This window comes from Ostrea edulis, chromosome 5 (genome assembly GCF_947568905.1).
Source record: "Ostrea edulis chromosome 5, xbOstEdul1.1, whole genome shotgun sequence".
Classification (NCBI taxonomy): Eukaryota; Metazoa; Mollusca; class Bivalvia; order Ostreida; family Ostreidae; genus Ostrea; species Ostrea edulis.
Genome location: NC_079168.1, coordinates 1,038,515 through 1,099,462, shown reverse-complemented (window position 1 = coordinate 1,099,462; position 60,948 = coordinate 1,038,515). Strand labels below are relative to the sequence as shown.

At 35.8% G+C, this 60,948-nt stretch overlaps 3 protein-coding genes across 3 annotated transcripts in view; 2 read left to right on the top strand and 1 right to left on the bottom strand.

The window, feature by feature from the left end:
* The first annotated feature begins 794 nt into the window (after positions 1–794).
* Positions 795–28,884, top strand: LOC125650796 (uncharacterized). The gene is made up of 11 exons (XM_048879316.2): positions 795–1,501; positions 12,204–12,322; positions 16,191–16,433; positions 17,009–17,229; positions 21,214–21,657; positions 22,307–22,507; positions 25,867–25,971; positions 26,122–26,265; positions 26,917–27,078; positions 27,193–27,330; positions 27,441–28,884. Exons 1-11 carry the CDS (start codon positions 1,191–1,193, stop codon positions 27,489–27,491), a joined length of 2,139 nt encoding a protein of 712 aa, XP_048735273.1. The 5' UTR covers positions 795–1,190; the 3' UTR covers positions 27,492–28,884.
* Positions 28,885–36,520: 7,636 nt separating this feature from the next.
* Positions 36,521–53,898, top strand: LOC125652028 (uncharacterized). Its single transcript, XM_048880913.2, has 5 exons — positions 36,521–36,587; positions 49,999–51,347; positions 52,957–53,032; positions 53,264–53,320; positions 53,397–53,898. Exons 1-5 carry the CDS (start codon positions 36,539–36,541, stop codon positions 53,453–53,455), a joined length of 1,590 nt encoding a protein of 529 aa, XP_048736870.2. The 5' UTR covers positions 36,521–36,538; the 3' UTR covers positions 53,456–53,898.
* Positions 53,899–54,111: 213 nt separating this feature from the next.
* LOC125652029 (fibrinogen-like protein 1) overlaps positions 54,112–60,948 on the bottom strand; it is a 6,908-nt gene continuing 71 nt past the window's right edge. Inside the window, exons 1-2 of the mRNA XM_056166975.1 lie at positions 59,997–60,948; positions 54,112–55,024 (exon numbers count right to left, since the gene is read on the bottom strand). The exon at positions 59,997–60,948 is cut by the window's right edge and continues 71 nt beyond it. Coding sequence (XP_056022950.1) covers positions 54,384–55,024; positions 59,997–60,909 — 1,554 coding nt within the window. The 5' untranslated portion in view covers positions 60,910–60,948 and the 3' untranslated portion in view covers positions 54,112–54,383. The remainder of the gene's footprint in view (positions 55,025–59,996) is intronic.

Below are 60,948 nucleotides of genomic sequence, written 5' to 3'. Positions count from 1 at the left end.
ACGTCCACGTCAATATATTTAGAAAAAAATGAAGAGGAATTAGCAAAACAAATATGAAATATCTAGTACAGCAATTATCAACAAAAATCAACGTGTACATTACGCTTCAAGTGATTGATTGCAGCCACTTTAACCGGTTTTGAACCTCTTTAGTATTCACGAATTAAAGAAGTTTAAAAACACTGTCGTGTTTAAATCTTATTTATACCTTTTTATGGATAAAATTATCAAATAATGGCTGTGACTTACGTGTACTGCCATTGAAGTGGATAGTGGTGTTATTGCTTTGGTTAAATAGCCATGATGTATGTATCATAGTACATGTTACTGGATTAGAAAAGACAATATATGTTTGGTATCATATACCTGTACATGTGTCATAATCTGATAAATATAATATACATTGTTGTCTTCTCTTCGTGATAAATTTTAATGTTTCAAATATGATTAACATTCAATTCAGAATGGAATCATGAAAGTAGAGGTGAATGATTTTAAGCTATTTTGTGAATTCTGCATGAGAGAAACCCGGGGATTACATCTGTTTTTAATTGTGACTAATGTTTGGTAGAAAGAAGATCATCTCTGAAACATGGAAATTGAATTTCACACAAGAGGTACCTTACGGTAATTAGCATTTTCATCTTGGCAAATCAAACGAATGGGCAGGTAAATCAATGTTTTATGTAAAGGTAGACAGGCAGGTCAACCAGCCATACAAAGCCTGTGTGTGTGGTGAAATGATTACAGGTTTTTACCGTAACTTACAGGTAAATAAGAGAATCATTCAGGTATGACGACAAAGCTCGTTCTCTTTCCATCATACGCGTAATAGCTCTCGCTGGGAAATAGGGAGAGTTTATTGTCGCTTCGCTTGAGTGGACGAGATTTTCCCCGCTTTTACCTCTGTCGGGCCCACTAATCTGTTGACAGTCGAGCGAGAACGGCGAAACAACTGTGGCACTGTAAGTTACAACGGAGGCTGATCGATACAGAGCAGTTACAGACCATAGGTGTATCTACAAACAAGCAGAGAAAAACAACGTACCGACATAATTGTGCTAACCTGGAGAATATCAGCATGTCTTTCTATTTGTGAGGAGAGGACACGTTAGCAATTGAATACCTGTCGTATATCGGAACCGACCATATACGTCGACCTATATTGGATTAATTCTAAGTCCAACAACATGAATCTGCGGAAAACAAAATTGTTCAAGACCATTAATATGGGGAATCCCCGCCAGGTAATGACCGCCTTGTGGGAATACCTAAAATCGGGGAAAGACGTGAACCTAAGGGATGAAGAAACAGGGGGAACCCTCCTGCATCTGTTGGTGGATCACGGGGAAAATTTTGCGGATCCTGAAACCGTGCAGGCCATTTATATGTTGGTCTGTAAGGACATAGAAATTGATGCCCAGGATAACAGTGGAGAGACCGGCCTCCATAAAGTGATGCGAAAGAAGGGGACCTACAGAATCATGATGGCCCTCATAAGGTGAGTGGGGGAGGTAGACAGAGACACGAGATAGATTGCCTTGAGTGTACAGTCATACTGAACTAAGTTGTACAGTCATACCAAACTCGGGTACGTCACGGGTGAGTATACTACAGCCACGACACTCCTAATTTGACAGAAAACAAAAGAAAGGAACAATAACTAGAATGCCAGTAATCTCAACTAATGCGTTTACCAAAACAATCCAACCTTCACAAACCACTGACTAATGTAAAACGTTAAAATTCAAAATAGATAGATTATAATCAATGTAACCCCAAAGTAACTTTCAATATTTTTAATTTTAAATGAATAAAGATATGAACTAGAAAATACGCTACATTTGTAGCCACGAAGGTGTAAGCTGTTAAGTGTATGTCGTATATGTCCTAAGTACCCGTGAAACGTATCATAGGGCACATACGCGTGTTTTAAAGGGAGTCTTAAAACTGCTATGTCTGTGAAATTAGACTCAGCAGACGGGAGGAGAAAGCGTATGTCCCATCTTTTACCCTGTTGAACACATCGTTTCCAGTTCAGGGCACACGGATTATTGACAGACACATTATTTCGATGCGTAGTGAAGCAAGACTTCAATGTCTCTTTTTAGTACGCAGTTGCACAGAGACATTGTTTATACCGAGATAGGACCGGGGTATAGCAAAAAACAAAAACAAAAAACAAAAAAAAACAAAAAACAAAAAAAACCTGGCAGGTAGAAATCGGATCTCTCGTAGAAAGGGCAGTTTATAGTGTTCGGAAGAAAAACATAGTCTGTCAGAAGTAAATTTCAAATCATACGTAATAGTAACTTTTGGGAAAGCGATGAAAAGAAAATCCTTTTTCTGGTGTACCTGAAACTTCTAAGACTTCCAGATTTCGTGTATTGACTTTGCTATCCTTGTACACACACACACACACACACACACACACATATATATATATATATATATATATATATATATACTGAACATGTAGAGAACACCATTTCTCTGAAGAGAGACTGTTCTGTGGTTTTCTTCTTTTTACTTTTATCACCAAATGGTTGGTTCTTTATAAACTGCTCAGTGACATGCAAGTACACATAGGTTTGTTGTAATGCTAACGGAACCAGCAGCTCATTGCTTCGCTACCCTAGTTTTACATTTAGTATGACTCCTCTCTGAACGTTTAACATTTTCTTATTCAAAACCGAAGAATTTGAAATTGATTATGATGGGGGTTTTATTTATAAATTTTATTTCTTTGCCTGTTTCAAGGACGTTGTAAATACGATTTAAGCGAATGGGAGATCAAAGATTTCAAGTGATTTACTTTGGTAAATCGGGACAAAATATTGAAAATGACAGTCTACATAAATATATGCATGCACCATAAACACTCTGTGTTTCAAAGAAAACAAATGTAGAATTAGTTACCAAAAAGTAGCAAATCATTACCACGTATAAAATATCCAAGAATAATAAACATGGTGGAAAAGGATATGAGTGGAGAAGTTATGAAGTTGATCACTGTTCGTTATCTTCGACTTTCATGTGTTAGGTACTGTTCATGGGATTTTAAGATAGTATTCCATGTCAAGTTTAATACTAAAACACATGTAAATATTTAATTCCTCTTGGGTGATATTTCACGAATCGAATCGATATATATATATAGAAAATGTTCATTTTTGGGGGGTCAAGGATATCAAAAATTTGCATTAAGTTGTTTACAAAATCCACCTTCATTAAAGAGTTTCCAACCAGTAATATGGTTTCATATTATTCACGAACTGGTACATAAAATGTACCAGATCGATGGTAATGCTACTGACATTCACAGATCTTCGGGTTACAGAAGCTGACGAGTCTTTAGTAACGTGATAGACTGTTATAATAAATTGCATTTCCAAAGTCCACGATGCTCGCCATTAAACAGGTGCTCGGATTCATCTCAGAGTTTGATGTTTTTGACATCAACATGATTGTAGTTCTGTTATTCAAAACAACCATAATTATTATTTTTGATGTAATATTTGTTTTTGGGGGGTGGGGTGTTAGCTATTCTATCAAAGTTGACAAGGTTTGTTGGGGGAGGAAGGGGATTGTGCTGCCCCACCCTTATATGATTTTTTTTCTGACTTTATGACGTGTTATAGAAATGTCAGTCTCTCATAATGTGATGAAGCATTAAAATGATTATGGAAGAAAACGGAATTTAGAGGACGGTGTTAGGAAGGAAACCTTCTTAGTCCGTGTGGATAGTTGAAGCAGATCGTAAGGACGGGGTTAGGAAGGAAACCTTCTTAGTCCGTGTGGATAGTTGAAGCAGATCTTAAGGACGGGGTTAGGAAGGAAACCTTCTTATTCTGAGTGGATAGTTGAAGCAGATCGTAACAAGTATGACAACCCTTGAGGCAAATGTCAAATAGTTGTAATCAGGGTCTTGTTTCTTTTTGAGGAAAATAAACGTGCTCTGTGTCTCGTGTCTGATCAAAACAAAATGGGAGGTTGTCACTTGTTGTCTCTTGAAATCAATCAAACATTACAGGAAATGAATTGTTTAACGTACATTGTACGGCATATTAATATGAAACACACCTAAACAATGAGTCAGATAGAGCGACCGATCTTTAAGTCTTTTGTCTCTTAGGGGCCCCTGCATTTATGTCCCACTTCCATGCCTGCCAATAGCATTATCAAAAGACCCTGTAGTACATGTATTTGAATTTTGTGTTGATTTCTTCTTCTTCAAATTTTCAAAGTACAATAGCATATCTTTACCTGACATATTTTTCGTTGCTTAGATATGCAAATGCGCTGACCAGACGACCAATCAGATTCTTTATTTTAAATATCTGAATTCCCGATTATATTCTGTACTATTGACAGCTTACTTTATTAAACTCTGACAATCTGTTACTCCATACTATCTTATACTAACTGTCCTTAAAAAGATTTCATTGATTGGCACGAAGTGCATTGTACAATTAATTTCAATGAAGGAGAAGACGAGTCCTGTCCCCTGCGCGTTTTATATTATATTAACAATATAATTCAAAGAGAGTTTCATTATTTAAAAGAGATAGTCGTATGTTGTTGTCTGGTCCAGTTTCCTGTCTTTGTAATTATTACGAGTCACCATGATATGGGATATTTACAGTATTTACAATACAACTAAAGGATATTTGTAACCCTATCAGTTTTCATGCTGGTCTGTACTAAGTGTCTTATCTAGTGTGTAAGAAGAGTACGTAAAACGGAACTTTCTCTTCTGTTGACAAATGTATGAATTCACGTTACAAAATCAAGTAACATAAATTTTGTTTTCCAATACAAAGTGAGAAAGGGGGGGGGGGGGGGAGTGAAGATAATGAATAGTGATCAATCTCATAAATCTTATAAAGGAAAGTTAGTCACCATTTGAAACAATTACATAGGGAATTTTTATTTTTATTCTTACGTACTTTAAGAAGATGTCGCTGTCGTGTTTGAAAACATTTACTTTCCCAAACGGATCGGATATTTACACGATTGTTGCGGAGTGTTCTTGCGGTTTAACTTCCACCCTTATATCAGTTCCGTGTGTCATAGTGTGTCATCATGCTAGACTTTCCTTAGTAACGACATTTATTGTCAATATTAATTAATGAATTAGTGAAATCCAGTGTGGCAGATATTTAAAAGAAGCAGGCTGAAGTACTGTATTTCCTGAAATTATTAAATCTTTAGTCTTATAAACATTCTTATCACCACCACGACAGACCTCAAATTCACTGATTCACAATAGCACCATATAATTATGTTTATGTTATGGTAAGTGCCCAAAATTGAATCCCACCATTGATTAAAAATATATTTCATAAGCATAATACTCTATGTAACCGACAGTATTAATCAATGAAGCAGAACCAGTGTCTCAATGAATCGTAAATTTAAGCCAAAGGCAATAACATTCAGATTAAAAACAATACCTACTTCTAGACAAATCAAAGGTTAATTAATGAGTTCCCAAATGAAATGTTAATTAAATTCATGTCCTTCATTTAATTACAAACCACAACACTTTCAGCTATCTGGTTCACGCTGACCGGCTTCACGTGCATTTAACCGCTCCTGTTGGAACTTCTGTACAAAGTTGTGTATTGTTTGGGGGCCGTGTATAATTACATTTTGGGAATCAATATGAAAGGCTAATTAAAATGAAGATGAGATTTTGCTAAACAGTCATGTGAAAACGTTCAAGGCCACATAGTTTGGCGTGTGTATAACGATCTTAATAACTTTCATGAATTTTCAATTACAAATACAGTGTATTTTTGTACGTGTTTAGTTTATCGAGTTGAAATCTGGAACAAGGAAAAATGAAAATAATACACATTTTGTAAGCTGCAATTCTCTCGCGACCCAATTCCTGCCGGGGTTCTTTTGATAATGTCCGATCTAGCGTATGATTTCCCTTTAAAGATTTATTTATTTTACCTGTCGTCTTTTACATACTACTTGTTAAGCTTTAGGCGAAATGATTATAAGAGTGATCTACTTTAAATGCTGGGGACAGATATATCTTTATTCTGAAATGTAAAGATGGATAGAACCATGTTTTTGTTCATGATTCGAGTGTCTTGGAAGTATGAAGGATATGCCAAGCATTTCAAATTCCCTCTTGTTGACAAAATTCAAATACCTGTGTGTAGTCCGGTATGAAAACTGTGAAAAATTCAATTTTCATTTTCTCTTTAAAGCCATAGAGTATTTTTTTCATTTCTGCATTGCGCCTGATCGAATCACCATAGACCACTTGAATTCTGGTTAAATACATAGATATTTTTTCTTGCTTTTTGTAGCGAACTTATATGTTAATAGATAGGACTGTATCTGAGTTCTGAATGCACATTCTGTCAAACTGTTTTTCTTAATTGTCTAAAATCCATCAGCCCCGACGATATAAAAACAAACGAAGCTGAAAACTGTGGTATAATTCACATACTGTTTAATTTCTTGTTAAGGTATACAATGTATATCGACCACATTTCATACCTAGTAAATGGTGGGATATTTGTAATCATGGTATCATTTGGAAGGGTTCATGAAATGAAAATAATACAGCATAGAAATTTTTAGAATTTTGATTACTGCTTCATTTATTTTGTCTACATATTATATGTAGAATTTTACATTGAAGTCTATGGGAAGAACATGTTTTATTGAAATGTTTTTAAAAGAAATTATATTTTTATAGAAATTTCTCGGTAAATAGTTACATACATTTTCTTTTTATAAAAATATGAAATAGAATTAATCATCTTATACCGCACACGTTTTTAGAAAATTAGATTTTCCTTATTTTTACAAAGCACAGATAACTATTTGAACATTCAAGTGCAAAAATTGTCTAATCATTTATCAGTTATGTGAATTTCATCTACTTCACTTTCACAATTATTTAACAATAAACATTTATCTTGATTTAAATCATTCAACCTTTCGTTTAAACATTGCATACCTTAAATATGAAAAACTAAATCCGGAAAAACAAGCGCAACATTCATTGAAAATACAGTTGGAATGATTTGTCTTACATGTATCAGAATGAAATGAATAATAAGGATATATTTAAGAAAAATATCATTTTAGAAAATACGGCATACTTAATGAAGCGCGTTAGTCATGAAGTATGCCGATGTAAGGCGTGGCAGTTCATAACGTGTTTTTATCAATGAAATTTGTTTTTTATTTACACATTCTACTTTCATTTCTGTTGGATTTCATAGCCGCTTAGATGGACTACGTTTATCAAAATTCATACGCACACTGTTTCAACTACATTGCATTCTTAGATATCTTATCGAAAATGAATATTAACGACAAACTAACAACTCAACTATATGACAAACGGGATGATTTCAGCTTCTCCATCGTCAACTTCCCATATTAATGTAGTGATTTTCTATTATTATCTCCATATGGTGTTTATATTTCTCAACTGATTCAACACATAAGAGTTTGTTCTGCGTATGATAAGTTTTCAAATCGAGACAGGCTATTGACAAACAAAGTGATGTTACAGAAGTTTCAACAGTCTCGTTTAAAGTCAGCATTTCATAAATTCTATGTTCGTTATAATAATCAGTTTGCCAATAAACCTATCGTTTAGTCAAATGCTGTTTGACGTGTTTTATACCGACTGTTAGGCCGTTCCTTACATACTAATTTTGACAAAGGATTGCTCCGTTTACCTGATCAAGATATAAGGTTCACACTGGTCGCTGTAGCTCAGTGGCTTCATAACCGGGAGGTCTTGAGTTTGAACCCCGCTCGCACTATGGCTGCGTCAAACCTAAGACGTGTACATAGGTAGTGATTGCTCCTTCGCCAAACACTTGGCATTTAGAAGTGAGAATCACAGGTCTTTCGGATATGACCTTAAAACGGAGGCTTTGTCTTTGATATCTTGACAATCAAATATGTTGAACCCATTGGTAATAAGTCAGAAGATCTGGGTTTTCTGTAAGAATGTTTTCACAAAAGTTTGTACTGATGCTAGGATATATGAAATACTCGTATTTGTAGTATTCTATAGCATGCAATATATTCTAAGAATTTCAAGATTACAACGTTGCCTTTACTACAAAGATCAATATTTAAGATATGTTGATCAACACAAAAATGTGAATGAGTTAAAAAAAAATTACAAAGGAACAATGTCATTTCGGATTTTTCTAATACCCCTCCGTGGTTTGAATATTTATGTTTGATTGTGACGTATTAGAACTACTATAAAGCAGGCTTGTGATCAACAACACATTTTTGATCTTCGAAGAAAGAGATATGTTGGTCGCGTAACATCACAGATAATGTGATTTCGATCTAATATCAATTAATTCCCAGACAGTGATGCATATTTTAAGTCTGCAGTGGTAAAAGTATAGCTATTGATGCTGCTGTTGGAGAGTTGTAAATTGCATTAAGATACAGAATGAATTATATCGTATTTTGGAACTCGTGTTAGACTTCAAACGAAAATCATGAATAACGGCTCCATTTGTCACCTTGCGCGTTTGTTTCTGTTTCCTGTTTAACAGCAAAATGGATTTCTGTTAATCACTTTGCAATCAATAGCTCTTGGTTTGATATACATAAAGAACAAAAAGTAGCATTGATATTTGCATGTTGAAAATTGTCATAAACATGCAGCTTTTTCTCACAGAGGATCAAAACAAAACCGTAATGATCCGATATCGAAGTTTAGATGATTTATTTTTAAGGAGGTATGCTACACCAGAGAAATTTGATATGGATGAAAATTGGAGGATTTGTACAACAATATTTTGAAATTTAGAATTTTCAAATTTAACTTTAGTCAAAAATGTGTAGTTTTAGTAGAAAGCAATCCGAAAGAAATTTAAAACCCCTGTTGGACTCGAACCCGCGTTCTACAGTTCAACAGTCGACGTGCTAACCTACTGAGCTACTCAGCAAGACAATGATTTTGAAATTAATAGACAAATATTGCTGATATTTATATTTTCATCCATGTTTAAAAGGAAGTCATCCATTATGACGATCTAGAGTACATCCTTAAAAGAACCTACATGTAGGTGCCGATTTTGGTCTTATTCTGGGTTTTCAGTTTATTGTTTGTGGAGTGGAGATCTGGTTGCCCGCAGTAAACAACATTCACATACCTGATTTCGTCCCTGACAGGTATAATATACAAACAGGAGAGAAGATCTCTGACTGACAAACACGGCTTTGTTCTGTGTGTGTCGTACTCAGTCAACTTTTGTTTAGATAAACTACACTATTCTACATTCATCATAAAACAATTCTTCTAAGACACGCTCTGACAATGCAGTGTTGGAAAATCCTGTAACCTAGCCAACTATTCATTGGAGATAAAACAAATGTTTTAAATCTGTTGGTATTATGTGTACTAACATTGTGCATGCACACGTAAGTGTGATTGGGCGTGACAAATAGACATCCTCTAAGCACAAATGCCTTCTGTTTGGTGTGAAGAGCCATGTTACAGTAGTCGGATGCTACGACTAGGCAGCGCATGGTACCGAAGTATCAATGTCCAAGTGGGCGTTTACTCGACCAAATACGATCACAACAAACTTTACGTCACACCTGTTACTTCAAAATTTACTTGGTGAGATATTTGCTGAAATTGCTTGAAATTTACAATCACGTGGAACGTAAAACGAGGCAAATCTTATTCTATCTGGGTATGACTAATAAAACGATAACTTGATTTTTTTGGTGAACACCACAAATGAAAATAAATGCATTATATACACTCGAGGAACAAAAGTCACATGACCAGATCTTGCCGTAACCGAGATAGTAGCCAAACACACAAAAGATGCGTGAAGTGTTTTTCGGCTTTTTGTCTTGGTTCATTGTACATGATTTTGTGACATTCATTTTACTTCAATAGATGCAACATTAGCCCGCACCATGAAACATTCAATCGGAATTCCTCCTTTAAACAAGAGAAGTTCGGGTAACGGTACCACGAATGGAGAAAACACTTCTGATCTGATAACCATTGATGATTATCTTAGAGAAAACTAGCCCAACCTAAATCTTTCGTCAGCATTCTCTTTTCTCTACTTACGCAAATTAAATTGAAACGGGAGTAGACTTTATATTTTCGTTGTCAGAAACCTGTGACGGCCCTAACACGGTTTAGATATTTTCCATTTAGCCCATTTCAAAATAAATTGCTTCACTTTACCGATGAATAACACTAGTTATCTTTTATCAATCTTAAATGATACTTCCATTCTACGGGTGTAAGATGTTTGTAGCTACAACTAAAACTTCTATTTCCCCAACTTTTGACATTCTGGATGTTAAAATCAAAGACTTCATTCACTATATTTGACCATGAATGTCTGATCGAAAGTGAACTATTTGTCGACATTTTGTTTAAAATACCTCATTATTCAATGGTCATTATTCAATGTGCAGTTTAAATACTGCAATTATTCGGGGTGAAATCAGGACCCCAGAATGCCCAAGCGGAATACTCTACGGCAAGATGTGCTTCGTCATGTCTAGATCCCCTGTGAGAGAAAAAACAAATAGGAATTCTGGAGAGTATGATGTCCATTTTCCATCCCTCCGATGAAGCGTTACAAATTGACCGGGAACCCGATGAACAAGTGTAAAAGTTTCGAGTGAATAGACCCCTCACAGCACGATATTTGCGGTTTGTACGCTAATTTCACTGTGTGTAGCCAAGAGCTCACACTGAACTTGTGTTAGAGTCTAAATATAGGATATAAAAGAATCTGATAACAAGGCGGCCTGCTGCGAACTCGACAATCAAACAGAGACAACCGAGAGAAGTAAAATGTTTTAAATTCTCCATTATAATGCTTCGATGAGAACACTGGAATAAATCTTGAAATTGGATACAAAGTCGCAGGACTGTGAAGGGTATTATCCCGAAGTGGTGACCATTCCTTTACAGTTCAAAAACGTATTCACGTGAAAGTTTTGAAATGACTATAACGTAATCGATATGACTCCTTGCTTTGAAAAGTGATTTTAGAAATCTATATATACACTAGAATAAGAACTGGTACACACAGCTGGGGATATTGAGCGTTAACAAGTCCGTCTTTTGAACTAAATTAACGTACATTTGAAATATAGATTACCCAGATCTATTTAAATCCGTGTCCTACTTGTAAAATAATCTAGAGAATAGACCTGATAGGCAATCAGGTAACTTTAATCGGATCTAGAATTAGTCGTGAGCACCAGATCAATATATATTTGCATACTTTACATTAGGGAGTCTAAGAACCATTTTCGTGAATTAGCGTACATGTTGACCTATATTAGCGTACATGTTGACCTATATTAGCGTACATATTGACCTATATTAACGCACATGTTGACCTATATGTATCATGGGGCACTATGTACCATTTAGTAGTAACGGGTCTTTATGGTGCACACCCCAACCGTGATATATGTATATATAGGACTTGAGTTCCAAGTTTCATTTAAAATAGCTTGAACGTTGACTTCTAATGGGAAGCGCTTGTTCAAGGAATAGTCATTAGCTATAATAATCTTTGGTGAAGTCGTTACATATTCTACGACGAAGATCTTTAGCAGATAATACTCAAACTTACGACCCCCACCGCTCACGAAGCAAGCACTGTACCGACTAAGCTACCGCGGTAGTGCATTAGATGACATGGTACAAAAACAATCTATATTGCTTTATATTGGTGTGACCGGTCAACAAGGGATGTTTACTCCATGTAGGCACCTGACCCCACATCTGGTGTATCCAGGGGTCCGTGTTTGCCCAACTCTCTATTTTGTATTGCTTATAGGAGTTATGAGATTAATCACTGTTCGTTATCTTCACCTTTCATTTATAGTAAGTGATATTGCACATTATGTTGTGTAAGATAAATACAAATATTACAGACAAAACTTGTGGATGTTGCTGCTATGACGCATCTCTAGCGTAACTACTACAGCGTCGAGATCTTTTACCATATTTATTCAGCATCACATACATCAGTGGATTTCTCACATTGCCGATGTCTACATTTCAAACAATATTACAATATTGAAATTGTAATCCTATATGATATAGATATACATGTACTAAGTGATGTTTGAGTCAGTGACTTAGATATTTTTAATTGAACTAGTGACAAGGTTGGGGTTTTGTTCTGTAGATGTGGTGCCGATACTAGAGTAGTCAACAACGACGGGAAAACGGCGGAGGATGTTCTTCTGACTGAGAAATCTGAAGGCTGGGAGGAGATGTACCATTGGTACAAAAAGTTCAAGCCAGGTAGGTGTTGACGAGTTGTATCTGCGACTACAGCGCCACCAGTCATATAATAGTGTATATTCATATAATTTGCCAATGCGTTTCCTTATACGACAATACTAACGAAATTGACATTCAAATTTTGATGATATGAAGTCGGTCTTCATGTCGGTGACGTGATCAGAATTTCTTGCATATAAATACAATCATCGCTTCAAGGATTTTTGGGTCAACTGTACTACATGTACATTCACCTGGTTTATTGCTTACGCAATGACATCATAGATGTGACAGAAAAAATAAAAACATGAATATAGAATTTATTTTGTAAACCGACTAGAATTTCATCACTTAATTTCAGATACATTAAATGTACCGTTCACTTTCTTTTTTTTTTAAATTTGAATACCGTCTGCAACTAAAACCGCGACTTCCACAATATGGCAAATTCATACGGTGACTTTTGATATTGGAAGTGAAGCAATAGAGGCAGAGTTAGATGATGATATTCTGTTGTTTGTTTGCAACAGCCATCACGGCCATGGTTTTGAGACTCAGAAAATTTATGTTCATGTCATTGTACCCTGTGAGTCTTCATTTTAAAAATCCTACAACAGAAATCTCTCAGGTTAATAAGAACTCTCTATCGTTAACATCTTCTCGTACATACCCTAGAGGTCAAAGAAAGCAACCTACCTGCACTTAGTCTAAATCTGTCAGTGTAAATGCTACCCACGAGTTCTGATGATGAACATGCCGTTGTTCCTTTTCAAAACTTGCGAAAACCTGACTTAAGAGCTAGCTTTGTGTTACCTTCTTCCATTTATCCCCGTCAATTCTATCAGATCCTCTGAATTTCTGTCGAAATCTGCGTTCAGCAATTTCGTTTTCAACTTAGATTAGACCGACGGTTTCTCCAATGCTGATCGACCAAATCACATCAAGGGTGTAGATAAACCCCACTCATCTTGTCTTCAATTCAGTTGACTTGACGCTCTAAATTACGTTTATTCTACACATAATTCATCGTTTTTATTTATTTATATTATATATTGTCTTAGATGTTGCTCTCATTTATGCATTGGATAAAAATCTAACGAACTCTGTATCTTGTTTTGTACTATCGTCATTTCGGTCATTTGCTATATAAGTGTGGAATCTCGATAAATAACACACATCAAAATAGAAATTTAGAAAATAAAATATCCTTTTAGAGTTTCACTGGGACATGACCTGAAGTTTGTACGTGATCTAATCTATACTACTCAACATTTGATAAGGACCACTAGGTTATATGTGTGTAATTTACCACTAACATAACAAAAGACATAAATTTGACTCAGAAACGTGTTTACTCAGGTTATGAATGAAAATTTATGAACGGTATGAACTTTTATTAATACGGAATGCTTGAAATCTGATAACAACACCAAAAGGCATTTCATTACAAAAATTTAACAGCAAACCAGAGAAAGAATTACACAGTTTTTGAGGATAGTCCATCATAACACTTAGTCGATGAAGTGTCAATACCGGGTATGGCCTCCCCTTGCATCAATGACGGCTTGGCAACGTCGAGCCATGCTGTCAATAAGCACCCAGATGTTTCCAATGGGAAGGTTGTTCCACTCTTCCACGAAGGCGTTTCCGAGCTCTGACAAAGTCGTGGGTTGTGCTCTACAGCGTGAAAGGGCAACCTGCAGCATGTTCCATACATGCTCAATCGGGTTCAAGTCCGGCGAGTGCGCTGGCCAGTCCATACGGACAATTGTCTCCTGCTGAAGGTACTGCTCCACCACCCTGGCGCGATGAGGACGGGCGTTATCATCCATCAGGATGAACTCAGGGACAACAACACCAGCGTAGGGTCTGACGTAAACATCGAGGATCTCATCCCGGTACCGCACCCCCGTCATTGTTCCTCTCTCCAGGACATGGAGATCTGTTCTTCCATCCCTGCTGATTCCACCCCAGACCATGATGGAACCACCACCATAACGGTCATGTTCACTGATGTTGGCATCATGGAAACGTTCACGTTGTCGTCGCCATACTCGGTGCCTCCTGTATGTAAAGTCCAAACAATACCTGGACTCATCGGTGAACAGAACTTGAACCTAATCGTTCTGTGTCCAAGTGACATGATCTTCAGGCCAGTCCAATCGCTCCCGCCGGTGTCGAACAGTCAGAGAGACTCGAACACATGCGATTCCGTATTGTCTGAGTGGACACATTCACCCCCGAGGCGTCCAGGAGGTCGTTGCGTAGGCTGGTTGCTGTCCAGAAGGGATGGTGTCGTGCCTGAAGAGCCACACAATGGTATTGGCGTTGGGTTGTCGACATCTGACGACCACCTCCATGTCGGTGTGCTGCTGTACCAAAAGTTTGCTGTCGGTTCCAGGACCTGTTTACAACGCTCTGGCTGACGTTTAGTGCATTTGCAACGACACGTTGTGAATAGCCAGCATCAAGCATTCCAATACATCTGCCCAGTTGTTCTGTCGTCAGGCGACGCCTTACACGTTGAGGGGGCATTGTGTTGATAAACGTAGTGTAAACACTCAAGTGAGTTTGAAATTTTAGAAAGAATCAGACACCGATGCCTGAGTGAATATCATGCAATGGTAGCAAAAGCATAAACTGTGATGAGAAACGCATTTCCCATGGCATGAAATGCACGTGCAAGTTTGTTAAAGACGTTTTTGATTTCACTTGGACACAATATTGCCAGTTATGCAGTTATTAATTTTTTAAACAGAAAAATATCTATTATCCTTATCAAATTTTGAGTAGTATATTATAACACCCTTCGGGCGTTGTAGGATTTGATCATGTGACCAACTTCATGTCATCTCCCAATGAAATTCTACAAATGATATCGTACATGTATTTCTTAAATGACGACAGCAGATATAACGAAAATAGGAGACGGACAAAAATCAGCGTCTAAGGTTAAACGTTGAAACTCGTGAATTTTCCGTATACCCTTTTGTTTTGTATTTAAAGTGATATTGAAAAAGATCCGAAATTTTACATGGAATCATTTGAATGTGCATGTGTGTTGTTGTTACTTAAAATTCATTTTAATGATTCCAAAAAATGATCTATCCATCATTTCGTGCAGCTATATATACGAGGAGAATTCTCATGTACCATACTTGTGAAATATTTCTTTTCATGTCTGAATGAAAGTTACGCAGACGACAAAAATTTGGACGTCTTTCCTACCATACTGAATATCATATTGTTTCTGTTCTAGCTGTGTAAAACTCGACCCGCCTTCCATTGTAATTTTTCAATGTGGTAAATTGCTGTTAGCTGAAATGCAGGACGTTTGGCCTCTAAAGTAACGCGGTCTTAATGGAATACTTTCTAGTTAGGTGATCTCTCGACCTCTTACAGAAAGGAAACACATAATTCATATTCTCTTTGATGTTATCTCAGTCTTTTCTACATCATGAATCTGCATTTTATAATAAATATGCGTACCTCGACTGAATGTAAGCTCTCTCTCTCCCCCCTCTCTAAAATAATGATAATATTCTGTATGTAGTTGTTTAATATGAACGTACCCTCAGTAGGCTCTGATCGCCGTGAAATGTGAACACGCTTCGTTTGAGTTTGATGAAATCTATAGGAATTATCGACCCACCCGCTCAACTAGGTCTCGGCTGCAGTAATTAAGACTATTACGTCACGATTCACCTGCATCCTCACTCTCGGGTAATCAAATCCTAGTAGATAAATGAATTTAAGATTCATAAGGGAATAGTGATGTCTATACTAGAACATGATAAATAGGCACACTCATTGAAATGAAGCCTGTACAATATTTGTCACGGGAAAACTTGGTACATGACATAGATCTTACAAATATACTTAATTTTAGGTCTCTGGGCCGCATTGTGTGAGGAGAATCCAGACCGGAAGTTGGTACAGCGTCTGCTCAGACAATGGTGCCGCTTAACGTGCATGAAGAATGGTAAAGTAGTAAACATCAAGTCCCTCGTCAAGGACGACATTCACAAGGTCGACCTGCTCCATATGATTGAAGAATACGAGGATCCAAACGAGATGTGCCTAGCTCTGAATGCTGGTTTTGGTTTTATCGTAAAAAGCTGGGTTAAACAAGGTACATAACTCTATTGTAACTTCAACATGTGAGTACAGCGTTACAAATTGTATTATTTATACTGAGACTGATTGACCTATTGCATTATACAAAATACAGCAAACTTTACATATCTATCTATCTGTGTATCTGTTTATCTATCTATCTATCTATCTATCTATCTGTTTATCTATCTATCTATCTATCTATCTATCTATCTGTGTATCTGTTTATCTATCTATCTGTCTGTGTATCTGTTTATCTATCTATCTGTCTGTGTATCTGTTTATCTATCTATCTATCTATCTATCTATCTGTTTATCTATCTATCTATCTATCTATCTATCTATCTATCTATCTATCTATCTGTGTATCTGTTTATCTATCTATCTGTCTATCTGTTTATCTATCTATCTGTGTATCTGTCTGTCTATCCTTTTCTATCTATCTGTTTATCTATCACTGTAGTTATTAGATCTCTTCACTGACTAATAAACATGTATTGGTATAATGAGGTTAATTTTGTTATCGAACAGATTTATGTTCTATATGCTATAGGTATACTAGCGATCGTACCCTTATTGTTCCGTTTACAGGAATTGAACTCTTAAAAGGCGTCAACTGTAACGCCATGGACTACTCATACCAACACAGGTATCCGGAATACCCGGAAGTGCCCCGCCCAATATTGGCAGCAGCATGGGAATCCAACAATTACGATGCCGTGGATGTCCTCCTGGATATGGAGCCGGATACTCGGGTTCTCTGGACGGACGATGCTGTATCCAAGAATGCACCAAAACCCGTATTTTTTCAGGTAGGTTACTATCGTATCTGAATTACATATTAACAATCCATACATTTTTGTACGAGGATTCAATTATTGGTGACGTTTCTGATTTACACAGTTTAATAACGAGCTTTAATGTGAGAGAGAATTAGTTCAAAAACCAAAGTTTAGGCTATATTGTTTAGTCTCATTTTTTCCATTCGAGTCACGTGACTTTTCGAAAATGTCTCCGAAATGCATCTACACAACTTGTAGCAATATTTTTGACTAACGTTCAAGAACGGGTTATTTAGGCTTTTCCAACACACAAATAGATGTCATTACAGAATTGTGCATTGTTCAAATGAATGATATCCAGCTGCTACAGATGTCAGTTCTTCTCTTTCAATCATGCTTAGGCAAAAATGTATACATCCATGACGTCAATTAAAAAATCCATTCGGATATACGTAGATTATTTTTCAACCAGTAGGTTTGGAAAAATCGCAAACTATTCAATTATTCATGCAATAAAAGAATTATAAATACTATATAACAGTGACAACTATATTCCTGAATTTTATTCAGTTCACAGTCAGTTATATTTGAATGTTTTTAGTCTGAGATATATATTGTTTGGTTACTTGTACCTTGTTGTTGATAACAGCAAAACTAAACATGACGTCACAATATACTGATTACATCAAATGGCGTTATATTTCCTGCGTTAATTAAAAATGAATAGACGGACCAAATGTCTAAAGTAGTGTTGCAAATATTTAAAGTCAGCACTTCGCAAATTATATGGTCGTTATAACAATGCTGTTTGTCGATACAACCTATTATTGAGTCAATTGCTGTCTGACATGTTTGATACCGATTGTTAAGCCGTTCTTGATACACTGATTTTGACAACGAATACCTCCATTTATCTGATCAAGATATAGGGCTCACGGCGAGTGTGACCGGTCAACAGAGGATGCTTACTCCTCCTAGGCACCTGGTCCCACCTCTGGTACACTGTATACCCAGGGGTCCGTTTGTGCCCAACTCTCTCTTTTGCATTGCTTATAGGGATTATGAGATTAATCACTGTTCGTTGTCTTCACCTTTCATGTTACTAAGATGTTTTGACAGACTTTCCGTACAGGTCCATATAACTCCGGAATTTTTACGTACTTGCTAGGGATAGATATATATATACATAGAAGTATACACTGGCTTCGCTGGCGCCAACAATAGCACTGTAAACTTATTACCACCATAACAGTGCACCGGTCGCAGAAACTCAGCAGTCAAGCGTTCACTTTGTGACAGGGAAGTCGTGAGTTTTAACCGCGCTTGAGCCGACTTCAACCTAAGATAGTGATTGTTCCTTTGCTAAAGGCTTGGCATTTAGAAGTGAGAATCACAGGTCTTTACGATATGACCTTAAAACAGAGTTCCTGTGTCACGACAGGGGTTTGCACATGAAAGAACCCTCACTGCAAGTCCTCAGCACCAAGCGTAGGTCTACATTTGTGGTAATTCACCTACAGCTGGTGACGTCTGAACATCAGTGAAAAGTTCTCGAAGGGACGTGAAACAAACAAGGAAACCGTAAGATTGCTTTCAGTGGACTAAATATAGACATTCTATCATTTGCTCTGTTATTCAATGTGTACTCCTTATAGCGATGTAATTTGCCTAAATTATCATCCGCAAGTCTAGCGTGAATCTAAACTTCTGTAACGGTCCCCGTGAGTTTAATAGCTATATTACATGTCCTTCATATGATATAAAAAGATTGAACTAAATCTCACGATTAAATCGTTGTTTTCCCCCAGTGAGGTCTTAATTACTCGTCAATTCACATAAAATAGCTATAAGTGCATCTTTTATGACCAAATCTCATTTTCCGTCATATTCCTGTTTCTCGGGTTACCGAAAGTATCTAGTTACGGCGCATGCCCTTTTGAACGTGTAGCTTCACTCTGTATCTGTGTTATATTATTTTGTACCCCACACACTGTTGAAATAGAAACAGGATCTTTATTTAGCAACATGTACTCAACGTCCAGTATCGTATTTCTACTGCGTCTTGTGGACAATTATAAAAATGTTTCCAATGACAAGTAGGCATATATGAAAATTGACCGCATGTGTATCATACGATCATCACTTGTAAGGTTCACAAGTACAAATAGTATTACATGTAGGATGTGTAAAACCTGTCATTTTCTAGAGAGCATAGATTGTTGTTGACAGCCGTATGACACATTTTCTCACTGTCTGAATTAGTAGAGGATGTATTTTCTGATGAGTAGGTCTACTGCTAATCCTGACAAACCAACACACAAAACCCCCCAGAGAAAAGACTTTTGCTACAGATAAAACCTGTTATCTACATAGATTCCTAAGACTCTACCGGAGTGAAACAGACATGAATATAAGTGCCAAAGAACTACTCATACTAAACTAAGCACACCTTGTACTTCTCGCATTCCAGCTATTGTAGAAGGTGAAGATCTATTTGCGACTCTCGTGTACTATCTCACAATATCATGAACATCTAAAATAAGTCAGTTTGGTTAACGGTAAGACATGTTTTACAAAATACTTTTGCCATCACTAATTGTCATTTTTGTGTATAGATATTTTGTCATTTACCTAATGAATGTCATTTCAACATACATGTACATGGCAATGTTTTTATTTACCTGCTGTTTAAAAAAAGAGTTTCGGCTCAATGTAATTCATTATTATGCAAAGGAACATAAAAGATTATTATGATTGTGGTCATCAAAGTTGATTTTGAATAATGCATTATAAAGTAATGAAGGACAAATGTTGGTTTCCTTTGGAGTAAATCTGTCGCCGTCATTACCGTGTTACGACAGATAACCGATGAGTCCAATTTGTGTTTGTTATATATACAATGTCAACTACCACAGCCGTGCACGCACAACATTCATAAAACATATCCCACATTTCCTGTGATTTTTTGTGTTCAGAGGGAAACATATTCACGGTCTATTTCTTTTATGAAATTATCATATTGATGGAGGGCACTACGGTGAGGCATCTGATGTCTCATAATCATTGCTGTGTAATGTATGGGCTCCTACGACAAAGGGTCAAAGAGGTGGAGTGTGGTTGGAATTTGACTGATAGGACATTCCCTCTTGTACGCCTACACCGGTTGAATTTATATCAACTGTCTACTGCAACGAGACAAGACAGAGCACATATATGAAATACGGTTTGAAATTGTAGATAGGAATATATTGATATATTTTGCATTTTGATCTCTAACAAAAGATTTAAGCCCCTGTATCGATAATCAAGTGTATAGATATTGTCATCTCTGTCTGGCTGATGAAAACTTTAACCTTGCTAATTAATAAATATCTTTTGAAAGATGAGTGATATAGCTGTCTTATTTCATAATGGTGTGTATTTCTTGTGACAAGACCTTTCTTTTGGTACCAAAGTTTTTGGCTTGTGACTTTGACCTTAGAGTGTTTAATTTTTGCCACCAGGGGCCTGGTGTTTCCTTGATTTTTCCACATATTTACATCAACTGCAAACAGAGTGAAATTGGTCCAAAATTATTTTCGTAGTTAAAAAATATATTTTGTAGAGAATATGGCACGTTTAAGATTAGCTACAGTGTCCGAAAAGGAAGTGATTTGAAGTAATTTATTAAGGTAGAACGTCTTGTAATCTATAGTAATATATTATATCACTATAGTATATCACGGCGGGTGTAACCGATCGACAGGAGATATTTACTCCTGGGCTCCTTACCCCACCTCTGATATGCCCAGGGTTCCGTTTTTACCCACCTCTTTATTATGCATTGCTGGTAGGAGTTATGAGATTGTTCACTATTCGTTATCTTCCTCTTTCATTTATCAAACCAAGGAATTTCTATCTATAAATCAGAACTACCGGAATTTTAACCAGTACTACCAGATTGTAATACATGTGGTATCAGTGGTGGTTGTGATTACAAATGTCTAAAAATCTAACTTTCCTTTTCCACTTCAGATTATTTGTGGATTGACGACTCCCCGAGATGAGAAGATTGTTCACCGTGTCCTTAAAGGTTCTGACCTATCAGCAAGGGATCGCGAGGGTCACACCATTCTCCACAAAATCATCATTCACGACAGACCAGAAAACGCGGCAGAAAATACACTCCGGGTCGCCATGTCTTACGGTGCTGATGTCGCAGCACGTGACTGTAATGGCCGCACAGTACGTGACCTGGCAAAAAAACTTAAAAAGGAACATTATTGCAAATGCATAGATGAACATGTGATCAAACTAGTCAAGGACCGTCGTTTTGATGATGTTGAGAAACTTATATTACACAACTATGATCACATTCTGGATATCAAGGACAGCGGAAATCGAACATTAGTGGACATTGCAAAGAAATACGCCACCCAACAAATCCATGAAGTGGTCAAGCTTACAGCAGCCATTCAGGTCATTGTCCAAGCGATACTATCTATTTCATATGGAATGTCTTCGGCTCTCCAGAATTTGTTTTTGTTCATGTGATAATAATACGTTCATTCTGTTTTTTATTGAAACTTGTGTATGCATGCATTGGCATAAACAGGATTTAGTGGCATTATAGACTATAGCATATTGTGATGTCTCACGTTATTTTCCGATGTTAAAACTAAATCAAAGACATATCCATAATACACAGTCACTTAGAGGTCACTTAGAGGTCGGAAGATAAGTTTTTAAAAAATCCACAGAAAAGATCTCTATCATAGCATTTTATTCCACAACAACAATCAATTATGAATGCACGAAAAATATCAATTCATGAAGATCGATAGGGAATTTTCAGAGTTTCAATTTCACCATGTTACAACATTCAATACAAATATGAAGATCCAGTTGTGGATCAGAATTCAAGAATAAGATCTCATGAATTTAACAGGGGAAGGATATCATGACAGTATATGCGTGCAAACTATTTCTCAAATTTCAATGATGTATCTTATTTTAGTATCCAAGGTCATTGAATAAGTGATATTAATGATGCACTAGGTTGATTTACAATCAAAACAATTCTGAATGGATGTTTGGAGTTCATGAGATATACTTATTTTGTTATCAGGCGTACGTGAAGCGAATATACCAGGCAGTTAACGAGGGGTCGGTGGAAGACATCAAGAAACTTCTCAGTTGTAAGAGGTACGCCAGCGTTAGGGACAGATGTGGACGCACCCTTCTCCACCAAGCCATCCTCAAACAGCAGATACCTGTCGTGTCCTACCTCCTAGAAGAGTGTCCCGGTCATGTGACATTGGGAGACACGGTAAAAATTGATCACGTGATTGATAGCGAATGAAACAACGTGTGATGCTTGATCTTGGTGTTCGATTTGTGACAGAAATAATTTATATTCTGTATTGTCTCTGAAATCAAATCACATTCTACGGATGTAAATTTAATTGCTGTTATAAAATTTAGAAATTCATTTCAAAATTAAGAATTATCTCCCTCACGCATAGCTCTTATCCTAAGACGAATTTGACTTCACTTTTTTGGCACACTGTTTTTCTCTATAATAGCTCTAACACTTCATTGTTATTTCGGATTTCAAACATTTCGGTTGAGCATAACTGAAGAGACATTATTTGTCGAAATGCGCATCTGATGCATCAAAATTGGTACCGTATAAGTTTTACATTCTGTAGATCTTAGCTTGAAAATTGACATACTGTTTTCAATGACAAAATACATATGAAATGATGAATTTTTAAAACGAGGCAGGCTATCGACAATCACGTTTATGTTACTGAGGTCCAACAGTCTCGTTTAATATCAGCATTTCGTAAATTCTATGGTCGTTATGATGATCTAATTTGCTAATACAAGCTATCACAGAGTTAAATGATGTCCGACGTGTTTCATAACAATGGCAAATAAAACTTCAAATTACTCGCCCTTGATTACAGGTGGCGCACGATCCGTTAACGTCCAAGGCGTTTCTTACCTAAAGTTTAAGAGAGCGTCGGAAGGACACGTTTAGATTAGAAAGTTGTTGAATATTTAGTAACGACGGCGGATTACGGTTCGTAGGACCTCACTGCGCTTAGAGACGAACTCAGAAAACGCATTGCAAGACTCTCTGGGCGGAAAGGAAAGCACGTTGAGAGTTTCAGCTGTAACCGAATTTTCTCGGTCACATCGATTAAATAAAGACATTCAATACACGTTGAACGTTTTTCATTATAAACTACTTCGTGGTGAAGCTTACATGCTTAAACAGTAGTTTAGGTTGAATATATAATATACAATACATCATAATTCTTTATAAGTTGTTGAATTGCTTATGTTTAAAACAATATGTGCCCCCCCCCCCCCCCTCTCGATCGAAGATTAAGAATATCAATTATTAAATATATCCATATATATCTGAAATTCTATTATTAAGCTGTTAAAATGTGTAGTAATAGTGAATGTATATGTATAACTTCTCTTTATGAAATAAAATTCACGATAGAGAAGGCACATGTGTACAGAGTACATAATATATCATACCACATTAAACAGTTTATTTGCGTGACTTACGTGATGACGTCACGATAGGTAAACATTTTACGGTTAACTTTTTTATTAGTCCATAGGGCAAGCGAGAGCATAAAAATTGGCAGGTCAAATAAATTTTACTACCCCATATGCTAGCTGTACAATAATGATTCAAAATTTTGAGTTTCTACATTTTAATTGAATATTACAATTTGGATTGCAAGTTGAAGACGGAAGTTCAAGCTTTCAACTTCTAAATTCACGTCTCCATCTGTATACTATGATTGATATATACTATGAGTTGGTTGTACTCTGCGTGAAAAGCACGACTGTATCCTGCGTATAGGAATGGTTGTATCCAAATGACGTTTGTCCATGGTGTTGCAGGAAACTGATGTAAGCCTACAGACATGTAATTTGACCCGTGTTTACTTTCATGTATAAGGATTTATCATGTTTATATGTACCATGACAGTTCATGATATGATTGATTTAATACTAAAGTACATCACTTAACAAATGTAGTACACTTTTCAATTTGAAGGTCAATTTGAATACTTCAGATTGAAATCGCAGTTACAAGTGAATATTGAAAAACGTAATGCAATGATTTTTTAAAATAAAATCCACAATGAACAATAGGCCTATGTGTGGCTTTTATTATAAACACACCATTGTATATATGATAGTGAAATTTGTAATTTACTTCACTTGGATAAATTTATAGCTTTATGAATTTGCATTTAATTTTGATAAAAGTAGATATGATTCAAATTTTATTTCTAAAAAATTCAGAAATATCTTAATCTCTTGAGATGCATTTTTCTTCTGGTTTGCGTCAACAGTTAAAATTGGCTAGGATTGGTATTCGTTTCTTTGACGTATTGGACTGTACTTCCGTGGGTCAGTTGATAAACATGACATAACAACATAACTATGATAATGCAAACTTTGATAAGTTATGAAAGTTTGACAATTTCATCTCATATTTTGATTAATTTCATACGTATTGACTATTGAAGAATCCAGACTCGTTTTCTCTGAAATTCAAACAATATTTTACAACTTTTTGAATTATAACAAAATTAACAATGAAAGTAAAGTGTTGGAATTAATTTACAATCCAGTCATCAAATAGGAAAACAAGACCTAAGAATATTCACTGTCTTACAGTTACAGTCTGATTATAGCCACCCCTCCATTACAGTCGTACCGAGTGACGGCGGAGGGGTGGGGGTGGGGTGGGGGGTGCTATTAGCAATCGCGTTCATTCATATTTTGATGACCTTGGTTAACTCTAAAATTAATTTTTAAATGACATCTGAAATGTATTTTTGTACCATACTTGGTTTATATATTGATGACTCAAATTTCCCCTGTTTGATTATAGATCTAGTCTAGAAGGAGGGGGGGGGGGTCATAGAATTATACGATCATTGATGACTGTATCACTGAGGATAGATAAAATTTCAGCATAAAACATTCATGCAGAATATTACGATCTACAGAGCAAATGTTTAAACCCCGTAAATACTTTCTGCAACAAAGTCGTCATCAGATATCTGTGAAGTCGGACTGAACTGAAGACTGAAGTTTATAGCGCACGACGCTGAGCGGAACTTAAAACGATCGTTGTCGCTGTCACATTTGATGACAGTGAACCAATTGATTTTTTTAAAAGCTTCATATCTCGGGAATTCTACCCCCACTCCCTATTTGCACAACAAAAACCTTACACTCTCTTATAAATCTTATGTACACCGGAAGTCATCAAGGACGTAAACGAGTCTTGCGCCACCTATGTTTGAAATAGGGGAAACAACTGACAAATATTCGCAATTGTTGGACTGTTTACATATACTGATTTTGAGTACCGATTACTCCCCTTGTAATGCAAAATAATATTAACTGTGTCATGATGATACAAGATGACTTCCATTTTTATGCTATAATGAAATAACATCCTCAATTTTATGATTATATGCAATGATTAGCGAATTGCATGAACATATTTTTTCCATTTGAAGACGATGTGATATGATCTTGATTTTTTATGATATGAAATGACATTTCCCTCATACTCCTTGTGGGAGTTATGGGATTAACCACTGTTCATCATCTTCGCCTTTCACTCTGTTGTAGGTGGATCGTACCCCTCTACATTATAGTTATCTGTTCATACCACAAGAAAAGACGATTATAACAAAGATGATTGAAAAGGGGGCATTAGTGAAGAGAAAAGATGCTGTGAGTATTTTTGTTAGATAGTAACAGTCGTGTAGCTACCAAGGCATCCCATTGTCACAAAACTGCCTTAACGTGTCCAAAAATTCTTACTGACATAGGGATGTCTTAACGCACATCTGTATGATATTATTCTTTATTCTTAAAATGCAGTTTGGACGAATAGCTGAAGATCTTGCCTTGGAGAAGTGTGGCTCCCAAGAGTTTGAGCGAATGAAGAAAGAAATAGAGGATTTTGATCTCAATATTTATCTGAATGATAGCGACTTCGAACAGACCTTCAAGACAGCAATACAGGTACAAACCGAATATATTGTTTGAATATAAAGGTTTTTGTCGTTATCGTATACTAAAATATCGAATGTAGGAATATTGCATCGCTAAATCTTTGAATGCAAGGACTAATTTCAATTTAATATGATTTACAATAGATTGAAGTTCATTTTATGATACATTAAAAATCTTTTATTAATTGGAACGATGCACTTTGTGAATATGTTGGACACATAAATTAAAGAAAATCACAATCAAAGCATCAATTATAACTTATCAACTGATGAAATACATCCAGTTCATCTGTGATGACATTCCCTTATTGTTATTTTGTCTATTTCCACGATCACAATCTCTATTCATTTCAAAAATGTTATAATGGTCATAGTTAAACGGTCGGTATAAATCGTAGTGATAAACCTTGTATGATAGAATTTTGCTTTTGAAAAAAATAAGCTTTTTTGACCTGTGTGATAATAAAATGTTTTGGTGAACTGGAAAAATAGAATATGCATCTTTTAAATACTGGTATGCTTTGCTATTTCGACCACGATTTTAGAATTGCAGTGATTGTGTGGTTGCGATTCTGTGGTAAGGGTATCGTTAGAATAGTCTAAAGACGTGTTGGTTTCACCTTGAGGCCTTCATTGTAACATCTTCTATCATTCCTAACAGAATGGGGACTTGGAGGTTGTGAAGAGTTTGGTATCGGGGCTGCAGGCATTTGGTGACGTCACCCGCTACAGTACCACTCTGTTTGAATGTGTAGACAACAAACAGACAGAAATTGCAAAATACCTCATCACAAATGGCTTCAAGACGGACATCTATAAGCAGGTGGGTACCTGAAGCTGCATACCCTATGTAAAAATACATTTTGTAACACAGTTTGAGAATTCGTAGCGTGCCCCTTGCCATGAGATGTTTCATTTTCTATGGTTTCAATTGCAGTATCAAACATGCGACCCGGAAGATCCTATGTGCGCCATGATGGAGTGTGGACATTCAATGACGTCACTGAAGGAACGAGCAATAGATAATAAATGTGACGAAATCGTGAAAATGATCGAACAAGTTTCTCTTGGAAAGGTATTGCATTTCAGATGATTTTATTGTCCAATATAGATTTGAAGTTTGCATATTTGGTCATGCTCGACATGATTACAATTGCATGAATATGGAAATTTACGTATTTTCAGATCAAAGTTCAAAATGCGCAGAAGAATGGATTGTCCATGTATGGAGTATGAAGACAAAGTGTAAAGAGTGTACAATACGCAAATAACTCCACTGTACATATTCACTTGGGTCTACGTATCACTACAACACTTATAGCTCCACCCAACACTTATCTGTAGTTTTTTTTTCTTTTGGAAAGGAAAATAGTGATGGCAGATACTAAGCACTAAATACTATGACGAGCACCTGTCTTAATCCGAGTTTTCCTTTTTCTGATTGATGTTTATCTTTTGTATAAACAAGGCTATTTCTTTACGATTATCGTAGACGTTCCCTTATTATGCCCCATCGTATTTTGTTTTATATACTCCAGGGTATTCCACAACGTGTTCATGGAATAGATTTACATCTATTGTCATCAGCAAAGAGAGACAACCTCTAAAATGAATATTGCGTTTTGGATGAGAGAAGAAAAATCTTATGCATTCATCCTGGAAATATTGTATCCGTGTTTGGAAATTTGTTTGCCTTACACCACGTGGCTATTTTTTTTAATCAAAATATTTTATTCTTCACTGAATATAACTGCAGAAACTGCGTGCCTTGTTAATGGATTTACACGTGCTATTACAAGATGTTGTGTTGTTGCCAAGTAATTGAGTGTCCCTTGAAGTTTTCTTGCGTTGTTTGTTGTTTGTTATTCGCAATGATTGATCTTATTTTAGTTTGGTCGCTATGTTTTGTCAGATGATCGTGTAATGTGACAGACTCGTTGCAGCATTGTTAGTATCCCTGTTAGTATTTGACCATGTAATGGTTGAGTTGATCAACATACTGCAAATCACCAAAGTGTAGGAATGTCGGCTTCGTCATGCCTCATCACTATCACAAAGATGAATTTCATATTTTTTTTTCTTTTGCTTTAAAAATATCCATCTACTTCGAAAAGTGTAGAACTCTTTAAAAGTGCCAAATTTGAATGACACCCATATGAATCAACCCAAAGGATTTATTTTCCACATTCTGCTTGACAGAGAAAAAACACATCTATGTCATTGATAACATAATCTCATACAATCGTTTATAGCTTTATATCCTCCACATATCAACTTGCCCACGCTTTCTAGGCTGTAGGACGTGTTCATAATGAATATTGACCTTTTCCAGACATGGTTATATTCTATGAACTCACACTTGTATGTTTATGATACATGTAATTTAATTTTATCATTTGAATCGCTACATAGATCCAAAGACTCTGTTTTATTTACATGTTGTTTTATGAATATTGTTTATCAAAATATTGTTATTAGAATAAAGTTTACGTGTATTTTATCATTTGATCACAAACAATATTATTTTTACAACCTTGTGTATAGAGAAATTGTGAAATGAAAAATACCCGCTTGTCAAAATGACGTACAGTTATGTTGTATTGTTTAGTCAATAAATATTGGAAGACCATGTTGCGGTGTTTGTTTTCACCAATTTGCTTATCTTTTTCAATGTTTTGCCATATATTATCATGTAGCTAAATCATCAACAAATTACAAGAAAGATTAGTATTTTAACATATTACATTTAGAGGAAATGAATCAAAATCTAAAGCAGATATACAAACGTACAAACAGAATAATGGGGGTGGGGACTGATACATCAGTGTCTAGAAACGCTTGCCAATGATTTTGAATTTTTTTTCTTGAACAAGATCCAGACAATCAGACACAGTTTATGTCATAAAACTAGTTAGTGAAAAAGAATGCTCTCTACACTGACGTTCAATTCGATGGTGAACGCAAGACGAAGTATGAAACATCAACGCAGCTTCAGCCAAATCAGGTGAACTTAATCCCACCCTAAGAACACTCTTAAAATCAGGTTTAGACATTCTACAACAACTTGCAGAAATAGTGTATAAATCATTTACAGAATGTAATTTCCATCTTCCTTTAAGGAAGTCATTGTGCGACCACCGATAAAGAAAGCGGGATTGGCACAAACTGCTGACCAGTTTCGAATTTATCATTCCTTTCAAAAGTTCTTGAGAAGGCGTTTGCTGTTCACCTAAGTCACCACATTGAGTCCTGCTACTTACATGATGTAGCTCAATCGGCATGCATGGACCATCCTTCTCACTCGACAGAGATGACCGTGTCACGTGGTTATCATGACATTACAACAACCTTGGACAGTAATTACTATGTGGCGCTTGTGATGCTGGACCTTTCCGCTGCTTTTGATGTAATTGACCATTGGATTCTTCTAATGCGTCTTGAGTTCTCCTTTGGCATCACTGGTGCTGCAATTGCATGGGTTAGATCCTGCTTACTGGTAGCACGCATATTGTCGTCCTTCCATCTACACATTCAACGGACCTTTTGCTTCTTTGTGGAGTACCTAAAGGCTCCGTTCGTGGACCTAAACTCGATGCGATGTTTGCCAAACCAGCAGCTGAGATACACTGTATGTCGTAGACATGATATGATTTACTATTGGTACGCTAATGATACTCGGGCATGATTAGTCTCCAAGCCTATGCAAACATGGAACATAATTGCAAGTACATGTATACTAGGAAAATGTTTATCCGACATTAAATTATGGATGTGCTGCAACTTGTTAAAACTGAAATAGCACAAGACGGAATTTATTGTGTTCTCACCTAAACAACACTCATATTATTGGAAACACCATAATATCCAGCTCAATGTCCGTCCAAAACTTATGTTTTCATTGATAAAGCCCTAAGTATGAAGAAGCATACGAGTTCCATAACCTGTTCCTTTGTTAAAGTCACCTTCGTAATATTGGCCGTATGCGATCTCTTATCACGGAACAGGCATGTAAAGCCCCCATGGGTACACTAGTGTTCCCGAGTCTGGACTATGGAAATGCACTTTTCCCTGGTTTAAACCATACAGATGCGAACAAGCTTCAGACAATTCAACATTCAACAGCTCGACTTGTAACTCGTACCAAGAAGCATTCACATAATTATATCAACGCTGTAAGCATCATTACACTGGCTTCCAAATGATTTCCAAGTCCAGTACAAGATTCTCATGTATACTTATATGGCGCTCAACGGTTTAGCACTAGCCTATCTAAAGGACATTATTAAAGTGCATCGGCTGTAATTTTATCCTTTTAATCATCGTTATATTTTCCGACTATTAATTGTCCACTATTTCATTATTTTATATGGTACGTAACTATATTAAGCGCTGCCGATTAATTCTTAAAAATCACATGCTGCGCTATGTAAAGCTGTCTAATGATAATAATAGTAGAAAGGGAGGAAATCCAAACATAAACCCAGGAATCTTTGGTTCGGTGTACTTGGATGTCTGGCTACCAAGGATTAAGCCCGGCTGATCTTCTTATTCCAAATGTTTGCCTCGGAAAACACACACCGCATGGTCTTAAATTCTCATACAGGCATTTGCACCATATGTAACAAGAAGGGAGGGGATGCAACGAATCAGACTGAGAGTTGAAGCCGGGCTCCTTGGTTTATAAGTTACTGTTACTATCTGACAAATACCGATCAAACCCGGCTGACCGACAACACAGTTATCAGTGTAATTTGTTGTTGTTTTCAGAAAAATCCAAGTTCATGATTCTAGTATTCATCCCAAAATCAGCAGAATTGAAGGACCATCCACGGTACGTCAGTATAACCAAAGTAAACACATTCTATGGTCGTTATAACGATCTAGTTTGCCAATAAAACCGGTCTGATTGTTAGGCCATTCTTGGCACACTGATTTTGACTACAGATGACTCCGTTTACCTGATCAAGATATAGGGCTCACGGCGGGTGTGACCGGTCGACAGGGGATGCTTACTCCCCCTAGGCACCTGATCCCACCTCTGGTATATCCAGGGATCCGTGTTTATCCAACTCTCTCATTTGCATTGCTTTTAGGAGTTAAGAGATTGATCACTGTTCGTTATCTTCACCTTTCATTGAACATATTGATACCTAACAATATAATTCAGTATGGGAAATTCTACTCCATTAATTTCGCCATAGGTTATTTTCACGGTTTCTTGTTTAAATCGTTCTACAGCAATATTGCATATATTTCTCTGTTACAACCACTCAATATTTGATTTCCTGGTTTTCTCGTATTGTGGAAATTAATTTAAACCTACATACTGTATCATATGTGCTATATATATATAATTATATAAAAGTAAAGAATCGTCTGGGGTTCATGAAATTTCATTTGCTTTTTATGTACCTTACATTTGAACATGTGAACTACGTATTACTCTGTTTACCTGATCAAGATTCTCTATTCTTTTTAGGATTTATGAGATTTATAACTTCGTGATCGTCTCTTTTTCACCGTAAAGAAACGCTGGCATTAGCCAGGAAACCACTTGCGGAGGCAAGAACTCCAAGATTTGTAAGACGTCTGTCAAAAGCATTCGAACTTTCGACATAGATTAATGATGGATCAAAATATGGTTCGTGCGCAAAAATCCCTGAAAAGGTCTATTATAAAACATTATTCACAAAAGCTGTCAACTTTGGCGCTATGTTGATAGTTGGGTCACGTAACATGTAAACATCAACGGGGTACATGCCTTGTTTTGAAAATTAAATTTATAAATTTCTCAAATGCATTTTGTTAAAACATTTATGTTTGTTGCTATGTTTTACAAATCAAATACTTTCATGTCATTTATATAGAGTAAGTAATATAGCTCTTACAAGTTTATTGTTATTTCGGATTTCAAAAAATTCGGTTGAGCATTATTTGTCGAAATGCGCATCTGGTGCATCAAAATTGGTACCGTATAAGTTTTACATTTTATAACAAAATCGTGCACATACCCCTTTAAGATATTTGTAATTGACATGCATGCTTTCTTCAGTTGCTGATTACACGGATGGTTGATTTGGTTATATTGAAGGCGCCTGAACATGGAAAAATACAATTATATTTCTCTGCTATTATATATACTAACTTTGTTACAATTGTAAAAGACAAACTGCTTCATCACTTTAATTTTGATGTTAACTTCTGAAAGATGATTTAGCTGAAAAAAGAATAGAAAACTGTCCACTGAAATGAACAAAATTCGTGTTAAATTGATAGTTTGCGAGACAATTACCACTATATATTACAATCTTTAAGATAATGTTCTGTCTGATTGCATTCATGCGATTTATTGATTTAATTTCCAACGGTTTCCTTTTACTTTCTGGCAATCTTAAATGATGAATGTAAAATAAGAAGAAGACGTTGATATATTGCCCAGTTATTAGAACAATTAATTGATTTGATATTAGCCTTTCATATAGCTCTTACCTTTAAAAGTGACAGCCATTCCAAATATACCAAATGTTCATTCTTATTCTTTATCTTCTCTGTAAAAAAATGTCTCGATACTTGAAACAAGGTGTGCTGATAATGTCGTCATTTATTAGCATTCCCTGAAATAGAAGATGACGAGAGGATTTTCTTCTTGGTTTGGAATTATATTCTTAGCCTTAAAGGGACTGATTCACGATTTTTACCAAAGTTTTGTTTTTCACTTTTAATGATCAAAATCTGCTATCTAATGTGTTTAAAGGGTTTTACCGGATTTCGGACCTGTCAATCAAAATTTCACATCAATTATACGCTACTTACTTCCTCATATTTTAATAATGTTCTTCGTGTAGACAATACACAACTTATCTTTCCTCAGCTGCATCAACTGTTGACAACATCTGCCATTTTAATGAAAGCACTAAATACCCGATAGACTTAAAATCTCAAATACCTTAAAATTGAACAAAACATTATTCTTGTGATGTTGCACCTAGAGAAGGAAATTGAACATTACTTTTTGGCTTTCTTAAATTTTTGTTTTTGTTTATCTTATTTCATTTAGATTATTTTTACCCATTTCCCCCTTCTTTAAAGTTTTAGATATTTCGGGTCTTTAGTGCGTTTCTCAAAATGGCAGTTAGAGTCAGGAGTTGATGTTTTGTAAAATAAGCGACCCAGATACAGCGAACATAGAGAACTTTATTAAGGTAGGAGGAAGGAAGTAGTGTATAATTGATGTGAAATTTTAATTGACAGGTCCGAAATCTTCCACACTAGTCTGAATTTCGCTGCTGTCATAGGCGAGAAACGACTCCGTGACCTCAACCGGTAAATGTCCTAGTAAAAATAAACAAGTGAAATCAAGTATATCTTTATTATTTTAAGAACCTATGACTTGAAATTTGGCATGCAAGTAGTTAAAACATTAATCTATGCAAGGAGATCGGCAAATTACGCATAGCGTACCTAATTTAAGAGTTTTAGGCATTTAAAGCGAGTGGTTAGTTTTTTTTATCTGGGTCAGAGTTAGACTCCTTTCTATATTTATGGTATCACAGGGTTCGGGCCCAAAACGGGCTTAGCCCCTGTGGGTTTTACAAAATAATCAAGGTTGTACATTATGTCAGAAGCTCATTATAGAGAGTTTATTATTTGGTGTGTAAACAAAGATTGGGGTAAGTTATAGTTTACAAAGTTTGAAAAAGTATGGTTTTTGATGACAGGTGAAGATAACGAACAGTGATCAATCTTATAACTCTTATAAGCAATACAAAATAGAGATTTGGGCAAACACGGGCCTCTGGATATACCAGAGGTGGGATCTGATGCCTAAGAGGAATAAGCATTCCCTGTTAACTGGTCACATCCGCCGTGAGCCCTATATCTTGATTAGGTAAACATAGTTATCCATAGTAAAAATCAGTGTGACAAAAACGGCCTAACAATCGGTATGAAACACGTCAGACAGCATTTGATCCAATGATAGGTTGTATTGGCAAACTAGATTGGCAAACTAGATCGTTATAACGACCACAGAATTTGCGACTTGTTTGTCAGTAGCCTGCCTTGATTTGAAATGAAAAACGGAAATGTTGATATCAACCACCTAAAATATTACTTTGTTAAACGCCACTCTGATTTCACGCACAAATACTCTGAAGTTGAACTAAAAAAAAATATCCTGGAGTTCTTCGATAATTCATTGACAAAATCTTCATAGTCTTCGGTGATAAGGTCTTCCAACAATGGGCACGAATTGCGCTCGATCCTTTCTTAGCTAACCTGTTTTGATATTCCTATAATGCACAATTTTTTTCTAAAACTTGAATGTGAGAAGAAAAAATCTTATGAGTTATGAGATTAATTGCTGTCCATTATCTGCACCTTTTACATGGTAAAATTGTAATATCTTAGACTTCCTGTTGCGAAGTCGTTCGTCGCTCATCAAGGTTATTCAATTATCCAATATTCTACAGGATACACTCTTTCTTTTAAAAAAAAAACCCACATAGAACTCTAACCTTACTTCCTTTTCTAGGAAAGGATTCAATATCAGAAATAAACAATGATCGATTTAAAATGCATAAACTATATAAAAACCTCTAATAGCAATAGCCCACATAACATTACTATCATGTGCGGCCATAATTTTCCGCCGGTGTTTGTATTTGTTTGTTTTGTTTTTGCTGTTGTTTTTGTTGTTGTTGTCTTTTTCAGGGTTTTTGTATGGTTACGTGTTTTCTTGATGTAACCGGTCATCATTACACGCGCTTTTTGAGTCCACGTTACGCTCGTTCAATGATATAGGAGTACAGGTACTTAGTATTGAAGGTAAACACAAATGAAATGATTTTATGATGACAATACAGCTGATGAGTTTCTCATGCTTGTTTGTATGTTTCAAAAGGTTATAGTAGTTGTAACAGAGAGTGCTGACGAGCTGCATCCTATAGATGCGACACTTGTTTTAATTCTTCTTTTTTTTTTTTTATTTTCTTTATCATTTAGCATTTAATTTGATCATATTCGGACGAACGCAATTAGCGAGAATATGAATTTAAAAAACAGTAAATCATGTGATTTTCAAATTCCCACTGTACTTCTTATGCTGTGAAGCGAGATTGGGCACTGGCTCATGCGATCCCCCCCCCCCCCTCCCCCCCCCCCCCCATTCTTTGGACCCAATTTCTCTGTTGTTTCGGGTCTCCCCAGTTAAATAGAATCACCATAACTGTTTAATCCTCGCAGCTTTTTTTGACAAGTTATAGGATAGTTATATTATACATGCATCTGTACGTAGTTTATCACTTCGTAGATTTCGATAAAATTGAGCATCTCTCAGGAATGTGGATGTTATGTAAAAATTGGGAGCCTTTTAAAATGGTTTGAACCGGCAGTTTAAAAAATTTGGGAAATGCTTATTGATATGACAAAAAGATTGTACCAATCATGAATACATACATGTGTATCTGATGTAGTGGTATTTAGATTTTTTTTATTACTTTGTTATAAGCGAGCAGCCTTGTCAACGTGAATAAATTTCCATCTAGTTGAATGAAAGTTCGAACATTTCGTCTATGCAGTTTCAAATCGTATAATCTTGGCAACCTTTGTATTTAACAACGGTTTATCATTCTGCAACATAAACCCCACTTATCACTAATCTAAATTATGATCTACAATGTAAGCCTGATTCTTTTTTTAAATTTTAAAATAATGCAAAGTTTAAACCAAATTTTTAAAAATATATATATAAAATGCGAGTCTTGAATTTCGCAGACCAAATAACAATCAAATATACTATTAAGTATATTTCGAAAAATGAAAATATTTCTATTTCAGGACACATAATTATGTATTCCTAGTTATATTTAAAACCACTACCCCCCAAAACAAAACAAAATAAAATTAAACGAAACAAAACAAAATATCCAAAATTGAAAAACAACAACAAAATCGACTCCCCTCCCAATTATTTCTGTGGTACATGTGTGTATTTATATGCATCAGTATAATAAATGCTTTATATCAATCTTATTTGTATTGCTTACAAATTTATCCAACTCATTCCGGTCGTTTGAGAAATCCCAGATTAATTGCACAAGAGAAAGGGGCGTGGTTTCAATCTGTCGACAGTCTCCCGGCATAATGTAGGCACGCGCAGTAGCCCGCTAATGAATTGAGGACTAATATCATGGATGGTATTATAAAACAAATGAAATTTTACGGCAATAATCACCAAAAGATCCAAATAAGCAGACGATAAAGTCTACAACAGACTTAGATTGATGGCGAACAACCACCACATGATGTTGACTCAGTGGGCTGACGCGAAAGGTAAGATAAGAAAAAAAATCTCTTGTTAAAAACTAATTTTTACATCCCTCATTGAAAGCGAATAATTAGACGAAAGTTAAACAAATAATACTTTTATTCCTAGAATTAACGAGGTGAAAATATTGTGCCCTACAATCGCAGGAGGAGTTAGAGAATAGTGTTCAATGTATGAGAGCAGTACGATATATGTACATAAAATATATATAAAGTAACACGCATATTTCATAGATTTTGTAAAATGATTAAAAAATAAATAAATCTTGTAAATATTTTCTAAAGATAACATGTAATGTGATGTGATGCACAAGTAATGTCCTTAGAAATTACGACACTTGATTTATAATTGAAGAAAGGAAATGGGAAATTTGAATATATGCGACAGAGTGCGTACGGTAGTTGATCATCTTTCTTTTTAAAAGTAATCATGGTAACAGAGCGATTTAATTAGAGAACATCGATACATACACGCTGCTTGAAAACTCAAATATTCCCGTAACGGAAATATTGTAACAAATACGAAAAAAATGTACATTTTTATCTACAACCATTCGCAAAGGATTTGATTGAATTTGGAAAGTTAAGTCTAAAAGTGGCCAAAAAAAGATCTGAATTGTTATACAATATATAGAATAGTAAACATCACTGTGCAGTTGACACCGGTTCTTCAATATTCATTTTTCAATAGTATTCAGAAGTCTTCAAAATCGTAATACATTGTACGAGTATGTGGTATTTTCGTACATTTTTGTTTTCATTCACAAAGATATTTATATATTTGATTGATGACAAAGACAACATAATTCCAAATTCAATTTTCCTATTTCTATCATTAAAGAGTTCCTCTAAATTGTCCCTGCCATGCTTAGTATTTTACAATAAATTTAAACAGTATTTCATTATGAATAGCATAATAAGGATTAGGCAGCGCATATATAAGCCTTCTACTTTAACGTACAAGATAAAGTCCACATAATGATGTACATAAGAAATTACAATATGGATATGAAATAAAAGGATAATATATCATTTAAAGTATAATGATAATATAAGAAGTATGATTACTTGATATGCATCATAAGCTAACAAAAAAGAAATGTGGGGGTGGTTAATGGGAACTAAGGGACATACAATAAATCAAACAATATTTGTGAATTTGCACTCAGTTGAAAATGTCTTGACTTCCGAGCTTTGGGTACAGGTACCACATACGGGTCTTGCAAGGTTTCCTGCTCGGTATATATATATATTGTATCTATTGCATATAACGTATTTCTGGGTAAATTCAATCTGCATTACTTTTTTATTCTATAGTTTTGAACCATTTTTTAAACTATCCCCCAGAGTCAATTGCTATATCAATATGGATTTTATGTGAAAAACGTGGACATATGCAATGATACAATTTATGTTTCAACTTTATATTTTTTTTTCTTAAATATAAAATGCTCGTGTTCATCCTATATTATCCAGTAAGGAGGTATTTTATTATTCGGACAAAAACAATCAGAACGGGGAATGAGATGATGAATTTAGAATTTATAGTTTTAGCAATAACTAGATTTCTTTGATATCTGACGAGGGGTGGTTAGATTTTGGACAGGGCGGGTGAGTAGATTTGTAGAGCTCCTTTGGGGAGCTGCACGGAGTTTCACGGTCTCACATTTATCTTGATTCTTATTTAAAAATTTAATAAACTGTGAAGTGAAAAACAATGCTTATTAGACTTTAATTTATTTCCATACTCTTTCCATATTACCTTCCAGGTGGAATTCTATATCCCACACGAGTAAATGATTATCCATCTTGTATTTATTCCATGGCTTTATTCCAAAACTCGGAAAATACCCAAAAGTAACACACTCCAGAAAGAACGAGAATACCCGTAAATGTACACCAATTTTGTAAACTGATGAACCTAAAACTGCTTCCCCCCCCCCCCCCTCCCCCATCCACGCCCCGATGAGCTACTTCAAAAGGAAAAGTACCGGAGAAAATAATCATGTCACAGTACAACCTAAAAAATCACCCCATGATCATTGACGTAGCAGTGTAAGACTAATAGAACCCTTCATTAGTACGAGTGTGGGATAGGGAAATTCCACCGAGGGGACAAGGTTCGCAGTCTAGGACGAGGCTTTGCCGATTTCTTGACAGCGAATCTTGTCCCAGAGGTGGAATTTCCCTATCCCACATGAGTAAATAATGAAGGACTATATTTCTCACCCTTTATTCACAGTTTAGTGCATAAATTCAAAAGCTCTGAGAAAATACAAAATTATCATTTGAAATTATATGTAAAAATTATTACATACATGTAGTCTAAAAGATCTAAAACTTCATAGTTATTTCGGATTTCAAACATTTCGGTTGAGCATCACTGAAGAGACATTATTTGTCGAAATGTGCATCTGGTGCATCAAAATTGGTACCGTATAAGTTTTACATGTAGTATGGAAGAAGATACCCACCAGAAAGCAATATCAAATTGAAATTTGAAGAAAACAATACAAAATATCTTATTTCAACGTGTAATGTAAATCAGAGAATATATGACGTCACAATCAAAGACGTCGTAGCAGTGTAAGACAGAAAAATCACACATGGCTGTCTCACTCGGGTAAAGTCGGTCTCACTCGGATAAAGTCGGTCTCACACTGGTGATGATGTGAGAAAGGACTCTCACATAGGTCGTTCTCACATCGACAAATATGTCAGAAAAGGTTCTACCAATTAAAATTCCAGGAGATAGCTCCGACACCATCCATCATAATGTCATATATTTGAAACCTTGTGAATTGCTTAAATGTATGTGTATGTCAATGACTTGATAGAACCCTTATTGCTACGGCTCACTGAGCGCTGAGCTTAGGTCTAAGTTTGTGGTACTTCACCTACAGCTGGTGACGTCTCAATATGAGTGAAAAGGGGCGTAAAACAAACAATGTAATTTCCCTGAACTTTATTTAAAGAATAACTTGTAACTCACGTTCTATAAGCTCCTTCTGTCTGTTATTCATTTCTACGTTCTATGACGAATAAGGTACTTTATAAAAGTCTTCCATTTAAACATTTTGAAATTAATGTATGTAATTCACATAGAATGCGAGAAGAGTCAGTCATCACGATTAGCTGTATGCTAGATAAAGAAATGGGATGAATATTTGGCAGGCCTCATCCCTGATTTGTAATGGAAGAAAAGGCTTTCTGTCCATCTCATTGTTTAAAGGACTTTACATGTCTTGGGTCTAATTTGGCCTCAAAATACCGTGAATATATACATTTTAAAAAAATACATGCATTTGATTTTGACAAAACCTGAATATGTTACCACCAATGTTGCTCAATCCCCTGTAATACATCGTCAGATATGGAACATTTTACTGTCTACTGTCTTGTCATTGAACATTTTTATCGTATACCGTCGTTTTCAACCAATGACGAACATATGTAGTGACAATATGGATCTCACGAACAAAGTAGCTTCATATTTGAGAAATAGAAAATGATACCTCACAATTTTACACAAGAACGTTGTGCATGTAAATACACCCTTCATTAAAATAAGCTGTTTCCAAAAATTCCAAGTCCTTTAGAGGGGTTAAATTGGGCCCAAATTATGTATAATTGTTTACATTATTAAGGCTACTTAATTGCTACAAACAAACTTTTTTTTTCAAAAATGTGGAAAATTGATACTAAATTTGTGTTTCTACATGTATTTTAAATAAAATGAAAAAAAAAATCACCGCATGGAATTTAAAGTTTTGACCACGATTTCTCAATTATGTCTAATTCTGTGGGGAAAACTTCGTATACAGAATTACATATAGAAAGGGACAATATGTCACAATTTTTGAACTTCATAGAAAATATGCAATTTCCTAATAATTTAATAGTTGTATTAATCACAACCAGAATAATCCAAAATATATAAATCAAGCCGTGCATCAATTTCGTTTGTTTGTAGCACGTGATGGATGGAAAAAGATAATCTAGCATAATTTAATGCACATGATGAATATTTCAACCAGATACTCAGCAATGCAAACTTCTTTCATAATTGAACTCTTCTGTCACTCGGGTGGGATTTCTCGAATAGTGGATGCTGATGAGCGATTCTATGAATGACTTCACACAGGCGTTCAGAGAGCAAACAGTGAGGATCCACAATCTCCCATCTCATCCAACACTCCCTCCCAAAATGTGTTCAGCTACTTACAGGACATCAAATCTATCTTATTGTGAACTTAACAAATCTAATGCGTTGCGGGTTAGTTTTGATTTATCCTTTTCTTAATGTCAGAACCCAGAACTCCGTTTTGCAAAAGAAATTTTAGATACGATCCATAGTACTAATTTGTTTTACAAAACTATATCAAATAAATTGCAAATTATTTTAACTGACATTCGTATAATATAGAAATGAAAAGCAAAGTTTGGGACAGGACGAAGTAAAGGTCTATATATACATGCAATTTCTGACTCAAGTCTTACAATATGTACGATCTATATGTACCATTAGCAGTTAATATCAAGACATTACTGAAATAAATACTTATAGAAATTACTTCATACAACTTAGAACGGTAACAAAAACGTTATCAAAAGTAAGATACAAATAACTCAATACTTAACAAGTAAAATAAAAATAACTCAAGAACTCAACAAGTGAATACAAATAACTCAAAAATTTAACGAGTAAAATACAAATATCGCAAGAACTTTTAAACAAGTAAAATAAAAATAACCCAAGAACTTAACAAGTAAATACAAATATCTAAAGAACTTAACAAGTAAATAAAAATAACTCAAGAACTCAACAAGTAAAATAAAAATATCTCAATAACTCAACAACTAAAATACAAATAACTCAAAAACTCAACAAGTAAAATAAAATATCTCATGAACGTAACAAGTAAAATAAAAATAACTCAAGAACACAACAAGTAAAATAGAAATATCTCAAGAACTTAACAAGTAAAATACAAATAATTCAAAAACTCAACAAGTAAAATGAAAATATCTCAAAAACTTAACAAGTAAAATACAAATATCTCAAGAACTTAATAAGTAAATACAAATAACTCAAGAACTCAACAAGTAAAATAAAAATATCTCAATAAATCAACAAGTAAACTGAAAATATCTCAATAACTCAACAAGTAAAATACAAATATCTCAATAACTTAACAAGTGAAATAAAAATTACTGAAGAACTTAACAAGTAAAATAAAATTACTCAAGAACTTCACAAGTAAATACAAATACTCAAGAACTCAACAAGTAAACTGAAAATATCTCAATAACTCAACAATTAAAATACAAATAACTCGAAAACTTAACAAGTAAGATACAAATAACTCAATACTTAAAAAGTAAAATACAAATATCTCAAGAACTTAACAATTAAAATACAAATATCTCAAGAACTCAACAAGTGAATACAAATATCTCAAAAACTTAATAATTAAAATAAAAATAACTCAAAACCTTAACGAGTAAAATACAAATAACTAAAGAACTTAACAAGTAAAATTTAAAAAAAAACCCAGAACTTAATTAACAAGTAAAATACAAATAGCTCAATAACTTTTAAACAAGTAAACTGCAAATAACTCAACAACGTAACAAGTAAATACAAATAGCTCAATAACTTAACAATTAAAATACAAATAACTCAAGAACTTAATAAGTAAAATACAAATAACCGACGAACTTAACAATAAAGTGAATGCAAATAACTTAAGAACTTAACAAGTGAAATAAAAATAAATCAAGTACCTGGTAAGTAAGATCAAGTAACTGGAGAACTGAACAAGTGAATCTGAATTATTGAAGAACTGGGAAAATAAATTACTGAATTACTGGGAAAATAAGTATAAAGAGACAGAAGAACATATTTAGTAAAGAAGATTACTGAAAAACGCGACAAGTATAGAAAATGTTACTGAAGAACGCGACAAGTAAAGAAAATGTCACAGAACACAGTCAGTAATAAAAGTAATCTTAATGAACTCAGCAAATGAAATCAAATTTAAAACATAATACTGAAGAACACGAGAGAAGAAAAAATCGTAAGAAAAGTAACTGAAGAGGACGGGAAGTGATCAGGAATTACAATGATGTGGATTCCTAAATTACAATAAAACCAATTTGTGTAATGAAAAATACACCAACAAAAGCAATGACGCTTAGGGAAAACTTTCTAAGATGACAACAAATTCATTTGTATATAATGACAAATGTTTCATCCTGAACAACTGATCATTTTCTTTTAGGAGATATTCATTTCTTTATTAACTTGATCGAATGAAATTCAAAACATACAATTAACAGAAAGAATTTAATCAGGAATGGGGTTCGCTTCCAGGATCATTAGTATCAACGATACTCCGATGGTTTCACTCACTACTTAATTTAAGCACTCAGACTAAAATATATTCCAGTAATTTTAGCGCCAACCCTCCCTTGGTGTTTGGCGGCAATCGGCTTTTATTTCCCACCACATTTTGCTATCATCGATCTAAGCCTCATGTCTGTGTGACTCCATTGATATCATCAATTTAACGCGGAAATGCACGCGCCACAATCACATGCACATCAAAAGTGTAATTTGTTATTTGGGAGTTGCAGACAAAAATGTCAAAATGATAAACAGTGATATCAATTTCTAGTAATAAGTGACCTTTATTTTTTCCATGAAATATCGTTACTTGAACTTTATGGCCTGTATCCACCAGGGTCACACTACTTAATAACAAGCCCGATAAGAACCGAAATTAATGAATTAAATAATTAGATTAAGAACACATCATAAACAAATTTATCGCCTCGGCAGTGTCTTGTCAAACTATAAATGCATGACTCAATTTTGGGTGATTTTTAAGACATTTTATTTTCTATAGCATATTTCTCGGAAGTATGATTTTAATAGTGACAGAGTGCGCTTATTGCATCAACGGCACTGAATCAAAGGAAGGTTGAATGCATTGTTATATAGTCAAAGTCTGTACAAAATTCCCTCACTTCACCACGAATACAAGTATTTCACAAGAAACATATAATCTACCAAGTTTGGTCTGGTTTTAGTCAATCATAATAACTATTATAGGAAAATATTTTGAATGAAAATGTGAAGATAACGAACCGTGATCAATTTCCAAATTCCTATACAGAATACAATACATATTATATAACATGTCATGAGATTGTCGTCTAAATTTCTTTAGAAAGCGGGTAGCAAAATTTAGACAACAGCATGGGGTTCGGAACGTCTCCTTACATTTATAATTGTAGTTCTTATTAATATAATTAGTTATTTATTTATAAAACACAGTGGTCCTCGACAAAACATTTATTATCTTTGTTACAGACTGTCTACAGAAATGTGTCGAGTTCTAAACCTTTATGGACTTTAACAACCCGACACAGTACTTTCTGTTGAAAGTTAGTAACAAACCTGATAACATTACTGATCAAGTCATTACTGACTGTCTACGGACATGTATTGGGTTGATCAATGTCATAGGCGGCGAGGCGAAGTTTTGATATACATGCATGTTTAAGATTATGCCAGACGATGGGCTAAATATGAAAAAGAACTTGATTCCTTGTCAGAATGGATAAAAAGTATAAGAGGAATATTAAAATCACGTATTGGACACATCAAAACAAAAGTGTGTACCATGAAAGGCGAAGATAACGAACAATGATCAATCTCATAACTCCTATAAGCAATACAAAATAGAGAGTTGTGTTTAGTAAAGTTACTTGAGGATATATTTTGCTGACAAAGCTTTTAACAGCAATGTCTCTGTTTGTAACGTTCATTATTACAACTGTATTTTAAACGAACTTGGCATTAATTCAACATTTGATAATTTCACTTATACATGTACTCAAACTGCATTTTCAAAAGATAAAATCCGTCATAACCATGCCTCAGTTTTAAACATATTCAATATCCCAGTCAATGGGTCTAACGAATGTGAGTTACACCGTGCCTATACTGGAGTCCTAAACTTCACAAAAACCCTTCCAAACATAGATACAATACTGGATCCAGTACATTTTCTACCAAGCCCCTATCTTTGCTCCTCATGAAAATTGTAAAAGCTGTCAAGGAGAAACTTCAAACGTATCCTACCATAGCATCTGCCAAAAGTGAAATCAAATGAGAATTATAGCATCAAATGTAAAAAATATTTTTTTTTTTAGTAAATTTGAAATCACAAAGCTTTCCTCAAATTAAAAACATCAAAAACGTATGACTTTTCAACACTTTACACGACCGTTCTTCATGGACGTTTTGATTCATATACAATAAATTGGAAAAAGGAAATATTCATATCTTGTGATCAGTCATTTTAAAAAATTACTTTGTTAAACACCACTCTGATTCAACGCACAAGTACTTTGACGTTGATATTTAAAAGATGCAACTGGAGTTCCTCATTGGCATAGTCTTTGGTGATCAGGTCTTCCAACAATCTGTTATAAAGCCCATGGGCACGAATTGGTCTCCTTTTTTAGTTGACCTCTTTTTAAATTCTTATGAGGCAGAATTTATTCAAAAACTTCTACTTGAAAAGAAACAAAATCGTTTGATGTGGCTCTCAACGCGACATTTTAGATATATCGACGTTTTATCTATCAACAATAATCATTTTCATTGATATACTGATTCAATATATCCCAGTGAACTTGAAATAAAAGACACCACAGAGTATTCCACATCTGCTTCGTGTTTAGATATTCTATTGAACACAGATGATAACAAATTAACAACTCAACTTTATGACAAACGGGATGACTTCAGCTTCTCCATCTTCAATTCTCCATATTTATATAGCAGTATTCCGTAATTCCTGATCCCACATCTGGTATATCCAGGGGTCCGTGTTCGCCTAACTCTTAATGTTGAATTCCTTATTGGAGTTCTGAGATTGACCACTGTTCGTTATCTTCACCTTTATTGGAGTTCTGAGATTGACCACTGTTCGTTATCTTCACCTTTATTGGAGTTCTGAGATTGACCACTGTTCGTTATCTTCACCTTTATTGGAGTTCTGAAATTGACCACTGTTCGTTATCTTTACCTTTATTGGAGTTCTGAGATTGACCACTGTTCGTTATCTTTACCTTTATTGGAGTTCTGAGATTGACCACTGTATACAGTATTCAACAAACCCGCGCGGTGGTCTAGAGGTTAGAGCGTTCGCCCTGAATGCGGAAGGTCGGGGTTCGAATCCCTGTCGCAACAGACCTAAGTCGTTAAAACAGGTAGTGACAGTTCCATCGCCAAACGCTCGGCATCAGGTGTGAATGTCCGGGTCCTCGGAGATGACATTAAAAACGGATGCCCCGTGTCATAGTAGGTGTGGCACGCTAAAGTATCATCACTGTTCAATGGCTGTAAACGCCGAGCATAGGCCTAAATCTGACGCCCTTCACCGGTCTTGGTGACGTCTCCATATGAGTGAAAAATTCTCGAGAGGGATTTTCAACAAAATACAATCAATCAATCAATCAGTATTCAATAATTGAACGCTGGTAATGTTTATGTGATGTTTATAGAATGTTTATGAGATGTTTATGGATATAAGACAAGAGAAACCTGTAATTTTAATGAACTGACTTTGAATATTTTCATTTTTAGTATACTCTATACACTACTTGTGGAAGTAACAACTTGGTAACATTTATCTGATTTCCACATGTTTACTCTGTGAAAATACAATCAAAATGAAGAAAAACATTATAAATAAATCTTTGTTCTACAAAATCAATCTACTTTGGAATAATATATAGAATTCTTTTAGGGTATTTTGATTTTTTTGTTTGTCTTCTCTCTTTTTACTGTACATGTACTATACGTATGTGTTAGAAACTATAACAAGATGGAAGCGGTTACTGTCATCAGTAGACTGTCAAAGTGCTTATTTACGCTAGAGGTTAAGTACGCGTTTTTCCAGACTTAACATTAAGCGTGGGGTGAAATACGCGGTAGCTGAGTTATAAGACAGAATATATTATATATTCATAACCATACGCGGAAAGGGGGGGGGGGGTGACAATCCACGCGCTTATTACTTACCACATAATTAGCGTACATTTTCCCCACGCGTAAATAACCATTTTTATAGTATTTTTGCGGGGGAAGATTGAGCCCGTTGTTTATAAGCAATCTTCGTTTTCGGATTTATTGTCATCGAACTGTCACTTGGTCGTCCACTTCATCTTTGGACGGAACGCTTAAGTGGTCTCGGTGAAAATGTGTGTGTGTCGGGGGGGGGGGGGGGGGGTACAATGTATTTCTATATGTATACATGTACATATACACCTCCAGAAGGGACAAACCAATCCTTGATATGAACATTTTAGAACATACTAATCAGCCAATGGAAATACATCTTAATTGTTCAATAATCATCTATTAGATTGATTGTTTAGCTGTTTTCCGCCACACTCAACAATTATCAGTTATCTGGTGGCGCCCAGTTTTTATTGGTGGAAGAAAGAATCCAGTTAAAATGTACTTGAACTGGGAAGAGACCACCGACCTTCCGAAAGTAAACTGGGAAACTTTCTCACTTACCGGCGCCAGCGGGATTCTAACCCGCGCCGACCAGAGGTGAGAGGCCGTGTGATTTTGAGCGTGATGCTCTAACCACTCGGCCACGGAGGCCCCAGAATAAACACATCTGGTAATTCAAAACAATCTACACAAGATAGAACGTAATGTTTAAAGTTGGATAAGTTATCTCCCTTGGATTGATTTTCTTCCCGCCATTATTAATCTTGTTTCATTAATCCGACTCACAACTTTGTTCGTTCTTCGGTTTCACTGACATTATGTGAATATACCTTTTTTGAAGGTTTATTTTTCATTTTTCAATCTTTGAACTTTTCCCTTGTTTATTTGATATCAACAGATCTATCTACTGCATTTTTATGTATATTTCAGTAGAGTTCATATCAGTAGAGTTCATATCAGTAGAGTTCATATCAGCTGAAGGTTGGTTGGTTGTATATTGTTTAACGTCCCTCTCACGAATTTTTCACTCAAATGGAGACGTCATCAACTGAAGGAAGAACGTTAAAAAAACCACCAAAAAAAAAAAAAAAAAAAAACCCACAAAAAACAACTGCATGTGTTTAAAGGGAAAAGCATGTCCCATAACATGTGCTCAACTAGCCGCGTGTTCTTGAAAATTGAAAAACAAAAAAACGAAGCAAGAAATTTGAGTTTGAGAGAAAATCGGTTACTAACTCCCGCTTGTTACGGGCCCTGTTTTCCTCAGTTTATTCTGAACATTCACTATATTGAATTAAGATCTTATTTTCCTGTCCACTAAACAGTCTCATCCTTATTTGGATCTCAGCAGACACGACATCATTTTCAGCAGATATGACATTCTTTTTAAAGGACCGAATTACCAAATTATTGGTAAATAATCCTTCCGCTCAGAGAACGGGAATCAAAAGATTTATCGCCAAAAGACACTTCTTCTACATCAAATGGAAGATTAGCAAACTGTCATATCACACTCACCAAAAACCATAAAAAGTGAGATGAAAAACGGAGTTAGTCCTAAAAAAGTGAAGAGAGTTTTGTTACAAAATACAACATCACACGTTCATGAATGTTGCGTATATCTACAAGATGTATTCCACATCATGAATGTGTTATCTCGACTGAGATTCGGCTCAGCTAAATATTTGGACTGACACCTTCAATAAAGCAGCTCTTCATAATTCATGTCTGGAAATTTACGTTCAGCTTCCGCCGGTTCTAGCAATTAATGTGCACTTGGGTGACACCGATGTCCGCTTCAGATAAGTTAGTTGACTATTAAATCAACTCTGTATCACTATAAATGCTACATTACTTACCGTCTAAGTATGTACATTCCATAAAATAAACTATCACCATATTTTCCGTTCAAATGATGACTTCTATGGTGCATATTTTATCTCCCGAAATTGAAGAGTTTCTATAGCGTGTTCTTTTTTAATTAGCGATATACATGTAGGTACATGTGTAGATACTATGTATCAGTGATTTAATAAAACAGAATATAGCAACTCTTCAATTTCAGGAGATTTAATATTGTGCCATGGAAGTTATATGTATCATTTGAATGGAAAATTGAGTGACTGTTAGAAAGTTTATGTAACAGTCAAACCATTTATTTAGAGCAAACAGCAGTGCCACCTAAGTGCGCATTACAATTGTAATTGCTAAAACCGGCCGAAGCTGAAAGTGAATTTCCAGACAAGAATTATGAAGGAGTGGTCTGATATTCGGAGAAGGCGTCAGTCCAAATATTCAGCCGAGATTACATGAGTGCGGTATTCAAAACATTGTATTGATAAGTTATAGTTACTCTGAAATTGGTGTCACTGTTTCTTTGCCAATTGTTGAATGAAATTTATTGTTTAATAAGACATCCCCATTAAAGGAACACCACCCACCCCTATCTTAAGATATGTAAAATAGATCCGATAGTTTGGGGACAGAGTTGCTTCTGTGTATTGTTGAAAATATACCACATCTTAGCTAGTATCACTATATCCCGAGAAAGTTTCTCTCTGTTCCATTATAGAAATGCGTACCCATCCCTGAAGGGCGAACCACATTACTATAAAGTAGTAATATATGGTTTGGGGCGAATTCAAAATAAAATTTTATTGTTTTTCAATGTGCCCAGGCGATATTAACACAGTATAATCGATTTTAATGTTTCTGGGCGATGTAATCGATTTTAATGTACCTGGGCGATGTAATCGATTTTAATGTACCTGGGCGATGTAATCGATTTTAATGTACCTGGGCGATGTAATTGATTTTAATGTACCTGGGCGATGTAATCGATTTTAATGTACCTGGGCGATGTAATCGATTTTAATGTACCTGAGCGATGTAATTGATTTTAATGTACCTGGGCAATGTAGTCGATTTTAATGTTCCCGGTGATGTAATCGTTTTTAATCTACCCGGGTGATGTTAATGCAGGATTATCGTTTTTATCTAACACGGAATGGAAATATCCTTGTATACAGATCCATTAATTACTGTAGTTACTGTTTTCTGGTATACAGATCCACTAATTACTGTTTTCTTGTATACAGATCCACTAATTACTGTAGTTACTGTTTTCTTGTCAGATCCACTAATTACTGTAATTAATGTTTCTTTGTATACAGATCCACTAATTACTGTAATTAATGTTTCCTTGTATACAGATCCACTAATTACTGTAGTTACTGTTTTCTTGTCAGATCCACTAATTACTGTAGTTAATGTTTCCTTGTACACAGATCCACTAATTACTGTAGTTAATGTTTCCTTGTACACAGATTCACTAATTACTGTAATTAATGTTTTATAAAATTAATTGTGTTGTAGATACCTTCTCTTCGGAAGACCAGACCACCTTGCAAAGAAAATCTGCATCAGATACGGATTTCCAGTACAACGCTAGTGAATCTACCCCTTCGTGTACCCCAAAGCAGAACTCCCCCTCCACGTCCTTCGCGGACAACGACGTCGGCACTGTTGTGCTGTTTGGCGTCCCTATAGTGTGTTTGTATGTAGAGAATAAAGAACGGCTCTGTTTGGCCCAGATCTCGAATACTTTGTTAAGGAATTTCAGTTATAATGAAATCCACAACCGCAGAGTAGCGCTGGGGATCACGTGTCTACAATGCACCCCTGTACAGTTAGAGATATTACGACGAACAGGTGCGATGCCAGTGTCATCTAGGCGGTGTGGTCTGATCACAAAGCGAGAGGCTGAGAGGCTGGTTAAATCATTTCTGGAGGAAATTCCTCCTCCAAAACTCCCGGAAAACTTCTCTTTCAAGGTCAATCATACATGCGGTTGGGGATGTCAAGGTCTGTTCCTGCCTTCTAGATACAACAGCTCTCGGGCGAAGTGCATAAAATGTTCCTTTTGTAATTCATTCTTTTCGCCTAACAAGTTTATATTCCATTATCACAAGACATCCTCGGCAAGCTATCGTCACCCAGACGCCGCAAACTTCAACTCGTGGAGACGTCACCTGAACCTAGACGAACCATCCCCATCAGATTCTCTTCAGCATGCTTGGGAGGACGTGAAGTCCATGTTTAATGGCGGATGTCGCAAGCGTACCGCACAACACAGTTTCAGTTCCACCACTTCTTCCAGCGCTCCGTCAATACCAGTAGGACCGCTAAATCAAAATCCGTTTGATCATCTGCAGGCAGTTCCGACTGGAATGAACCAGTATAACCGCTACATGGGATCCGCTATGATGGAGACAGAAACTCCCGACAGATCAGTGGCGCATGCGTCTTTCCAGTCGGGTTACTCCAGCAATGTTATCGGTCCATACGGTGACATTCTCCGTTCGCTGAGCATGCATTATAACCCTTGGTGGAAGTCCATGTACCTCACAGGACAACCCTACCCTCACTGTAATTCCGTGTCCCTCCCCCTTAACATGCCGTGTATAAACTACTCTCCGATGCTTCTTCCTTCTAACGATTCCAGCCCCCTGTCAGTGGAGTCCAGTCAGTCCTCATTAGACAAAGACATCAAGTTTGCTGGAAATTCCACTCCAATTAAAGACATGACTAGTGAGGAGAAGAAAATGGTCGGAGAGAAGTCGCCAGTCATCACTCAAACCTGCGTTATAAATGATGGGAACCAGTTTTTAGGAGTAGACAAATCCAGCTTGAATGGATCGGAGGATGTCAACATCAAATCAAAGGTATTACATACAGAGTATTTCTTTTCCATGACACTTTTTTGGAATTGATTGATTAGATTTTAATTCTCCCTCAATAATTCCCCCCTCATTTAGAGATGTCACCAGTTTAGGTGAGTTGTTACTAATCTATACATATTCTAGGTACTTAGGGTCACTTTTGTAGTAATCGTTTTTACCAACACCAATCTGCCACGGAACTTCGGTTTTTAAGGTCTCACCCAAAAGAATGGCGACTCCCACTTCCAATGCCGAACACTTGTCAAAAGAAAAATATTTCCCTATTATAACGATCCAGGTTTGTCGCAGTCTGGATCGACCCCCCCCCCCCCCCCCCCCCCAACACACACACACGTGAACCTTGATCTATGCTGATGGTCATTTCAATAAAATCTTTGTCGGAGAACCAAATACTCAAACGATTGGAACATTACTCGGATTTTTCTTGAGGAAGAGATGTGAATTTTCTATAATGCTAAGCTAATTCAGTTCGTCTAATGGAGATAATTCCAGTTTAATACGCATATTCTGTCACGTGCTATAGATACTGTGTGTAATTTATAAAACAAATTATTTCTTGTAATTATGGTGTTGGTAGACTTAAAGGGGGTGGGGGTTGTGTTGTATGCCATTCTTTAATCATTTAAAGATTTATACACATCGATATGAAAAAGCACTTCATGATACTTGACAAAGAATCCATGCTAAATTCGTCGGAGCGATGAAATACAAACTGAACTCGTTGGTTTACGAATTACGATGCTTTATTCAGGTTTTTATATTCTCTGATTAGATGTTCTCATTGCCAGACAATAAGGTACGGTTAGATTTCTTTTCTTAGTTCCAATATAGATCAACACAAGAAACATTAATTTTGTCTAAATCCGCCATCAGAGAAAGATTTGCCTGAAACCACGACAGATTAAATTAAAATACGAAACAAAATATCTCAAACTTTCCCTGATAAATAAAAGTGGAGTCGAAAACTAATTTAATCAATTTTTACGAGTAATAACAAAAGTCTTGGCTATGCTCTTCGCTTTCATCAGGTATATTCAATTTCAAGGTAGAAATGAATTTTCTGCAACCAACACGAATTACATTGGTCACTGATCTGATCTCCTTCACAAGGCAGGGTCGTTATGTTTCAATTAATATCTTTTTCTTTGTCGCTGTGATGAATACATCTGATTAAGTTCCTAGTATGTTTCCGAATGCTTGAATTAAACGTCTGAGTCGCCTGGGATCAGTGACAAGAGGCTACTTCAGATTCAACAGATAAAAGCTAGTACATCCACGAGGCGTTGCTATAGAGCTACGTCTTACAATATCGTCACGTGATGTATCATATGAATACTTATTTTCGACGAAGCCTTCTAATTACTTGTTTGGAAAGCACATTGTGCCGTTTAACGATTATGAATACGGTTTTCCTGAGGATAAATGATTTTTTTTATTCAATACAACTAATGGATAATAATGAAGGGGGTGATGTGACAGAGCATGGGTTGATTTGCATACTCTATATACCAAAACAAAATTAAAGATATACACTACTCATTTCATAAAAATTGCATTGATAGTCCTTTTAAAGGAGAATAACATTTTGTAGATATCAATAGAATGTAACATAAAGGATGAGCAGATTAATGCAGAGGTTAACAGGAAGCAGAGCCTCCCCGGCTGTGGTAAGGTATTCCAGTATAATCCATAGCAAATGTAGTATTTGATAGTGGTGTCGTCTAAGAAATTCAAAATTTGCAAACACTGCTTTTAGATAGACGGTACATGTACTTGTGCCACGTATTATTTTCGGCTGCTGAGGTCGTCCGTCAGCAGTCACAGTTTTAAAGTCACTTGGTCGTGTTTAAATTGAAAGTTTCGCTACTAACAAGCAGTACATACGTTTGTATTTCCAGATGAAACAAAAAAGCCTTTCACAATTGAGGACATGGATATTTCAACATACTCAATAGGTAAATATATCTTATATACAGTTAATAAACTTTTACTAACATCTGCATTCAATGATAAATCATCACTATTTTACAGACCAGCTGCGAGAATTGCTCTTGAGGTCTAGAACGGGAAAAATTGGCAACACGCTGTGAAATGGACGTCGTTCGCATTAGGCCGCCTTATACGTAGACAATGGCTGTACAAATGATTGCTGAAGAAACTTTTATCTGCGTTATCCAATTTTCCACCTTTACACTTTGGACAGTCTCGCTGGATATATTAAACAGAATTGAATTACTCCGAAATGTTCATTTTTCTTTGGGAAAATATTAATTTGTTACTATGAGCCACGGACTCGGCTCCTTGGGAATTATCATCCATTTGTGAAATAAATAACATAATTGATTTCTGGAGAAAATTGGATAACGTCCAATGTCGTGCCCAGTTATCCTTTTAACGCATTTAAATAATTAATTCTATTACAACATTGTCAACCGATTATGTTCTGTTCTTAAAGTGGTATTGAATGCATGTTCAGTGTTAATATTTGTTAAATTGTCTAATGGTTTCAGTGTTAATTAAATAGATATCTCATTATCATCGTTACTTTGATCCCTGGGGTTCTGATCCAATACACAAATATTGATACTGTCCAGTAAAAGTCCACAGGAATCTCTCGAATATCTAAAAATCAAAGAAATTGCTCATTGTGCAGCATAGTGACGTATCATTGTCTTTGACGGATGGCGGAAGAAGTATCAAAATGTTCCGTGTCTTATTACTAATTTTGTGTGTTTTATGACTCAGATTTGTCTACGACTAATATTTTTATTCCAATGACACATTCATCACAATCCTATAAATAGATTATGTATCCAGTACAGCAGTTTTTGTTCTCCAGCATGCATGAAATATGCATGCAAGAATATTATTGGCTACCCGTATATTAACATCATATCCCGCCTCCGATCGATACATAACTGTACAGTAAATTAATGTCGATGTCAACATCACAAATATTCCATTAAGATACTTCAATTTGTTTAAGCATGCAATGAAAGAGTTCTAAATCCATCCGATTCAAACACGCCTCAGTTTCATTTCTACCTTTTTTAGTGAATACTGTTCCGAATCTTTCCATGTAAACCACACGATTCCATCGCTGCTTGTAGTTTGCGCATGTGTGTACCAGCCTTTGTGATAAACTCCATTAAGATTACTTATGTAGCAGGAATCGAACCACCATCCAGCCTTGTTTTCCGCGGCACAATTGCGCATGTTCAAATCGTTATCAGTGTCCTCGGTACTAAACTTCATTCCATTGTGGTAACTCATGGAATCCCCTGCATTTCCGGTATATCCGGAAACACGAAGTGTGTATTGGTGTTTGTGATCATCCACCTTAAAAGTAGAGTAATCGGCCCATCCGGACTGTCCTTCCCAGTCCTGTAAAGTAATCAACAATCCGTATTTCCTTTGTTCGGTAATTAAATGAATTGCTTCGTTTCCAAGCCAAAAGTCACCATAGAGACTACCAAATCCAAATTTGTACTCTAACCAGCTTCTGTCGAATTTCTGAAGCCCGTCCTCACGTCTTTGTATCACGAGAAGATTTCCATCGGAAAAATCGCAGTAAACATTGAAAGGGTCCATAGATCCAAGAGGTTGTATTCTGTATACACCGTTTGCAGAATGACCAGAAGTCAGAACATCGTCACAATCTGAAATATAAAAGAACAGTATCTATCTCAGCAGAGGCGGATCCATAAAAACACATACATGTATATATAGGTTACACTAAAACTTGAAAACAACCTTTTTAAATCTTCTACAGAGCTTTCAGCATTAATCTGTGGTGGAAAAAACGATAAACGATTAAGGTAACGAACAGCGATGAATGCTACAAATCCTACAAAGAATGCATACTGATGAATTGAGAGTAATGCAAACACGGACCCCTAGACACGCCAGAGGTGGTAACAGATGTCCAGGAGGAGTACGCATCCTATGCTGATCGGTCACACCCGCCGAGAGTATGATCCGAGGATCATCTTTTGTAGGAGTTAAAATAAGGACGGGCTATATTTACTGACCGGATTACGTTTATCTCCATAACAATAGTAAACAAGAAACAAATCTTGCAAGCGTCAAAGAACGGCCGCGAATAATTTGTTTCATTTCACTGATTGTATTCAAAAGTTGTTAGTTTTGCATGAGCACAGGTATTAATGATGCTGGTTATGAGCAAAGCACAAGCATTTATCATCTTTTTTGGCCATTTATCCGCTTATTTTTAAAAATCTTTATATTCTTCTAATTCTAACGATCGTTGAATATGGTGAAAAGTAGTGAAAACGGAACCAAACTCATCCGGAGGACTGCCCAATTTAGCCGCCTCTTACGACAAACAAGGGGTACTGAGGACCTACATGTATTTTAACTCGGATCCCCACGGGACGCTCTGCTGGTGTTGAGAATATTTTCTTTTTAATTTCCTTATATCTTATGGTGTAAAACTTTGATTCTTTATTAAGGCCCCATCCGACATTCCTGGGCCATGATTTAAACAAAGGTGAATCTGCGCTACCCGTGGATTCTTCCATGTTGTGATTAATCATGGCACTGTTGCTATAAAGAGAGAGCTTTCCCCTATGTATTCTCATAAAAGACTCTGTTCCCCAATTGTGCCCCCCACCCTAACCCCCCGCGGTCATCATTTGAACAAACTTTTATCTACCCTACCTGAAGATGCTTGCATGCTGTTCTTAGAAGATACCATATGTCTTGGCGTAATGTAAAGCGCGACTTCTATCTGTTTGCTGAAAACGCAATCTTGTAATATTCTGTGTCTCAAGAAAATTTGAATAAATGTGTTTTTGTGAAAAGGTACACATACTGTACCTAATTCTATAAAATTTACCACGGCTATTTGTAAAACTATACACTGATTATAAGAGTTTATTTGACATTGCCCTTGTTTTAGATGATGACGCTCATCAGCCTCCTATGAACATCGAAACGACTCTATTTGATCAGGAATGGGTGATATAATCCTTTAATCTTTTCGTTGTCAAAAATAAACAAAAATATATTTTTATGAAACATTAATGCTATGAAAAATGTATTGTACGTACAAAAGATGTTTCTATTATTTTTCAGTATATTAACATATCAATCCCACCCAAACGCATCAAGCCTTTTAAAACTTTCATATAAACGATTACCTTCCGGCGTACTGATTCTGCATTATGGGTATAACACAAGTCTTATATGACTAAGATCAAGCTTAATGAATTCCATTACAGTAAGAGAGACCATAAACGTTAGCTAAGATTTCCCCAAATAAAACGTTTCTTTTTCTTTACAAGTATATAAATAAGTGCAATTCATATATTCTCCAAACATTTAAACGAAATCTCTCACAATATTTACTCAGTCACGTGACCTCTCCTTCATGAAAATCTTCCTTCAATCTGTATTATATATATATACATTTTCTTTTTGCGTAATTCTGCAAACAAATAAACAATTGCTTACAAATAAACACAATTCCACAAAATACCAATCCAAATGAAAAACACACAAACAATCGCCCTAAACAAATATCATAATTCACTCAAAATAAAACAATCCAATAAAGAAAAACATATTGAAAAGAATTTATACGCACACTAACAAATCAACAAAAATTACACATGCAGTATCAAACAACAAAACACGACACACACGCAGTAACGAACAACAAAACACACAGTAACGAACAACAAAACACGCCAAACACACACAGTAACAAACAACAAAACACGACAAAAACACACGCAGTAACAAACAACAAAACACACAGTAACGAACAACAAAACACGCCAAACACACACAGTAACAAACAACAAAACACGCCAAAAACACACGCAGTAACAAACAACAAAACACGCCAAACACACACAGTAACAAACAACAAAACACGCCAAAAACACACGCAGTAACAAACAACAAAACACGCCAAGCACACGCAGTAACAAACAACAAAACACGCCAAACACACGCACTAACAAACAACAAAACACGCCGAACACACGCAGTAACGAACAACAAAACACGCAAAACACACACGCAGTAACAAACAACAAAACACGCCAAGCACACGTAGTAACAAACAACAAAACACGCTAAACATATGCAGCAACAAACAACAAAACACGCCAAACACACACAGTAACAAACAACAAAACACGCCAAAAACACACGCAGTAACAAACAACAAAACACGCCAAACACACACAGTAACGAACAACAAAGCACGCCAAACACACTCAGTAACAAACAACAAAACACGCCAAACACACGCAGTAACAAACAAACAAACAAAAAACACACGCAGTAACAAACAACAAAACACGCCAAACACACACAGTAACGAACAACAAAGCACGCCAAACACACTCAGTAACGAACAACAAAGCACGCCAAACACACGCAGTAACAAATAATAAAACACACCAAACACACTCAATAATAAACAACAAAACACGCCAAACACACATAGTAACAAACAACAAACCACGCAATCACACGCAGTAACAAACAACAAAACACGCCAAATACACGAACTAACAAACAACAAAACACACAGTAACGAACAACAAAACACGCCAAACACACACAGTAACAAACAACAAAACACGCCAAAAACACACGCAGTAACAAACAACAAAACACGCCAAACACACACAGTAACAAACAACAAAACACGCCAAATACACGCTGTAACAAACAAAAAAGCACGCCAAACACACTCACCAACAAACAACAAAACATGCCAAGCACACTCACTAACAAACAACAAAACACACCAAACATACGCAGTAACAAACAACAAAGCACGTCAAACACAAACAATAACAAACAACAAAACACGCAGTAACGAACAACAAAACACGCTAAACATATGCAGTAACAAACAACAAAACACGCCAAACACACACAGTAACGAACAACAAAGCACGCCAAACACACGCAGTAACAAATAATAAAACACGCCAAACACACTCAATAACAAACAACAAAACACGCCAAATACACGCTGTAACAAACAAAAAAGCACGCCAAACACACTCACTAACAAACAACAAAACATGCCAAGCACACTCACTAACAAACAACAAAACACACCAAACACACACAGTAACAAACAACAAAGCACGCCAAACACAAACAATAACAAACAACAAAACACGCCAAATATATGCAATTACAAACGACAAAACACACCAAACACACACAATAACAAACAACAAAACACGCCAAACACATGCAGTAACAAACAACAAACCACGCAAACACACGCAGTAACAAACAAAACACGCCAAATACACGAAGTAACAAACAAAACACGCAGTAACAAACAACAAACACGCCAAAACACGAAGTAACGAATAACAAAACACGCTAAACATACGCAGCAACAAAAAACAAAACACGCCAGACACTCAATAACAAACAACAAAACACGCAAAACACACGCACTAACAGCAAGACACACCAAACACACGCAGTAACGAACAACAAAACACGCCAAATACACGCAGTAATAAACAACAAAACACGCCAAACACACGCAGTAACAAGCAACAAAACGCGCCAAACACACGCAGTAACAAACAACAAAACACGCCAAACACACGTAGTAACAAACAACAAAACACGTCAAACACACGCAGTAACAAACAACAAAACACGCCAAACACACACGCAGTAACAAACAACAAAACACGCCAAACACACGCACTAACAAACAACAAAACACGCCGAACACACGCAGTAACAAACAACAAAACACGCCAAACACATGCAGTAACATATAACAAAACGACCGCATATGGGTAATGAAACGCAAATAACAAACACACAAAGAAAACAAGAAACTCGCAAAACATGGACTTACACATGAACTAACAAAAACATACCAACAAAATGAACAAACACAAAACAACAAGCAGAATTGAAACAGGCAAATCATTTAAACAAACATGTAAACAAAACAAAAAAGACTTAAAACCCCACCAACACACACAATAAAACAAATACATACACAATTTAACATCAAACAGACACATGCAAACAAGCACACAAAAGCAAGTAAACACACAAAATAAACAATATGTGTTTGTGAAACACAAATGCCCCCGATAATGACCAATTCCGAAGATGGCCAAGGTCACAAGGGCATATATCTTGGTACCAGTAGAAAGATCTTGTCAAAAGAAATGCTCATGTACAATATGAAAGCTCTAATATTTACCATTTAGAAGTTATGACCAATGTAAAAAAAAAATTAAAGTAGGTCAAATGTCAAGGTCAAAAAGTTCAATACCAACGGAAAGATCTTGTAACAAGGAATACTCATGTGAAATATCAAAGCTCTATCTCTTACTGTTCAAAAGTTATTAGCAAGGTTAAAGTTTCAGACAGAATGACAGAATTACAAAACGACAGAATGACAGACAGGACAAAAACAATATGCCCCCCGATCTTCGATCTTGGGGGCATAAAAACATAAATGAAAAGAAATACATACATTCAAAGAAACAAATATACATGCGAACAGACACAAAGAAACAAACTGAACCAGAAACATAAAACAGATGCTAGTAGGACTTAGAAGAAAATCATAGATCTATAACTCATCCCTGTTACCTGTCGGAAATGTATAATTGGTTCCCGGAGTTTTAATGTGAATGCCCCTGCTATTTTCAGTCGACCGTGTCGACACAATTGTCTCTACTGTCTTTTCCAGGGAACTTGCGTTCAATTCAAAAGCATCAATTTTTCCCTCAATGTCACTGACTTTCATTGACATCCTGTTCAGTTCAGTTCTTAGTTGGTTTTCATCTTTGGTAGATACGATTTGTTTGAGAGTATCAAAATTTGAATTTAGAATTCTGACTGTTTGGGAATTATGGTCTAGCGAGGTTTTGAAATTATCCACCGTTTTCTTTAACGCTTCCGTGGAACCTTGTAAATGCTTGGTCAAATTGGTAACATCATTGTGATCCCGTTTCAGATATGCGATATCTTTGTGAATATCGAATATGTCCCTTTTTATCATAATCCATTCGGATTTTAAATCGCTGACAGATGTTCTAAGTGTGTTTATTGTCACGTGACCACTATCTTCGAGCGCCCTCTCTTGCTTCAATCTTGACTTCCTGTTTGCTCTCTTAGACATTCTGTTTTCTAATTGAACCAAGCGCTGAGTCAGATCATTTACTTGCAACCGTAACTCCTCAAATTGTTTTAAATCATTTTCAGTAGATTTTCCTTTGAATTCTTTTAGTTTTGATTTAATTAATTCCAGCTCCAGTTGATGTGTTTTGTTCTGCAAACACTTTAGTTCCTGTAAATCTGCATGTTTAAGTCTCAAAATTTCCAAATCTACATACGAACTCAAATTTGAAATTTTCAAATCGACAAGTTTAAGTTCATTTAAAATATCCCGATCCGGATACCAGACGTCGAAATTATACGAACAAGACTCAGCGTTCGTCCGTCCAAACAAACACAACAGTAAAACGCATGCTGGGTGAATCCCAAAACACAAACAACCCATGATGCGTCTTCCTATTCAGAAATGATTTCTTCTGGCCGA

Excerpts from the sequence above, each read along its gene's own strand:
- LOC125650796 (XM_048879316.2), top strand. The coding sequence starts at position 1,191 with ATGAATCTGCGGAAAACAAAATTGTTCAAGACCATTAATATGGGGAAT. Across the intron at positions 1,502-12,203 it reads ATCATGATGGCCCTCATAAG|ATGTGGTGCCGATACTAGAG; the intron begins GTGAGTGGGGGA and ends TTTGTTCTGTAG. Across the intron at positions 25,972-26,121 it reads TAGTGAAGAGAAAAGATGCT|TTTGGACGAATAGCTGAAGA; the intron begins GTGAGTATTTTT and ends CTTAAAATGCAG.
- LOC125652028 (XM_048880913.2), top strand. The coding sequence starts at position 36,539 with ATGGCGAACAACCACCACATGATGTTGACTCAGTGGGCTGACGCGAAA. Across the intron at positions 36,588-49,998 it reads TCAGTGGGCTGACGCGAAAG|ATACCTTCTCTTCGGAAGAC; the intron begins GTAAGATAAGAA and ends ATTGTGTTGTAG. Across the intron at positions 51,348-52,956 it reads ATGTCAACATCAAATCAAAG|ATATCAATAGAATGTAACAT; the intron begins GTATTACATACA and ends AACATTTTGTAG.